A 72,089-nucleotide genomic window follows, 5' to 3' on the forward strand; every position below is an offset into this window, starting at 1 on the left:
TTGGCCGATAGCTACTACTATGAAAATCCTGGGTATAACTATTGACTAGTATCTGTCCTTTGAACCTCAGGTGTCTAAGGTGCTTTCTTGTGTCGTCAATACATTGTGGAGATTGAAACGATTGCAACATTTCTTTTTTAACTCTGTCTTCAATTCTTTGGTTTAAACATTAGTTCTTTCCATATTTTATTATTATCTTTATTTATTTATTTATTTATTTGCGACATTTATATCCCACGTTATCCTAAACAATTTGAGTTCAATGTGGCTTACAATAAACAGTATAGGATACATAACAAAGAATAATACATAAGAAAGTAATATGTTGTAAGAATCCAATTTTACAATGCAATATCATAAATATACTGGGATAGCTATGGATGTTTAACATTTAGAAAATCTATTATGAATAAGAAGTTGTACATGAAGCAAAGAGAAAGTTAATGGTAAATAGAGTAATAACCAATAGAGTAATGTTGTTTACTCAGGTTTGAAGTGCTATTTAGTCAAGAAATTACAGTCAACACAGAATACTGCTGCCTGTCTTGTATATGGAACTCCCCGCTATTCTAGGGCAACTCCTCTCCTTGTTAACTTGCATTGGCCTCCAATAAATTCTTGGATCACCTTTAAGCTTTGCATACTCGTTTACCAAATCTGTATTGCCTATTGCCTAGTTACATGCAGAACCTCATAGACATGCCTTCAAGAAATGCTTTTCCTATGTCTAGGGAATATATCAGTGGCATAGTCAGACCTCGACATGGAGGGGGGTCCAGAGCCCAAAGTGGAGGGGCACATTTTGGCCTGCAGCCGCCACCTCCTCCTCACATACCTTGGCTGGCGGGATCCCCATGCCCCGCCAGCTACACCAGGGGCCCCACAGCCAATTTTGGGGGGGGGACCCAGGCCCCCGTAGCACCCTGTAGTTATGCCACTGGAATAACTCATGCTTCACTATCCAAGTTGTAAGAATCTTCACTATACATCTGTTCATACTATAGGTTTTACCTACCAGGCTTCTAAGATGTGGAACTCTTTGCCAAATGCATTGAGATATGTTACTGATTATCTATTATTTTGTAGGTTACTGAAGGCATTTCTATTTGATCAATCCCTCATCTGCACTAGTGCTTGTTAGTTCCTGAGCATGTTAGGTATCATGTTTTGATTATTGTACAGAGGCAAATTTTTTTTTTTTTTTTTTGGGGGGGGGGTTGTCCATTTATTGTGTATGCTCACATTGCTTCCATTGTACTGTACTAATTGTTGCCTGTTAGCCACATTGAACCCAAACTTGTTTGGGATAATGTGGGATATAAATGTCTGAAATAAATAAATAAGGACCCTGTTCACTAAGCAGCGTTATAGGCGTGTTAACGTTTTTAATGCATGTTAATCATGTACGTGCCTAAGATATCTCTATAGGTGCTTACATGGTTAATGCGCAAGCTAAGTGTAGGGGCACTAAAAACACTAACGCACCTTAGTAAACAGGGCCTAAAAGTCTAAGCCGGTTACAAAATAACATATACAATGAAGCAAATATTTAAAAACAAATCTGGCATAGCAAACTTCAAGTGCCTGCAAATACTTCGTAAGCATAAATTAGGTGCTATTGGTATTAACAACCACTAATTGGCTCTGTTGATATTAAATGGCACTAATTCACAGTAACATGCATAACTTCCCTTAGTTGGTATTCTATAAATTAAGCATGCAAAATCCATAGAGCACAATTGCAAGGGAGGTGTGGACTTGGAAGGGGCATGGATGGGTCAGGGATGTGCCTAGCACTTACTTGCACACATTAAAAAATACTATCAATTACATGCCTAAGTGACAGCAGTTAAGCACGAGCAGTGACACCAGCCCACTGAGCTGGTGTAAATGCTCGTGTCTAAAGTTAGGCATGTAATGCTACTATTCTATACTATCAATCGCACACACAATTGTAGATATAGAATTAATGATTAGCATGCATCATCCCCTCAACTAACTTTAGGCAACTTATAGAGAATTTAAGAACTTATGTTGCCATACTGGGACAGACCGAAGGTGCCCAGTATCCTGTTTACAACAGTGGCTAATTCAAATCACAAGTAATTGGCAAGATCCCAAAAGCGTAAAACAGATTTTTATGCTGCTTATCCTAGGAATAAGCAGTGGATTTTCCCAAGTTCATCTTAATAATGCTTTATGGACTTTTAGGATATTATCCAAACCGTTTTTAAACCCTGGTAAGCTAACTGCTTTTCTCACATTCTCTGGCAATGAATTCCAGAGTTTAATTACACGTTGAGGGTCAGATTCTATAAATGTCATCTAAAATCTAGATGTGTCAAAAAAAAAGCACGTAGTGCTATTCTATATAATGCACCTAAAGTTAAGCGCATTGTATAGAATAGTGAATAAGGCTGTGGAATGCACCTACATTCAGGTGCGGCCATTTATGCCACTGAAAACCTAGTGTAAATACCCACACCTAAATTTAAGCGCATTCCCCTGAATCCTATAACAATGTGTATAAATTTGAGCCCACACTCCTTCCATGGCTGTGCCCCCTTTTCAGCTATGTGTGTTAGAATTTATGCATGCCTCTTTTTGAATAAGCCTAAAAAGAAGCATGGGTAAATTGTAATTATTGCCAATTAGTGATATTAATTGGTTATCAGCCAATTATCATGACTAATTGGCTTGTTACTCAATTGAGAAGTGCACATAAATTGATTGCGCACACAATTTAATGCATGTTACTCGCCATGCCTTATATAGAATCATGGGATGAGTGAAGAAATATTTTCTTTGGTTTGTTTTAAATTTACTACTTAGTAGCTTCATTGTGTGCCCCCTAGTCCTAGTATTTTTGGAAAGAGTAAACAAGCAATTCACATTTCTCCCAGTATGTCCCAGACAGATCCAACCCCTGTGTTATGGTCCCTCATGATTGCATCCTAAGAGACAGTGTACATTCTAGAGGGAGTAAGTCAGGCTGGAGTTGTTTGGTGTTTGCAGAAGTATGTGTGAGCAAATGCAGGGAACGGGACTGAGAGACAGAGAAGCCAGAGCAAGGAAGACTGAAGGGAGGAGAAGGCCAGATGACTGGTGACTGTAACCTCCTGGAAGGAACATGGAACACCAGCTTTGAATGTTTCCCCGTCATTTAGAAACTGAGTTAGTTGAAACAGTGAGTAAAAGGAGAGCCTCCTAACACATACATACATACACACTTTAGGAAAAAGTAAAGCTCTACTGTATGTATGTCTGAAAAAGCTGGGAATTAGTTTAGTAGCATCCAAAAAAGGGAATCATTCAGTAGAAAATAATTCAGGAGAGCCTTCCCTTGGATATGCTGGAGATAAGCCACATGCTTTAAAACACCAGAGCTTTACTCTGAGTAGCATGCCTGAAGTTTGAGTAAAGATGTATTAATGAGTAGGCACTGGACTGAGATTTATGCTACCACAGTTCAAATTTTAATCCTAGTTTAGAAAGGTTTGAAGGAGGAGAACCCTGAAATAGAAAACTTACATGGACGATGCTCAGCGTAGATAATTAAAAGCTGTGGACACTGAAGTTGTCTCTGGGAGCAACCTATAAAATCACACCAAATGCAACCACAGGTGTTCAGTTATGTCATTTTTAAGTGCATTTGTATGTGATCTACTGAGTAACAGATCAACTGCTTTTGACATGAATTAGGACCTGATTAGGACTTTCCCCTGTGGAACTGTGTAAATATGTGTAGGTCCTTAAGTCTCACCTCATATGTTTTTTGACATATACCCTGCTCCATTTTGATAGTCTTTTTCTGAATTGTGTCCAGTCTGTGTATATTATTTTGAAGAAATGGCATCTACAACTGACGCAATATTCTAAGTGAGGACTCAGCAGTGACTTCTACCAAGTATAATTGTTTCCTGTTTTTTGTTATATTGTTTCGCTAATGAGCTCATCAGACACTATCACCCCATGGTCTCTCATCAGGTTCTCATCCCTATAGTGCACCAGAGAAGTGTCATAAAGAATAACAAAATTCTAAATATTTATCTGTAAAAGATGGATATCAGAGATTAAGCAAAAGTGATCTCTGTGAATTCTGGAATAGCACTACCCATGGTGTGAGCCAAAGAAAGAAACCTCTTTGTTGCTTGAATGTGTCCTCCTTGATGCAGGACATCTGCTGGGAGCCATATGTAAGCATGATTGTATAAACGTTCCTGTATTAGTTTTCATATCCTGAAGTTTTTCTGCACTGCTTTAAGACTTACCATGGTGGTCCAGTAGGATTTAAGCCTTGTCTGAAGCAATCATTATTAAGTACAAGATCCACGATTTGAGGATGCCAACCTTAGCCATGACTCATGCAGTGATTAAACGTGGAGGAATGCTTCTCTCCATTTGTGAAACAGAGAGATCTTTATTTTGATTCCATCACTGTCACCTCATCAAGCACCAAGAGAAGTCAGCGTATACATCAGATCACTTTTGTACTAGCTTTTGTTTATCCTTACAAAAATTAACATGTTAATTCACTGTAATAAAATTCATGGTTTACAAAAAGATTTCAAAAGCCACAGTCCATTACTCTACTTAATGCTAGTTTCAGACGGATCAGCTCTGTTTATTGAGCTGCTAGGCTGAGCACTTACAACACACGCTCTCACATCCTAAATAGATTTTACTCTCAGTATTGATTAGAAAAATGCCACTCAATCTCTCCCCCCCGCCCCCCACACCTGCAAAGAAAAAAATAGATACACATTATTGAAATGGAGTTCTCTGCCATCGTGTAGCAATGTGTACAATGTAAAAGTCTTGATATGCAACAGAACTGAGATTTTTTTTTCTCTTCAACCTTTGTATGATTTATCTTTGCTAAGAACAAGAACTGCTTATAAGCAATGCTCCATGTCATAAATATTGCCAAACTTTGCAATGTTTTATTTGCATAAGAACATATACTGGGACAAACCAATGGTCCAATTACCCAGTGTCCCATTTCCAAACAGTGGCCAAGCCAGGTCATAAGTATCTGGCAGAAACCCAATTATTAGCAACATTTCATGCTACCAATCCCGGGACAAGCAGCTGCCTCCCCAAGTCTGTCTCAATAGCAAACTATGGACTTTTCCTCCAGGAACTTGTCCAAACCTTTTTTAAAACCCAGATACGCTAACCGCTGTTACCATATCCTTTGCCAAACAGCTTAACTATTTGTTGAGTGAAAAAATATTACAGTATTAAAATATATATATTTATTTATATATATCATACTTCAAAACAAAATGTTGATCCAATATAGAGCAGATTTGTCCATTTGAACTGCATTGGTACATCAATATAGTTGTGCAAAATACGCTTTGTAATCAGTTTGGGTATGATATAGTTTAATACTAGTCAGGGCTGGATTTAGTCATGGGCACATAGGCAGCTGCCTGTGATGCCACATTTTGATAGGAAATGGAGTGTTGCTTCAACTACCATGCCTCAGTATGAGCCTGGGAGATCTGTCCAATTCAGCAATCAAGTCCCCAGAAAGCCTGGCGCCTCATCCTCTTCTCTCCCCTTATAAGGATTCCATGGTAACAGCAAGCTCACCATTTTCCTACAGCACCTTCACAGTAGCCTAAGTGATCAAGAGGGTTACATACTAACCAAAGCAAGCAGAATGTCCCATCCAGGACCACTGCAAGGCTATTACCACATAGGCAAACCTTCAGCCTTGTGTCCTGCCCCACCCCACCATGGACTTTCAGGCCTCTAGAATCTCCGCAGAGATTTTGATAATTAAAATCAACAAACCACTACTCCTATTACAATCATATAAAAATGCATAATTGGACATCATACTTTAAAATATTAAACTACTTTTGAACATGTATATATAGTGGCAGTTCCCTTGGTGTAAGCCCAGTTAATGATGGGAACCCCTACATAAACATTATTTATTTGGTTAAGACCAGGACCAGGACTGGTAACCACTGGGAGTCATAAGCAGCTTCTTCATTCATTCTGCACTATCCCTCTCCCAAAGACTCGATCAATATCAAGGCTGTTTATTGAAACTATTTCTTTAGAAAACAAATACAGTGAGACAGAGGCGGGTATGAGGCAGGAGGCCACAACAGCAAATTTATAATGCCTTTGGTGCTTTGCACACCATACTCTCAATCCCAGAGAAAGTCCAAACACCTCCCCCCCTCTCTCTCTCTCTTTAAGTCTACTATTGTGGATTTCAGAAGGCATATACACTTCCTTTCAATATTCACTTAAAGTTCTGGTTGCTGTTGCACAGAGGCTTAGGAACTCTGAGGCTTTGATGCAGTTCCTTTTGTTCAGGCTCAGCTGGGATGTGATAAAATCCTTAGATGTTAGATGGTAATGTTTCTTCAGCCCTGTAGATGTTCCTGGACCACCAGCAGATAGGAAATGTCCAGGTCATCCTGATGGAAAATATACATGTAAAACCAGTCTCTCCTTTCTGCTTAGTTCCTCAGAATAGATATAGAGGGTTCCATGTTCCCTCAGGCATCCAAACAGTACAGATGCTTAAGAAGCTTCTGTCACCTGTATACTCCTGAATTTCTCCGTGATCTCCTTATTTCTCCTAGGGTAATGTGATAAAAAAAAAATCTTTAATGATTCTGAGTCTGTATGGCTAGAACTTTAGGTTTGAAGGGCTTTCCCCTAACAGGTATGGTCAATGAACAGTGAGGCAAATGAGCCAGAGACAGTTATGAAAAATAGGATTCAGGGCTTTATACTATAGGGGGTTCCTTCTGAATAGTTCTTTCCCTCTGGATGTAACACTGGGTCACTAGATCCTCCTTCCTTCTGGAAGAGGCTAGTCTAACTGCTAAGTAGTACTCTGCCCAGCAACTAATGATGTCAGACACAAGGTAAAATTATACTACTTAAAGTACAGCCTCTGGGAATCTCTGCAGGCAAGGTGCCAGTGGCCCTACATATATACATAACTAAGGGCAAATTGCAAATCCATTTACCCTGTAGGTAAAAGTGAAGACATGGTTTTTTTGAGTTTCTGTGGCTCCCAGTACCTAATACGTTTCTTTGATTTGACACTCCCTAGAAGCAGCCACCCTAGGTAGCCATCTAATATGCTTAGTGGTTAAGCCAGCCCTTGTTCTAGCCTTCTGGGTATCCCCTCCCATCCATCTACCTATCCAAACTCAAAGCTCATTACTGCAGGCTCTCTTATTCAGATGACAATGTTTTCTATTTTGTATCTTATAGCTGTGCTGGTTCTCAAATGTACTTGATTTTTGTAGGTTATGATAGTATAGTAACCCGGTCTGTGGTTCCTCAATTAGCACTGACCTCTGTATGGGGAGACATGGGGTACTTTCTTCCTGGGAGGCAGTGATCTCCTGCTCAAGGCTGCCACCTGAGGTGCATAGGGTTCAAATCTGGGATCAGCTATGGCTGAAATGCCATTGGCTTTGGCACTACTTACTCAGCTACTTGCTTCCACTTCCAGAAAATTCACAGTACAGTTCAGGGTTTGATCTGAACCAATAAAGTTTAGTAAAAATCTTTAAGTGGTCAAATCAATAAGAAGCAATAAACATGCAGAATGTAAAAATACAGATCACCTCTCTGGTATCCTGAGAATAACCATTGTACTGGTTTTCTCCTTACATAGAAAATTCTAGTTTTCCCCACCTTCATTCCTTTGGCCTCGTCTTCCTTGGAGGCAGGTTACAGACACTGACTGAAAAAAAAACTGCTCCTGAACTTTCTAAATCCTACTGTGGGCAAATGTCTCCTCCCTTTCTCCTGGGATTAGCCACTGAATTCTCTTCACTTCCAGGCTCAACCTTTTAGCTTCCTTTCAGAGGCCTTCTTTTGCCCCTGAATTCTTAAGGTACTTAAACAGTACAGACATTGGCTTAGTTAGTCAGTTGAGAAACAGACACTGAGGTGAAGTGGTCCAAGCAACCCCTGACACTACACATGTGCTGGTGCCATAGTTTAGTCAGCCATACCCCTACTCCTTATGGTACGGAGTCTTAGCCAGCCAAAGGCAGAAAACTGATTTTGGGTTTGATATCTACACCATTTAATTTTCTCTCCAAGATGAGATCTTCTCCTAACATAATCTCACTGGCAAGGAGAAACCACCTTGAATACTGTGTGCAATTCTGGTCACTGCATCTCAAAAAAGATATAGTAGAATTAGAAAAGGTACAGAGAAGGGCAACGAAAATGAAAAAGGGAATGGGACGACTTCCCCATGAGGAAAGGCTGAAATGGCTTGGGCTCTTCAGCTTGGAGAAAAGATCGCTGAGGGGAGATATGATAGAGGTATATAAAATACTGAGTGGACTGGAACGGATAGATGTGAATCGTTTGTTTACTCTGTCTAAAAAATACTAGGACTAGGGGGCATGCAATGAAGCTACAAAGTAGTAAATTTAAAACGAATTGGAGAAAATATTTCTTCACTCAACGTGTAATTAAGAATTTGGTAAAAGCAGTTAGCTTAACGGGGTTTTAAAAAGATTTGGATAGCTTCCTAAAAGAGGAGTGTCCTAGTGGTTAGAGTGGTGGACTTTGATCCTGGGGAAGTGGATTCAATTCCCACTGCAGGCACAGGCAGCTCCTTGTGACTCTGGGCAAGTCACTTAACCCTCCATTGCCCCAGGTACAAATAAGTACCTGTATATAATATGTAAGCCACATTGAGCCTGCTATGAGTGGGAAAGCGCGGGGTACAAATGTAATTTTAAAAAAAAAAAGTCCATAAGCCATTATTAAAATGGACTTGGGGAAAATCCACTGCATATTTCTGGGATAAGCAGCATAAAATGTATTGTACTGTTTTGAGATCTTGCCAGGTACTTGTGACCTGGATTGGCCACTGTTGGGAGCAGGATACTGGACTTGATGGACCTTTGGTCTGTCCCAGTATGGCAACACTTATGTACTTAGAAAGACTGCAGACATAAAAAGATCACATAGAATAATTACTAGAGCCCACTAGAGGTCTGTACCCTCCAAACTGGTGGATCTTTAAGGGTTTCTACAATAATTTTTATTGGACCAATTTAGGAATATCATAGTACAGAAGCATCTAGAGAAGGGACTCATATTGTGCCCCATATGCTATCAAATCTTTTAACTAAATTTTAGTTCACTAAAAGGCATCACAAATTGCTAAATATTCAGAGGACATGTGTGAGAATTGCACAGATTGCGAGTAGGTGGCCTCCATGGTTTTACTTATGCCCAAACATGGTTTTATATGAAACACATTTGTATTGTATTTGCCTACAACTAGGCAGGGGATAAAAAGATTGGCATAAAGGTAAACAACTGGCAAATTATTCAGAAATCTTGAGTTCAACCAATGGTTTCTTCTTCCACAACTGCAGAAATAGGAAACTGCTCAGCAGATGTTACAAATTTCTTTTTCATCTTTCACTAATTTAACTCCTAAGCTATGAAAAATAAAAAGAGCCCAGAATTATTTCTTTGGATAAAATGTCTTTGTCGTAAGGTTTATTGAATGCTCTAATTACATTCGGTTTGATTTTGAATGATAGTTAAGATTCTAAAATGAGAAGTGGTCTTATCCAAGCAGAATCATTTTAGAAAATTTGGTAGGTAAAAAACTTCTACGTGTTACTGAAACAAAATGGAAAGTCCCTTCTTTAAAAAAATACAATGAGGGCAATTCTGTAAGTGGGTGCCTCCCTTGAGGCTGCCCGATGCAGCATAATAAGAATCTATTCAATTACTTATCAGAAAAATCATTTTGTTTTTTTATGATTCTTTACAGCTAGAAGAGTTTTTGCATGATAAGGTGATAGTGGAACAGAATAAAAGTGTTAAAAGTTTTTTCTTATGGTTGAGTAAGTAACATAGGGTTTAAGATGATTTTTTTTGCCTGTACTAAGTATTTATATGATAATTATATTTACTTTTTTTCCCCTCTGCTGCTCCCTTGATGTGCACTTGATACTAGATTATGTGTTCCTTTTTTATATTACTGTAGTTTGTTTTACCTTGATAGTATTTTCTTTGTATTATTGTAATACAATTATATTTAAATGCAAAAAAAAAAGAATGTATTCTATAACGACACCTGGGTGACACTGGTAATAACCCACAATCGGCATGCTTTGCATTTATGAGGCTGCAGTTATACCAGCTACAGACCTGGCATAACTGCAGTCACGTAAATACCACAAGACTGCATAGAACTTACAATATTCTGTAAGTTGCCCATGTTAAGTGGCAGTCCTGCCCATGCTTCTCTCATGCTCCACCCATGTGAACGCCCACCTAGTATTTACATGAAGTGTTCCCTCTAATCTGTGCAGGAGTCCTCCAACCTCATTCCTGCCAGTGGGTGGTGTTGCTTCAATATTGTGTTTTCAATCACTAGGGACAGGCAAGTCCTCTGAAGTCCTGTAGAACTTGTGTGTCCCTAGCTATTGAAACTGTGATAATGAAACAGCACCCGCCACTGGCAGGAATGTGGGTGGATGACTCCTGCACAGCTTTGAGAGAATATTGTTTGCATGCCTATCCTGCTTATAATCGAAATAGAAAAACGCCTATATTGTGACCCAAATCGGGAGATAGACGTTTATCTCACCAAAACGAATAAAGTGGTATAATCAAAAGCCAAATTTGGACGTTTTCAATTGCACTCCGTCGCGGATGCGGACAAAGTTGATGGGGCGTGTCGAAGGCGTGGTGAAGGCAGAACTGGGGCGTGGTTATCGGGCGATCAGAGATGGGTGCGTTTCGCCGATAATGGAAAAAAAATATGCGTTTTTAGCGAGAATTTAGGGCACTTTTCCTGGACCCTGTTTTTCCACGAATATGGCCCCAAAAAGTGCCCTAAATGACCAGATGGCCACTGGAGGGAATCGGGGATGACCTCCCCTGACTCCCCCAGTGGTCACAAACCCCCTCCCACCACAAAATATGCCGTTTCACAACTTTTTATTTTCACCCTCAAATGTCATACCCACCTCCCTGGCAGCAGTATGCAGGTCACTGGAGCAGTTATTAGGGGGTGCAGTGGACTTCAGGCAGGTGGACCCAGGCCCATCCCCCCCACCTGTTACACTTGTGCTGGTAAATGGGAGCCCTCCAAACCGCCCCCCCAAACCCACTGTACCTACATGTAGGTGCCCCCCTTCACCCCTTAGGGCTATAGTAATGGTGTAGACTTGTGGGCAGTGAGTTTTGAGGGGGATTTGGGGGGCTCAACACCCAAGGGAAGGGTGCTATGCACCTGGGAGCTGTTTTACCTTTTTTTTTTTTTGTAAAAGTGCCCCCTAGGGTGCCCGGTTGGTGTCCTGGCATGTGAGGGGGACCAGTGCACTACGAATCCTGGCCCCTCCCACGAATAAATGCCTTGGAGTTATTCGTTTTTGAGCTGGGCGCTTTCGGTTTCCATTATCGCTGAAAACAAAAACGCCCAGCTCAAAAAAAGATAAACGTCCATGTTTTTTGAAAATACGGTTCGGTCCGCACCTTCACGGACCCGTTCTCGGAGATAAACGCCCATGGAGATAGACGTTTCCGTTCGATTATGCCCCTTCACGTCACTTATCATGTGCCCTTACTGAATAACATTTCATTGTTTTGTTGCTACTTATGTGCATTAACCCCTGGATTCTATATAACGCACCTGAAGTTCTGCGCTGAAATCCAGGTGTATTCTATAATAATGCTCGTAATGTAATTGACTTAACAAGCTAATCAGCGTTGATAACAGGTCTTAACTAGCAATAATGAGCACTAATTGGCAATAAATAGAATTTACACGCACAACTCACTAAGCGTATTCTATAACATGCTGCACCTAAATTTTAATGTGCGCAGCCAAAAAGGGGCATGTTATGGGTGGGGAAATGGGCATTCTGTGGGTGTTCCAAAATTTATATGCACTGGCCCTGTGCGCTTAAATCTATGCGCTGGCATTTATACCATATTTCCCTTGGTGTAAATGGATGCACATAGTTTTAAGAGCTTTGATACCGACTAAGCATATTCTACTTACCGCGCCTAAATGTAGGTGCTGCTGACAGAATATGCCTAGGCGGAAATTTATTCTGCGTGATATATTTAGGCACCATATATAGAATCTAACCTTAAGTATATACTTACTCATGAAAGTGACACTGTTCTGTACATTTGTGCACTCAAATGGCACATTAATGTGGGCGCTCAGTAATAGAATTGCCCTTAATCCCCCAGATTCTATATAGTGTGGCTTAAGTTGTGCACGCAAATCCAGTCATATTCTGGATTTGCATGCACAACTTAATTAGTTAATAACCAATCAGTGCCAATTTTTGCCAATGAACAAGCAATTATTGACACTAATTGGCATTAATTAGAATTTATGCACAGAACTTTATAAGCATATTCTGTAAAGTGATGCACATAAATTCTAATGCACATAGCTGGAAAGGGGACATGGTCATGGGTGTGGAATGGGGTTTTTTGGGCAATTCTAAGATCTATGTGCATTGTTATAGAATATACCCGGTCTACGCCTAATTTAGTCACGGGCATTTATGCCAAGTTTTACTTGGCGTAAATGCTCATGACTGAATTTAGTTGTGTGGATGGCCACTTGGAGTATTCTGTAAACTGTACAAAATTTAGGCATATTCAATAAAGTACACCTAAATCTAGAATACACCTAGGCGTATTTTTTTTCCATGCAGATTTTTTAGGCATGAAATATAGAATCTAGCCCAATATGTCTTACAACCTTTCTATCAATCACTATCTGCAAAATGGTTGAAGAAAAATCAGTATAAAATCCTTAGCATATCAGTGGCTATGGAAGACTTGATAAATTTGGCAAGGAAATAGCTGTTAAAACGTTGCTCAAATGCTGTGCTCATGAATTGTATGAGGAGCCTTCCAAAACCCACCAAGAACTTACTGTACCCAACTGTACACCACTACAATAGCTCTTATGTCTGCAGGTGTCAACTATATGTGGATACAATAGGTTTTTGGTGGGTTTTGGAGGGCTGACATTTTCCACCACAAGAGTAATAGGTAGAGTGAATTATAGGCCTGGGTCCTCTTCTCCACAGTGCACTGCACCGACCACTTAGTCGTTATTAAAACAGGTCTAGTTGAAAGCATCTTAGTTTTAGTCTTGGACATTTTTGTTTTCTTCCATTATGGCAGAAAAACATCAAAATGCACTGCAGACAAACAGCATAGAAAAACATTTAGAAAATGGGTTTTGAAAATAGCGATTTGAATGTTTTTGGCATGCAAACCGTCCAAATGGTGCTTTGTGCTGCTTTTTAAATGTTTTTCTCTTTCAAAAATGAGTCCCATAATAACATATGGAATTTGGTAAGTCTAAATGCTTTTTAAATGAGCCCTTTTATGAACCAAATGTATGCTAAGGAATGCACATCCTTATCAACCGACACTCTGTTACAGTGGGAATAAAGGCAGGGATAGAAAAGATTTCCTCTCCCCTCCCCCTCAAAAAAATCTGAATATCCCTTCCAGAATTAATTGGGAGCACAGTTTACCTAAATATTCCTACTTTCTATCTTTCACAGAGAACAAGGAATATCCCTAAAGCCATCAATAAATAAAAGACCATCAGAGGCTGAATTAATCTCTGAAGCACAAAAATAGAGAAAGGAACTTTAGTGAGGGAACAATTGGCCTTAATGTGGTTTTGACTGAAAATATCAGTGCTTTTTTGGCTGAAACCAAACCTTTTTGTGCTATGACCTGAGGCTCTCTTCCTCTATCCTCTCCCCTCCACCCCCCCCCCCCCCAAACTAAAGGCGATCCCACTTCCTCCCTCCCCTATCAATCAAAAAAAGCCCCGCTTCTGGACCCATCCATAGACACATACCCCCTCCCAGGACCTACCTTACTGCCCTGGTGGTATAGTGACTAGTCACGGCAGAAGCGATCGTCAGTCACTCCTGCTCCTGCTGTCTTGGTAGTCAAAATGGCTGCTCTGACTTCCAGCAGCAGTCTCACGAGATTGCCACTGGAGGTTGCAGAATCAATTTGAAATTGAAACTGGCACAGGCAGAAACGATCCGCAGATAAGAAATGAAGCCACTCACCAAACAGGAAAGCAGTTCCAAGAACTGCAGCATGCAAACACTGACTCAAAGTAACACAGCAATTACAAAATTGCACCTTTCAAACAGCCCTCCCTTCTCTTCTCTTCTCCTTTCTCAATCATAGACACACAAAGAACCAACACAGATATAAATATACATACACACACACACACACACACATACACACACACATACTAACATACATGCATATAGAAACACACTTACAAGCATGCATAAAAACCCATGCAAACATGCAAGCTTTCACAGACATGCATACAAATATATGTAGACTGACACACAAATGCATGTGCACACATGCGAACATAAAGACATACCAACCCACAAAGGCAAACACAAACAAACCAGATACTCTGCATGTTTTCCCCACTTGTTCAGATATATATTCTATTTTCTTTGTTATTTCTACAAGAAACTTTCTATGAAAATTACTACCTAATTTATACTTCTATATGTACTGGTTGCTGAATGAACTATCAATTAATATTTGTTCCCATGGGCAGGGCTAGATTAAGGCATTGGCAAACTAGGAACCAGGGGCGTAGCTACGGGTGGGCCTGGCTGGGCCCAGGTCCACCCAATTTCAGCCCAGGCCCGCCCAGCGCCAGCCTCAGCACCCATCGCCGGCCACTGCTGCTTTTCCTGTTGAGCAGCAGGGCCGGCGCTACAAAAAGAAGAAGCGCTAACGGCGCTAAGGACGAAAAATGTTAAAAAAAAAAAAAGTGCGGCACCGGCAGGCACTGTCTAGGCAGCCTTGAGGCATTGGCTGCAGTGACGTAGGAGACGGGAGGAGCCTACGAGCCAGCAGCCAATGCCTCAAGGCTGCCTAGACAGTGCCTGCCGGTGCCGCGCTTTTTTTTTTTTTTTACATTTTTCGTCCTTAGCGCCGTTAGCGCTTCTTCTTTTTGTAGCGCTGGCCCTGCTGCTCAACAGGAAAAGCAGCAGTGGCCGGCGATGGGAGCTGGGGCTGGCTGGCGCTGGCATGCAGGGCGGGCCTCGTCGAAGAAAAGAGGGAAAACATGGAAGGATGGGGAGAAAAGAGGGAAAACAGATGGAAGGATGGCAGAGAATGAGGGAAAACATGGAAGGATGGCAGAGAAAGAGGAAAAACATGGAAGGATGGGGAGAAAGAGGGAAAATAGATGGAAGGATGGGGAGAAAAGATAGAAAACAGATGGAAGGATGGCAGAGAAAGAGGGAAAACAGATGGAAGGATGGGGAGAAAGAGGGAAAACAGATGGAAGGATGGCAGAGAATGAGGGAAAACATGGAAGGATGGCAGAGAATGAGGGAAAACATGGAAAGATGGGGAGAAAGAGGGAAAACAGATGGAAGGATGGCAGAGAATGAGGGAAAACATGGAAAGATGGGGAGAAAGAGTAAAAACAGATGGAAGGATGGGGAGAAAGAGGGAAAACAGATGGAAGGATGGCAGAGAATGAGGGAAAACATGGAAGGATGGGGAGAAAGAGGGAAAACATGGAAGGATGGGGAGAAAAGAGGGAAAACAGATGGAAGGATGGCAGAGAATGAGGGAAAACATGGAAGGATGGCAGAGAAAGAGGGAAAACATGGAAGGATAGGGAGAAAGAGGGAAAATAGATGGAAGGATGGGGAGAAAAGATAGAAAACGGAAGGATGGCAGAGAAAGAAGGAAAACAGATGGAAGGATGGGGAGAAAGAGGGAAAACAGATGGAAGGATGACAGAGAATGAGGGAAAACATGGAAGGATGGCAGAGAATGAGGGAAAACATGGAAAGATGGGGAGAAAGAGGGAAAACAGATGGAAGGATGGGGAGAAAGAGGGAAAACAGATGGAATGATGGCAGAGAATGAGGGAAAACATGGAAGGATGGCAGAGAATGAGGGAAAACATGGAAGGATGGGGAGAAAGAGGGAAAACATGGAAGGATGGGGAGAAAAGAGGGAAAACAGATGGAAGGATGGCAGAGAAAGAGGTAAAACATGGAAGGATGGGGAGAAAGATGGAAAATAGATGGAAGGATGGGGAGAAAAGATAGAAAACAGATGGAAGGATGGCCGAGAAAGAGGGAAAACAGATGGATGGGGAGAGAGACTGGATGGAAGGATGGGGAGAGAAAGGGGAGAGACTGGAAGGATGCAGAGAGAAAGGGGAGAGACTGGAAGGATGGGGAGAAAGAGTGAAAACAGATGGAAGGATGGCAGAGAATGAGGGAAAACATGGAAGGATGGCAGAGAATGAGGGAAAATATGGAAGGATGACAGAGAATGAGGGAAAACATGGAAGGATGGGGAGAAAGAGGGAAAACATGGAAGAATGGGGAGAAAAGAGGGAAAACAGATGGAAGGATGGCAGAGAATGAGGGAAAACATGGAAGGATGGCAGAGAAAGAGGGAAAACATGGAAGGATGGGGAGAAAGATGGAAAATAGATGGAAGGATGGGGAGAAAAGATAGAAAACAGATGGAAGGATGGCAGAGAAAGAGGGAAAACAGATGGAAGGATGGGGAGAGAAAGAGGGAAAACGGATGGATGGGGAGAGAGACTGGATGGAAGGATGGGGAGAGAAAGGGGAGAGACTGGAAGGATGCAGAGAGAAAGGGGAGAGACTGGAAGGATGTGGAGAGAGAAGGGACACTGAACAGAAAGGGGTAGAGTGATACAGAGACACTGGTTAGAAAGAGGGAGAGAGAGACATTAGATGGAAGGATCAGGAGAGAGGGTAGATGGATGGAAGGATGGGGAGAGAAAGAGGGAAGACGCTGGATGGAAGGGTAGGGAGAAAGAGGTGACACTGGACGGAAGGATGCAGAAAGAAAGAGGGGAGACTACTGGAAGGATGGGGCGAGAGAGGGGAGACTGGAAGGATGGGGAGAGAAAGAAGCTGCTGGATGGAAAAGGAGAGTAGTGAAAGACTGGAGAATAAGAGGAAGGGGCATGGGGAGAACAAGGGAGAGAAAAAGATGAAAAGCCATAAGTAGATGAAGGAAATTAACGAATGGATAGTAAGAATGAATTAAATCAGGACAGAGAGAGAGAGGCAGAAAAATATTGAAGAAAGCAAAGAAAAAGGAGAGAAAAATGAGAAATGGCCAGGAAACCGTGGCAGAAGAGTTAAGTGAAAACGAAGGAAAGCAGAATCTAGAGACTGGGAGCGACACAATGAGAAAAAGTAAATGGCCATAAAAGAAAGGTAAAGAAAATAATTTTATTTTTAATTTAGGATAAAGTAATATGGTACCTGTGTTAATGAAGTTTCAGAGACCAATACTTCCTTCCTTAGGTCAGGCGAGGATACCGTAACAGCATTATACTGACCTGAGGCAGGAGGTTTTGGCCTCTGAAAGCTCACTGAAAAGGGTGTTAGGCTATTAAATAAATTGTCTGAAATCTGATGCACTGAAAAGCAGCACTTTACCCTGTGTGACAAATGCATCTGATTAGCGTGACTAAATTTTGCTGGGGGAGGGGGGTAGAGAGAAACTTTTGTGCCCACCCACTTTGGGTTCAGGCCCATCCAAAATTGGCAGTCTGGCTACACCACTGCTAGGAACATGTGTGGAGGGACATTTTCGATATGACATCTAAGGCAGGCTTTGGATGTTTCCTGGCAAATTTTGCACTGCATGAAAAAATTACGCTTTGGGGTCATCCACGTGGAGCACTGAGTATCACGCAAGAATACTTTCATTAGCATATTCACATCACTGATATGTGCTTGTGCACTTAAAATCCATCTTTTTTTAACATTAAAGTTCCTTTAATTTATTATATCTTATTTTTGGTTACTATGTATTTATACTTTTGTCATTTGATTACTGTTTCATATCTTCAATAAAGGATTTGCTGGCATCATCCTGATTTGTCCATGTAGTCTTTCACTTTCTTTGTGACTTGGAAAGTCTGTGAGGAACATGCTAAATTCTTGGAATAAGATTTGATTTCTAACTGGTCAGAGGGAGGGAGGAAGGTCGCTAGACTCAGGGCAGGATGGTCAGGTTGATGTGAGAGAGGGGGAACCGCTACCCATTCCTCTCAACCAATCCTTCTGTACTGCTCCAGACCTGGTGCAAAGATTCCCAACATGCAAGCAAAACTTTTTTTCTTGCATGACCATGAAATAGATAATGACTAGATCAAAATGCATTTAAGGGCATTTTAATGCAGTCTGCGCTAAGAGTTTCTGCATGAGTTAACAACCACGCTGAAACCCTTCTTGCATTGCTATCCCACAGTAAAACTCTATTATGCTTGCATTAACCTTGCTTTGTTTTCTGTATGGGTCCTCTGGTGAGGTGTCAATTCTGTAGCTGAGTTGAGAGATTCCCATTTCATCAAGAGACACTAGATTTTCTGTGGCTCCTCTTAGGCTAAAGTGCAAATAGTTCAGCACCATCTGCAGCTACCGTCCACTGCTGGCCTGTTAATCTCAAAGACTACAAATGCTTAGTAAGTAGTAACAGGTTTATAGTCCCCTTGGGAATATTTTAATGTGCTGCAATCATGTACTAAACCTCAAGAAAACAGAGGAAGATTGCCTGTTTCACAATGGTATCAGCAATTCAACCATCAATAACTCAGATTTGCCTCAAACCAAGCTCTCAGGAGAGGTGATTATGGTTGACTTTATGAACATGTACCATTTCATTCTGAAAAAGCAGGGTAACAAATTGTCCATGACTGATGAAGTTTCTGGGTGGCCTTCACAAGAATCTAAATGACTGTTTCCCCAAAATAATTGAAAATAATCTATATGAATCAAGGTAATTCCAGATGATTATGAAGAATGGCTATTTTGCAATGCTAATATCTCTTGACAGCCCGCGTGCTGCTTTTATTTTCCTAAATTCGGTACAAAGCTGCAAAGAATTTGTAGGGGAGTGTCGCTGTTTTTCTCAACTATAAATGAGGCTACATTCTAGCAATCCAAATGGCAAAGAACAATTTTCTTTGTAAACTGGTTAAAGTTTATTTTGATCTAATATCATTGGTGCTTTTTCCTGGTGTGACAGGATATTTTTCACATTTAAAATTTGGTGAGATTGGGAATCTTATTTTGAGTTGTGCTCACCAGCCCTATGAAGCTGCAGTATTATGGGGAAAATAGCACAGAGACATCCATTCAGGAGATACACTCTACATCTAGACAAAAAGCATTACTCACATCAGCTATTTATTTATTTATTTGTTTGTTTGTTTTTGTTTGTTTGTTTGTTACATTTGTACCCCACATTTCCCCACCTATTTGCAGGCTCAATGTGGTTTACATAGTACCGTAAAGGCGTTCGCCAGTCGGTTGATAACAAGTACAGGTTATATTGTGGTCAAAATGAGGTAGGTGTGTATCAGCTACCATGAGGATGGAAGGGATGAAGATTGTATATTGTCCAGTATGATCATTGGTTATGTTGTGGTGCTGGGTGTGGGGATTTACGTTGGATCAGTGGGGTAAGCCTTTATACATAGTAAGGCGACTACACAGTGTCATCGCTAACCTAAAACTAAGGATGTGGCCTTTTTTAACCAATTTTGAAGTGTTGTATTTGAGTTCACATATTAATTTTAATTTTAAAACATTATTAATGCAATCAAAACAATAGACCATTCACCAATTCATTTAAAACCCATTAGGGGTCAATATTGAAAGTATTTAAGGTATGGTGTCTTTCTTTCTCTCTTTCTCTTTTGTTTTCTCTTTCCTATATTATAGTGGAGTTCGTTTCTTTTTATTTCTTTTCTGGTTTTTAAAATATTGTACACTGCTTAGAAAGTCCCACTTATATTAGTAAACTTGAAACGTGAATATCCTAGTGTGGATATTCAGTGGTACATAAGCAGATAGTTGTAGGGAGTAGCTTAGTAGTTAGTGCACTAGGCTTTGATCCTGGGTTCAATCCTTGCTGCAGGACCTTGGGCAAGTCACTTATGGGTTCTATTACTAAGGTGCACCTAAAATTGGCCTGCACTGGTGCAGGCATATATTTTGGATGTGGGCTGGTCCTTTTCCTCAGCGCGCCTGGAAAAAAGGCATTTTTTTGTGTGTGTGCCAGAAAATGGACATGCAGCAAAATTAAAACTAGCGCATGTCCATTTTTGGCCTGAGACCCTACCGCCACCATTTGACTTAGCAGTAAGGTCTCCTGTGCTAACTGGGCGGTAAGCATTCAATGTGCGTAAACTGCCGATTACCATCGGGTAAGCGCCACATGGTAGAAAATAGAAAATATTTTCTACCATGTGTTTTGGGCACACACCAAACCTGGAATTAAAGCCCAGGGCACATGGTAGTCGGGTGCTAGTGCCAATTTGACTTGCATTGGACGAACTTAGGCACCTAAGCACCTTAATAAAAGGGCCCCTTAATCCTTCATTGCCTCAGATACAAAAATGTATATTATGAGCTCTCTAGGGACAAAGAAAGTACCTGCATATAATGTACGATTGTCTCAGCCTTGAATTTGATGATTAAATGGATCATAAATGCCTAAATTAAACTGAATATCTGCTCGCATGGCCCATGTATGGTCTGGGATGGTGTATGTTATTTTTATTGTAAAATAAACTTTTATTTGAAGATATTGGACTTCTGGTAGTTCTTGGAACTATCTCTTCCACTCTTTTCTTCGGTTTCGATTATTGTGGAAACACTTTCCTGCTTTGTTTTGGTCTATCTCCTCTGAATGCCATAGCACTATCCAGTTAGTGCCAGGCCAGAATCAGGTTGTCAGAAATTACAGGATGACCTTGTGAGACTGGGGGACCAAATGGCAGATGAAATTCAATGTGGATAAGTGCAAAGTGACGCACATTGGGAAGAATAGTCCACATTATGCTAAGTTCCATATTAAGGGGCAATTTTATCACTGGGTGTCACATCCCTCGCTCCCTTGGGCGGCTCCTCTGCGGGAAGCAAGGGCCGGGAGGAAGGACCCGCAGCCAGGGAGGGCTTACCTGATGGTTTCCCAGATGGGCGCGGGTTCCGGATGCAGTCGGGGCCGAGCAGGTGCCCATTGCGGCGATGGCCACCCTTCTTGAGGCCGCGGCTGAGAGCCGGGGCTCGCCACGGCGATGGCCGCCCTGTCCGGGGCCGAGCCTGTAGGCCAGCGATCGCGGCTTCTGGGCTCTCGGTCGCCAGCTATGGGGTCCGTACTTGCACCAGCGGGGAGGATGACGTTGAGACGCGATGGCCGGCATCTTCTCTACATTCGGGCGCGGGAACCCGAAGCTCCGCCTCAGAGGAACTGGATTGGGATGCTGGTGCTATAGCCCCGCCTGGGAGACCGAACGGAACCAACCAGAGGGATTTCTTCAGTAGCCGGGTTCCGATTGGCCGGCCATGTCGGCTGGGGCTGGGCAGTTGAATGCTGACAGTATTTAAGGAGCGGGGCTGAAACAGGACATTGCTTCAGGTTCTGTTTCCCTAGGCCAGTCTTTGTGTGTTCTGTTTCAGTACGTTCCCTTGCTCTCCTGGTTTTGACCTTTGTACTGTTTCTGGACAACTCTGTTAGCCGCCTGCCCTGACCTGTTGCCCAATGTTGGACTTCTCTATTGCTTCCTGTCCTGCCCGCTCCCGGGTCCGGTTCTGGGTCAGTTCGTCAACCCCCGCGGTTCCAGAAGTCCCGTTGGCCGCCTGCAGCTGGGGGCTCAACCCCCGGTGAACAGCGGTCGCCGCGGGTGAAGACTTGGGGTTGCACAGCTGTCCTCTGAGGTCCTTCGGGGCCTTGCGGGACCTAAGGGCTCACCTTCTTCTCAGACATGACAGGAACCTGAAGCCATGAGCTCGCCAACGCAACCCGATCTACGAGACCTGGCTAAAATTCTCCAGCAGGAGCAGTCAAACGCCCTGTCGGGAGCCCTGCAGAATGTCTGCTCTCACCTAACCACGGTCCAGGTGCAGAACCAGGCCGCTGCGGTGCACCAGGCCGCTGCAGCAGCTCCCCATCAGGGAGGGTCCTTCCCGGGACCTCGGTTCCCTGAGCCTACTCGGTTTGATGGTGTCCCTGGAAGCTGCCGGGGGTTCCTCAACCAGTGCAACTTGTACTTCAAGATGCAACCAGAGGCTTTTGCCTCAGACCAAGTAAAGGTGGCCTATGTTATTTCTTTGCTAACTGGACGAGCACTAGCCTGGGCGTCCCCGCTATGTGAACAACAAGATCCGCTCTTGGACAACTACGCGGAGTTCCAGCGCCGGTTCCGCATGGTGTTTGATCTTCCAGGAAGGCCGTCTTCCGCCGCCTCCGAGTTGCTGCAGATTCAGCAGGGCGAAGGGACCGTGGCAGACTATGCTATCCGGTTTCGGACTCTGGCGACAAAATTGCGCTGGAATCAGGAGTCCCTATCCGCTATCTTCCTGGAGGGACTTCAGGATCGGATCAAGGACGAGCTGGCCGGTCGGGAGGTTCCGGGGCAGCTGGACGCCTTGATCTCGCTCTGTGTTCGGGTGGATACCCGATTCTAGGAAAGGGCTAGAGCCCGTGTGGACCGGCGGAGGTTGTCCGGAGGCGGGTCCCGGCCTAGTCGGGTACTCTCCCCCCGACGGGGCTCCAGAGGGCCGAGGGAGGCCTCTGAGGAGCCTATGGTCATTGGCCATCAATGGTTAACCCCGTCTGAGAGGACCCAACGCCTTCGGGGCGGCCTTTGCCTGTATTGTGGCGAGGCCGGTCACTTCATCAGCACTTGTCCCGCACGGCCGGGAAACGCCACTCCCAAGGCGCCATGAGGGGAGGGGTCTTGGGGCACTCAAATCCCCTACCAGATAATTTGGTTACTCTCCCGGTGACCCTGCGGTGGCAGGAGACGGTGGTTCACACCCGAGCCTTGTTGGATTCCGGGGTAGGAGGAAATTTTATTAGTCAGGAACTCCTGCGGCAGATGGGATGGCCTATACTGCCCTATCGGCCCGCCTTAAGTGACGTCCATCCAGGGAACGGCGTTACCCCAGCCTATCATTGAGGTGACCCCATTTTTGGGGCTCCAGGTGGGAGAAGACCACCGTGAGGAGGCTCAATTTTTGATTCTGCCCCGTACCATTCACCCCGTGGTGCTGGGCCTGCCCTGGTTACGGCGTCATACCCCTGTAATAGATTGGACTCTGGGGAAGATTCAAGCCTGGGGTGGCGCCTGCGCCGAGACCTGTTTAAGGGGTCAGGAGTCCAGCTGCCCTGCGGTGGTGGCCACTCCTAGAACTGTGCCAGTCTGTCAAGCTGCTCTGCCAGAAGAGTACCGGGACTTCGCTGATGTGTTCAATCCCGTGGAAGCGGACGTGCTACCCCCACATCGGTCTTTTGATTGCGCTATTAATTTGATGACCGGCAAGATGCCACCGCGGGGCCGACTCTATACGCTATCCCGAGAAGAATCTAAGGTTATGCAAGCCTACATCCGGGAGAATCTTCAGAAAGGGTTCATTCGCCCCTCCACGTCCCCTGCCGGGGCAGGGTTCTTTTTCGTGACCAAGAAGGATGGCTCCTTGAGGCCCTGTATCGACTACCGGGGTCTAAATGCCATCACCATAAAGGACCGATATCCTCTGCCCCTTATCCCGGAGTTGTTTGATCGGCTGCAGGGGGCCCAGATCTTTACCAAGTTGGACCTTCGTGGGGCCTACAACTTGGTCCGTATCCGGCAGGGGGACGAATGGAAAACCGCGTTTAATACGCATGAGGGGCACTTTGAATACCAAGTGATGCCCTTCGGTCTGTGCAATGCTCCAGCGGTGTTCCAGAGGTTCATGAACCGCCCTTGAAGACCTGCTTTATTCTACTGTAATTGTATACCTGGATGACATCCTGATTTTCTCTAAAAATCCCCAGGAGCATGTGGGCCACGTTCGGACCGTCCTCCGGCGCTTGCGGCAGTATCGCTTATTTGCCAAACTCAGCAAATGCTCTTTCCACCAGCAGACTCTGCCTTTCTTAGGACATATTCTCTTACCCGGGGGTCTGCGGATGGATCCAGACAAACTCCGCGCTATTCGGGAGTGGCCCCAACCCCAAGGCCTGAAGGCGCTGCAACGGTTCCTGGGGTTTGCTAATTACTACCGTCAATTTATTCCCCATTATTCTCAATTGATGGCTCCGTTGACAGCGCTCACTAAGAAGCATGCGGATGTTAAGAACTGGCCGGCCGAGGCGCACACGGCGTTCTATCAGTTGAAGAAAGCGTTTGAGTCCGCTCCCATCCTTCAGGCCCCGGATCCGGACAAATCCTTTGTGGTAGAGGTAGACGCCTCTGCTCTGGGTGCCAGGGCGGTCCTCTCTCAAGTTAACGCCAAGGGCCGGCGCCAACCCTGTTTCTTCTTCTCCCAAAAGTTTTCCCCAGCAGAGCGCAACTATACCGTAGGAGATAGAGAACTGCTAGCCTTGAAGTTAGCCCTGCAAGAGTGGAGACATCTGCTGGAAGGGGCAGAGCATAGATTTACAGTGATTACGGATCACAAGAATCTTTTGTATCTGCAGGAGGCACAAAGGTTGAATCCGCGGCAGGCCCGCTGGTCGTTGTTCTTTGCCAGGTTCCGGTTTCAACTACTGTTCTGGTCGGCTGCGCAGAATACCCCTGCGGACTCCCTCTCCAGAGCCTTCGAAGTTCCAGAGGACCTCGAGGAACCTCATCCTATGCTGGCTCCGGCTTGCCTCTGTGCGGCCCCAGGTGGGCTTAAATCAACGCAGGAATTCATGCCTCCGCAGAACCGGGAAAAAGTAATGCACTGGGGACACTCGTCTGTATGGGCCAGACACTTCGGGTTTCAGAAAACCTTCCGTCTTATCTCTCGACAGTACCGATGGCCTCATATGAACCAAGATGTCCTTCACTTTGTCACGACCTGTCCCACCTGTGCCCGGACCAAGTCTGTTGTGGGGCGCCCCTGGGGGAATCCGCAGCCCTTGCCCATTCCTGCAGCTCCCTGGGAAGAATTGTCTATGGATTTCATTGCGGATCTTCCCCGCTCCCAGGGGCACACAGTGATTTGGGTGGTGGTAGACTGGTTCTCCCGCATGGCGCACTTCGTTCCCCTGCCAGGGCTTCTGTCGGCAGCACTGTTAGCCCAGCATTTCATCCAGCACATCTTCCGGCTCCATGGGCTACCAGTCAGGATCATCAGCGAACGGGGAGCCCAGTTCACTTCGCGATTCTGGAGAGCTCTGTGTTCCGCCCTGGGGGTCGTTACCCATTTCTCCTCTGCCTACCATCCCCAGACCAATGGGATGGTCGAGCGGATTAACCAGACGCTAAAGGGATTCTTGCGGGCTTTTGTCAACCGGCGGCAAGACAACTGGGCATCTCTTCTCCCTTGGGCTGAGTTCGCCTATAACCTCAGTGAACACTCTCCTTCCGGGCAATCTCCATTCTTATTTGTATACGGGCAACATCCGCGGCTTCCTCCGCCCATTCCCTCTGACTCCTCTATGCCCCTGGTTACTCAAACCCTTGCTGACCTGCGGGAAGTCTGGAACATGGCCCGAGAACAACTGCAGAAAGCAGCCACCAGGTATAAGTCGTTTGCAGACCGGCACCGGCGCCCCGCCCCGGTTCTTCAGCCGGGGCAAAAGGTATGGCTGAGTACTAAATACCTGAGGCTCCGGGTGCCCTCTCGGAGGCTGGGGCCGCGGTTCATCGGGCCATTCGTGATCCAGGCTCGGATCGGAGCGGTGACATACCGCCTGCGGTTACTTAGAACTCTACGAATCCATAATGCCTTCCATGTTTCGCTGCTGAAGGTCTTTCGGGGGTCTAAGTGGCATCCATAGAGTAAAGAGTCAGTTGTTCCGGAGACTGACTCCAATCATGAGTATGAAGTTGAAGAAATCTTAGACTCCAAGAGGCGCCGGGGAAAGCTGCTCTATCTGTTATCCTGGAAACATTTCGGTCCCGAAGATAACTCCTGGGAGCCGGCCACCAATGTCCATGCCCCAGAGTTGGTACGGGCCTTCCATGATCGCTATCCTCAAAAACCCGGACCCAGAAGGAAGGGGGCATCTGGGGAGGATACTGTCACATCCCTCGCTCCCTCGGGCGGCTCCTCTGCGGGAAGCAAGGGCCGGGAGGAAGGACCCGCAGCCAGGGAGGGCTTACCTGATGGTTTCCCAGATGGGCGCCGGTTCCGGGTTCAGTCGGGGCCAAGCAGGTGCCCATTGCGGCGATGGCTGCCCTTCTTGAGGCCGCGGCTGAGAGCCGGGGCTCGCCACGGTGATGGCCGCCCTGTCCGGGGCCAAGCCCGTAGGCCGGCGATCACGGCTTCCGGGCTCTCGGTCGCCGGCTATGGGGTCCGTACTTGCACCAGCGGGGAGGATGGCGCTGAGATGCGATGGCCGGCGTCTTCTCTACATTCAGGCGCGGGAACCCGAAGCTCCGCCTCAGAGGAACCGGATTGGGAAGCTGGTGCTGTAGCCCCGCCTGGGAGGCCGAACGGAACCAACCAGAGGGATTTCTTCAGTAGCCGGGTTCCGATTGGCCGGCCATGTCAGCTGGGGCTGGGCAGTTGAATGCTGACAGTATTTAAGAAGCGGGGCTGAAACAGGATGTTGCTTCAGGTTCTGTTTCCCTAGGCCAGTCTTTGTGTGTTCTGTTTCAGTACGTTCCCTTGCTCTCCTGGTTTTGACCTTTGTACTGTTTCTGGACAACTCTGTTAGCCGCCTGCCCTGACCTGTTGCCGGTTTCCTGGACGACTCTGATAGCCGCCTGTTCTGACCTGTGGCCCATTGTTGGACTTCTCCATTGCCTCCTGTCCTGCCCGCTCCCTGGTCTGGTTCTGGGTCAGTTCGTCAACCCCGCGGTTCCGGAAGTCCCGTTGGCCCCTGCAGCTGGGGGCTCAACCCCCGGTGAACGGCGGTCACCGCAGGTGAAGACTTGGGGTTGCACGGCTGTCCTCTGAGGTCCTTCGGGGCCTTGCGGGCCTTGCGGGACCTTTATAGAATTCTAGTCTAACCATGTATTAACGCAGCTAATATTTAGGCACTCACACTTAGCTGGTCACTGTTTGTTTTCTTTGCCAGAGCTTGGTCTGCACTACTTGGTACTGTCTTGGAGTTTGGCTGCCTGCTTCTCTACTAATCCTATTTGTCCAATTAGACACTTCTTGATCCTGTTCCAGTTCATGCTGGACCTCTGCCTTACTCCTGCCTGCTCATCGTCAGTGGGTGTCTTGTGTTTGTGTCTTCATTGGGATTCTTTTGTTTTCTGGTTCTCTCCTTGGGTTCTGGCTTCAGGCAGCAAAGAACCAGAGAGCTCATACAAAAGGGAAGGTGGTTGCTGTAAGTGGAAGGCCATGTCCAAACTTCCTCTGACCCTAGAAGGCCAAACCCTGTGTGGAATCTGTCCATGGATCTTGCTCACCCAGTAGTCCTGGATTTCCTTTACAATCAGAAAATAAGCTTTAAATGACGTATGTAATTTATTACAAATTTTTATAGAGCATTACTTACTCGTCACTAGGAACATACAAATCTAGTAAAGATACATCAGAAATATAGATAAAAATAAAATAAAGGAAGCCTAGGACTCAGAGAGTGAGACACTCCATTGCTGGAGTATGTGATCCAAATTAACAGAATAGCTGGGTTTAAAAAAAGGTTCAGACCAGATTCTGAAAAACAGATCCATAAACACTTTCAATAGTCACAGGGATTTGGGAATGAGCAACAGGAAGATGATTATCTGGGTACCTCCAATGGATTCAGATCAGCCACTGTGAGCTATAAAATGCTGGATTATATGGATCGCTGGTCTGACCCAACATAACATATAATCCCCTGGATTCTATATAGGTTGCCCAAATCTGGGCATGCTGGTAAGATGTGCATGCAAACTAATTAGTTAATGAGACATTAACAATCAATAATGTTAACTGGCATTAATTTGGACTTATAGTCACATCTGTCTATGAGCTATTCTATAATACTATGCACCCAAAGTGTCTCACATGCAACCCAAAAAGGGGTGTGGCCATGGGAGTATCAAGGGCAGGTCTGGAGCATTCCAAAACCTTAGGCACAGTAGTATACAATACTGGAGTTGCGTGCCCACCTTGCATGCCAAGATTTACACCAGGTTTCAGCAGACATAAGTCCTTCCACCCAAAGTTTGGTATGGGAGTCCGCGCTAAGCGCTATTCTATAAAATGCGCTCAGCCTGGAGCATCCTTTATATTGAATCTAAGGTGATCATTTCATGTCTCTTCAGCCCCTGCAAAATGCTTCAATTGCATCATTCCAGTTTGTTGCGTCCTCACAGAGCTATGTTACTCATCCCTAGACTCTGCTCTAGCTGGTTCTCCTAGGGTAAGAGAAAGAGGATGGGATTTGATATACCGTACCACCTTTCTGTGGTTACAATAAAAGCAGTCTACACATTAAATACAGGTACTGATTTTGTACTGGGGGAAAATCAGGGTTAAGTGACTTGTCCAGAGTCATAAGAAGCTGCAGTGGGAATCAAACACAGTTCCCCTGGTTTTCAGTTAACTGCGCTAACCGCTAGGCTACTTCTGTACCACTTCTACTGCTGTAGCTCCTATAGCAAAATAACTAACAGCTTGTTGCTCCTGCACTGCTTCTTTTGATGTTCTTCCTAGCTCACCATGTTCATTCCTACTTAACAAAGCTATGCCTCCAGGCAAGCTGTTTCATAATAGAGGAGCCATACTCCCCATCCTAGGAAGAATTCATAGCAGAGCCTAAATGCAGTATTTGGATATCAGGGGTGAGCAAGATTTCTTCTTCAATGTGTGACAAGCTTTACTTCTTCACTCCACTGGTAACAACACACTCACCATTATGGTTGACATCCGAGACAACAGAATAATTCATTATAGGAGTTTGACCAGAAGGTATGGTCACTGGGGATAAAAAAAACTACGACTACGCTCGCTATACATTGCACTGCTATTGTCTTTGAAGAGAAGGAATTGTGTATTCCTCTGTACATTGTCTTTTGGTGTATTAACTATCCAAGCACCTGATAAACCTTTGGAAGACTCCTGAAGAAGGCGCTATGGCACCAAAACACGGCTGTGTTGAGTCAACTTGTTGTAATAAACATTATTTTTTACTTATAATCATACATCTTCTCCATTGTTTGGAAAGAGCCTGTCTTCCCCACCCCCCTACCCCCTTTGTTTTCCCACTGGGGGATAAATACAGATCTTGCTTTTCCTCTTACATTATAAAAAAAAATTTAAATAAAAATGCAAAAATATTAATAGCATCGAAGAGTAGCCCAATGCATCTAGTCAGCTTGGATCCCTTGAGTATTAACCTCTATATTATTATATTACTGTGTCTCTCAGAATAATAGTTATACACCTCATGATCAAATCTCAGTTTTTAGAAATCTCCTCTACAGATTTCACTCTTCAGCTGTACATGCAGCATTCATACTTTACAAGTCTTAATGGTTTACAAGGTTTGAGGTTCAATTTTATTTGATAACCCCCAAATTCTATAAAAGTTGATAAAAATTGCATGTGCAATTTTTGGTGTGCGACCATTTTGTGTGTGCAATTTAATTGAATAACAAGCCAATTAGCACTGATAATTGGCTTCTTAGCAAGCAATTATTGGTGCCAGTTGGATTTAATTAAAGATTAGCACATAAATTTAGGTGCAGGATTTGTGTGTACATTTTACATGCGAGTCCTTAAAGGGGAGGGTCATGGGTTGATCGGGGATGTTCCCACAATTTATGCACTTTGTTATAGAATAACAGGGATCTGTGCCTAATTTAGGCATGGGGATTTATACCAAGGTTTTGTTGGTATAAATGGTTGCACCTAAATGAAGTTGTGGTTCCCAGCACTAAGCGCTTTTCTATAAATGGCACCTAACTGTAAGCAAAAAATCAAAAAATGAAGAAAAAATCTATCTCAATAGGTAAACCACTAATATAATCCAAAAGTGGAAAATATAATTCCCTTCTTCTCAGCAAATGCTCAGATTGTAAATGTGAGGCGCAAGAATGAATATGAAAATTTTCCAATCTTAAAAATGGAGGGAAAATACCTCAGCTGACTGTGATTGTCAACAGATGATATAAACACTGGCCTGTTCAAAGACACCAGTAACTTCATAAACACAGCTCACAGTCTCATTTATTGGTCAAAAAACCTCCTTCAAAATCTCAAATATTCAACATCATTACTCACTTCACAGTACAACCCTGTCCTTATAGCATTCAATTTTTAATATTTTTTGGTATATTTATAATATTTTTTCAAAATTATCTCGTCAATGCTTGCACTTTATTATATTGTTTCAACAGATTATCTCAAGTCAATGCTTGCACGTCAATGTTCCAACACTTCAATATCAACAAATTCAGCAAAAAAGCACTTAGCTTTTGAAGTGAAGACAGTGAGGACAATCCCTATGAGAACCCATTTCACTTCCCAGGCATCTGCAGGGGAATTAAACAACCTGCCGATGCTGCTAAATCAATGTAGTCATGCCATCTCTTTCAACCCACTTCATTCAAAAAGAGAGGGAGGGGGAGAGGGAGAGAGACCTGAAGACTGGATATGATAGGTTAAGACCAAAACCTTTTAGGGGATTCCATAAGCTATAAGAATCCAGTATTCAAGTTGAAACAGAGAGGAGGTTGAATTTCTTTCAACCATGGAATATTTTAATGGTCATGTTTTAGATGAGTTTTAACCTGTGTAACTGAGAGCGGGGGAGTTCTAGGAGAAGAGAATTACAATAGTCCAGTTTAAAATAACAAATGCAAAGAGAAGAATGCATACAGAGGAGAGATCAAGTACTGAATATATTGATCTAATCTGCCCGAGAGTGAAAAAGTTGGAGGATACAATATGTGAAATATGGGAACAAAATCTAAGTTGCTTATCCAGGGTAACTCCCTAAACTCACAGAATCCTTAAAGGGAAAAGCACAGGCAATTTATTAGAAGAAGCCTGGTGACATCTTTGTGGGATTCTGATAGGAATTGAGAGACCAGGACCCCTGATTTACTTAAAGCATTGGTCTGGAGCTTTCAGCTCCTCATACATATGGTTCTTTGAAGACATGACTATAGCTCTGTCATAGGGCAGAGAAAAAAAGTTGGTGATGGGGCAATTGAACGAGTAACTGCTGTGGATGAGGAGTTTACTGAGAGAAAAAAAATTACTGCTGGGGATGAGGAGGATAAAGAAATTGTTGATGATGGAGGAATTAAGAGAGAGAGGATGACTGATTGCTGAAGATAGGGCTGAGGGTGTGGTGGAAGGACAATGTGATGTACATGAGTAACCCGATGTATGAAAGGATTGTGGCTCTTAACATATTTTGGACAAATCAAAAAAAAAACAAAAACATAAAATGACTCTTGTTTTATAAGGCCCCTGGAATGAAATGTAAAATTGAACAAGAAAGATCATAAATGATATGTCAATTGTGTTATCTAAATAGCTAGAATCACTTGTTTTAAGGCTTCCACTTGTCTGGCAGTGAGCAAAAGTACCTAGTAAGTGCAGCTGAAATTTCACAATCACACAAAATGAAAGTGCCATCCACACTTGGCCTGAGCATGAGAAAATATACTGAAGATCACATTTCCGTAACAAAGTCTTCTTTACAAGGAAAGGGCAATATTTCAAGATTGTCAAAATGGAACTGTAAAAAAAAAAGTATGCACACTGTAATGCAGACCCTCCTTGGTCTGTAAGTACTTCAAAGATCACTTGCTAAATGGTCTCTGGCACAAACTTTATGGTTGAGGAAGGAGCCCCTAAGAGAAAGACAAATTCAAAAGGAATTGCCATGATGTAAGTCTACAAAGACAATGCTGATTCCTTATTTTCAAGATAATGATGATACCATTTAATGATCTTGGAGAGATGGGGGAGGAGGAGAGGGGAGAGGGTAATATTTTTGATTCATGTATCCCTTGCATCCCTGCATTTTGCTTTGCCTGCCTGTACAAGATCATTTTTCATGGCAGCTACTCTCTTGATGACAACCGTGATGATGAACCAGTTGACCAGGAATTTTAAATTAGCCAGCTCCTGTCCTGATTATTTTTTTTTTTACAAATATACATAGCTAAGGGTTATGACAGGCTCCTGAGATGAGCAGGAAGGAATGTGTATACAGGGCAAAGCTATTTCTGCCAAAATCAATCTGCACACTGGGGACCATTCATGGAAAGATTTAAACAGGTTTCTAGCACCTCATTGTCTAAATGGAACTCTGTGGTAGTACCTCAGCCCTGTAGTGTTTTTGAAATTTGCTAGAGAGAGCCAATGAATAAGAAAAGAAAGCAAAGAAGAATGAGGTCAGTTTCTAAACAGTCTGCATAGTTGTAAACTATACAGGTGGTTTTAATGTATATTTTATCCAACTTTTCTGGAGGAAACCACACTCATACTTTCATTTTGAAACTTTGACTACCTACTCTGCTTCTGATAGTCTTGGGTCCCCCTGCCAATGTTGGTGGCTGCTTTTCTTCTCTTCCAGGGCCATGGGGTGTCCCTGCCAGTGCTGGTGCTGATTTAGCTCTCTCTTGGTACTTTGTGTTGGTGGCACTTTACCCCTGCCTCATGGCCTTGGAGTTTTCATGCTAAAGTTTTACCCCTCTCCCAGTGCTTGAAGTCATCAAGTCAATGCTGTGCCCCTTTACTCCTCTCCCATTATCTTGATATCTTAATTCCACTATTAATGCTGCTTTGCCCTTCTTCCCATGTCTTGGGGTCTTTATTCTACTGCTTGCTCCATTTTGTTTCTCTCATGCTGGCTTGAAGTTTCATCAACTGTTAGTCCTCTGTGCCCCCTTTTGGTGTCCCTCTTCATGCTATGCTTGGTGTCTTCAAATTCTGTTACCTCTGTGGAAGATACCTGCCAGCTAATTTAAAGTAAGTCAGATTAAAAATGGATGGAAACCCCCACTGTTAGACTGCAAAATTAAATTGCCTGCTCCTTTATCTTTAATGATCCCTAATAATCCAAATAATTTGTAATCCAAAAACAAAGTGAATAGGTGATCTTGTGCTGTGTACATCTCTTTCGAATAGATTTAAGAGCTTACATTCAGTTATGGATCTACACAACGTGATTCAGCAAAATATGCTTATTTCTGCAAGTGATAATGATCCATATGATGGAGGCAAAAGACTTGTCACACATTTCAGGAAGGATATGTCCCCTAATTTCCAAGTGAAGCTAGTTCCTATTACCACATCCTCCGGCAACAAGTTCCAGAGCTTAACTATTCTGTGAGGGAAAAAACTATTTCATCCTATTTGTTTTTAAAGTATTTCCATGTAATTTCATTGCAAGTCCCCTGGTCTTTGTACTTTTTGAAAGAGTGAAAAATCAATTCACTTCTACCCATTGTACACCACTCAGGATTTTATAGACTTCAATCATATCCCCTCTCAGCCATCTCTTTTCTAAGCAGAAGAACCCTAACCTTTTTAGCCTTTCCTCATATAGGAGAAGTTCCATCCCCTTTATCATTTTGGTCGCTCTTCTTGTTAGCTTTTGATAGCTTAATCTAGCTGCTCTACTGTTCCAGATAAAACGCCCAATGATAGATTTGAATTTACTACTACTACTACTATTTAACATTTCTAAAGCGCTACTAGGGTTACGCAGCGCTGTACAATTTAACATAAAGGACAGTCCCTGCTCAAAGAGCTTACAATCTAAAGACAGTCAGTCCGATAGGGGTAGTCAAATTGGGGCAGTCTGGATTTCCTGAGAGGTGAGAGTTAGGTGCCGAAGGCAGCATTGAAGAGGTTGGCTTTGAGCAAAGACATGAAGATGGGCAGGGAGGGGGCTTGGCGTATCTATCATTGGAGTGGAGGAGTGGCCTAGTGGTTAGGGTGGTGGACTTTGGTCCTGAGGAACTGAGTTTGATTCCCACTTCAGGCACAGGCAGCTCTTTGTGACTCTGGGCAAGTCACTTAACCCTCCATTGCCCCAGGTACAAATAAGTACCTGTATACAATATGTAAGCCGCATTGAGCCTGCCATGAGTGGGAAAGGGTGGGGTACAAATGTAACAAAAAATAAATAAAAATAAAATCTCTGTTACACACAGAGGCATGGTTTGGAGAGGATATAAGAGCTTTGAAAACAGCACCATTTTAACAAGTGCACTGTGCTTCAACAGTGCTAATGGTAAATTCTGCCACTTGAGGCAAATATGCGATGATGTCAGTTATATTTCACTTGTATAAAATATGTCTATTGAAGCTTGATATTACTCCCAAATAATTTAGCTAGCCCTTCGCCATACCTTCCCCTGAATTGTTATGCCAATCCCCACCATCACCTGAGTCCAGTACCTATGTCTCCAATTTATCATTGTTAATTTTGAGGCCAATGAAACTTCCAAATTTATCTATGAATTTCATGACGCACTGCATGTTTTTCATGAGTATGTGATACATAGAGAAGCATATTGTCAGCAAATAAACTAATGTAATATTTCTGAGTACCCAATCTCAGCCCTTGGATAGTGCAATACTGTCATATTTTAGCAGCTAAAGGGTCAAGTGCCAAGAGGAAAAGGAGGGAAGACACAGGACACCTGTCTAGTGCATTTCAGCAGTTCAGATTCGTCAGTGATGCCACCATTGAGAAGCAATTGTGCCACTGGCCTTCAGAACAGATCTTGAATCCAAGTCACAAATGCACCAGATATGCCATATTTATCCAACACCCAAAACAGGTACTGCTATAATATCTGTATAAGTACCAAAAATCCATGCATAAGTTATATATTCACTGGCCACCAGTGAACCTACAACTTGTTTTGAATATCTGCCTGATGATTCCTAACTAGAACTTAGAGGAAAGATCCATAAAGGACTAACAGTTAAAAACTAGAAAAAACAACCAAGTCTTCAATCCACCTTTAGCTGTAGGCCAAACATTATGTACATTCTAAAGGAAACTTAGAAAGCAAAGCTCCAGAAGACTGACCTGGGATGATCACAAATATCTAGAGGGATAAAACAGAATTAAAACATTAAATAGATATTTAGGCCAACAGCTGAGACAAGCTTTAAACATGAGAAGTGAAACTTTTAAGCTGTATCCTATTGCTAATGGGAAGCCAATGGGAAGCATAGAGTAATTGGGTTACAAGAATAAATTGCCAGGCTGAGCAAAGAAGTTTAATTAAGATGTCATTTTCGCTGATGTGAGTGGTTGACCAAAGAGTGAGCCCTCGGGCCACAGAGCTCTAACCCTGGAAGAACTCTGAAAAGACAGACAGAGTCACAATCCAGGTGACAGGGACACTAGAACTCTGGAGAACTGCGGATGCTTGGCACAGCTGGAACTCAGGAGCTTGGTTAGCAGGAACCAGAAACTTGGCATGACTGGAACTCAAGAGCTTGGCTAGCAGGAACCAGGAGCTTGACATGGCTGGAACTCAGGAGCTTGGTTAGCAAAAAACAGAAGCTTGGCATGGCTGGAGCTCAGGAGCCTGGCTACAGGAACCAGGAACAAGGCTTCAGGCACAAGGTTTGCCAGAACCAGGAACAAGGCTGCTTTAGCCAGGAAAAAGGCTACAGGAACCAGAAAAAAGGCTTCAGGAGCAAGGCTGCAGGCTGCGAGCTGAGTTGTTGCAGAAGCCCTTAGAAATACTCCCCCCCCCCCCCCCCCCCCCGGGCCAGAAGTGGAAGCGGCATTCTGGCAGAACTTCCCCTGGCGGCTCACAATGCCGCATCTTTGGCGCACACTCGCACCGTAGAGCCCCTTCCCCAACAACCCGACATGATCCCAAAATTATTAGGGGAGAGGATGCCGTGGGACTGTGAGATACTCAGAAACAGATGGGGTTCGCAGTTTCCACAAAAAAATTCAACAACACCAAAGGAAGTGGAAAATACAACTTCAAGAGATCAATCCGAGACACCAGGGTGAGATGCTCCAGAAAACAAACTTTATTTGGACCCAAAATAAAGTTTGGGTCCAAATAAAGTTTGTTTTCTGGAGCATCTCACCCTGGTGTCTCGGATTGATCTCTTGAAGTTGTGTTTTCCACTTCCTTTGGTCCTGTGAGATCCTCCCCAGCTGGTAAGCTGGGTGCCCGGATTCTGGTGAGCACAGATGGAGCAAGCCCTAACAAACTCTCTTATATCTTTTCTCAAGGTGGGCCATCAGTAGGAACAGGTTATCAACTCGAGAGTTGCTTGAATACCCAGATGACCTGCAATTTTAGAATCGTACCCCCATTTCAGAATGGTCTCCCGAAAACATCTGGGAATGATGGTCTTGCCTGGAGGGACTGGTACGGTGGCTGCATTCAGAATCCAGGCAGATTGAATGATATGTTGTAGAGCCGACACCTCCTCATCAGATTCCAAAGAGCAAGGCAGTGCGTCGGCATTGCAGTTTTTATTGGCTGGTTGTAACTGCAGCTGCAAATCGAAATGAGAGAACAGGGCCCATCAAGCTTGTCTTGGGTTAAGGCGATGAGCCTCCTGAAGATACAACAGATTCTTGTGGTCAGTGAGGACTGTAAATGTATGTTTAGCTCCTTCTAGCAGATGGCGCCATTCCTCTAATGCCACTTTGATGGCCAACAGTTCTTGTCCCCTATAGCATAGTTCTGCTTGGCTGGAGAAAACTTCTGAGAAAAGAAGGCACAGGGTAATAGTTTGCCCCTGGGGTTGGCCTGAGATAGGACGGCTCCAATTCTAATGGTAGAAGCATCAACCTCTACAACAAATCTTTTTTCTGTATCATGGTGCCAAAGGACTGGTGCAGTCATAAAAGCCTGCTTCAGACAATTGAAGGACACGTTAGCGTCAGGGGTCCAGAAACATAGATTGGTGTCCTTCCAAGTGAGAGCCGTCAATGATGCTGCTTTAGAAGAATAATGCAGAATTAACTATTGATAGTAAATGGCAAATCCCAGAAATCATTGAAGGGCTTGATGACCCTGAGGTTGTGGCCAATTGTGGATAGTGGGCAGCTTAGTCAGATCCATTCAAAAGCGAATGTATACTCATGTACAAAGCAGGATCAGATCGTCAAGAGTAGCAGGTAGGCCTTTCCCCACCAACTGGTCCATAATCTGTGGGGAAACACCTTGCCAGAATATAGGGACTAGGCTCTCATTGTTCCAATCTAACTCGACTGCGAGAGTCTGGAATTGAATTGCATATTTGCCCAGGGTCGAAGACCTTGCCGCACATTCAGAAGCTCTGCAGCTGCTGAGATGACCTTCCTCAGTTCTTCAAAAATTCTGTAGAAATGCCCTAGGAACTCAGATAGATTGTTCAATATCGGATCATTCCTCTCCCAAATAGGAAAGGCCCAGGCAAGTACAGAACCGGTCAGCAGAGATCACACAAGCCACCTTGGTCCTATCAGAGTCTCTGGCCTGTAGTTTGAACACAATCTGACATTAGTTCAAGAATCCCCAGCAGGTTTTAGGATTACCATAGAATCAGGCAGGTGAAGTAATGCGGATTACCATGCCACTGGGGTTGACCGGTGGGGTCGGAGCACTGAGGGGAAGACCTGCGGCTACGTGAGGGATTCCTGGGTCCCCTTCTCTGCACTCCACTGCACTGACCACCAGATGACTCCTGGGACCTGCTTGCTGCTCTAATAGGACTGGCTATAACACCTGAAGCTGTCATGAGGCTGGTATGTACTATTTTTCCCATCTTTGGGGATGGGGTGGGGGTAAGAGGGGGTCAGTGACCACTGGGAAGTAAAGGTGGGTCATGCCTTAATTCCTCCATTGGTCATCTGGTCGTTTAGGGTATCTTTTTGTGACTTAGTCGTGATTGAAACAAGTTCAGACCAAAACATCTAACTTTTAGCTCTGGACTTTTTTTGCTTCGTTCCATTACAGCAGAAAAACATCCAAGTACTGGGAACATCCAAATTCTGCCCCCACATGCCCCTGACACACCCCCCTTGTGATTTGGATGCACTGCAGACAAACTGCAAAGAAAAAAGTCTTAAAAATGGGTTTCGAAAATAGCGATCTGGACATTTTGGCAAAATAAAATCCATCTTCCACTTTGTGCCCTCTTTGGACATTTTTCCATTTTGAAATTGAGCCCCATAGTGAGAGGTCATGAGTGGGGAGCTTTAATCGCAAAACATGTGTCTTGTAAATCAAATTTATACAATTGACCCGACACGGGCCGTATTTCGGCGTGAAATGCCTGCGTCCCGGGTCATTTGAATAATATTGTTGGGGACGCGGAAACCAGCTGAAGAGCTGAATGCACATCAAACGTAACTAATGTCCATGTACAATGTGTACTAGATGTTCCTGCTTGTTCAACACTGGAGCACAGCATGCTTCTTTCTCTGAGTGTAATCATTTCTACATCCCCAACAATATTAATCAAACGACCCTTGACAAAGGTGCTTTGCGCCGAAATACAGCCTGTGTCGGGTCAATGGTATTTGCGATTAAAGGATTTGTCCCGCTTGTGAAGGCTCCTAGTACTTTTTCTTGCATTATGTACTATACTACACCATGATAATATAGACGATGGTACTGGAGACTCAGCAATGGGGGTTAGTTTAGTTTTAAGTTCTTTAGTTGACATTTAGGAGGGAAGTTATCAACATGAGCTACCATTAAGATGGGTTATTTTACCACAAGTTATACTATTTTAACACAGGGTCTCATTTTATGCAATGAAACCCCATGCTAAAATAACACAATTTGTGGTAAAATCACCCATCTTAAAGATAACTTCTTCCCTTAGTGGCATGCAATTTGTTTTGAACAGAAGTTGATTTTTTTTTTTAATTTTTAATTTTATTTTTACCTCCCCATTTATTTTAGCTGCTGTTAGGATATGATGGATACTATTGTTTTTAAGCGTTTGAATCAGCATTGGCACTTTCTCTTGTCTTTGAGGATTACTTGTCACTCCCTTTTTTCTTTGTTTTAGATCAAAATGGCTTGATTTATGCTTTGGATTATATTTATTTAAAAAATGAATAAATATTTAATTTAAAAAATACCACTGAGTTCAACTACTTAAAATTAGGCCTGATCACATAAATATTTACTAAATGGTTGGTTTGCACAGGCTAACAGTATGCATATGCGCAATTAGTCACAAGCCCATTCTATACTCATGAGCTCTGCAGCAGATAATAAATTCTAGACAGTAGTAAATAACCCCCCTTTGGGATAAATTCTATAAATGGCACCTAAAAAATATGCACTGAAAAAACCCACTTAAACGGTATTTATAAGCCACGCCTAAAGTTTGGTGCAGTTTATAGAATACATGCTTAAGCAGAAAGTTGCACGTAAATTTAAGCACGGCCACTTGCACCAACGAAATTGTGGTGCAACTACCCATGCCTAAATTTACGTGCGGAGCACCATTATTCTATAATTACACATGTAATCGAAGTCACTCCCCTGTTCCACCCCAAAACGTCCATGACCCTCCCATTTTCACGCCCCCCCTTTTTTGGAATGCATGTAAAGTTTAGGTATGGATCCTGTGCCTAACGTTATGTGCATTGGTCCCAATTAAATGTAATTAGAGCCAATAATTGCTTGTTAAAAGCCAATTATTGGCACTAATTGGCTTGTTATTCAATTAAATTGCACACGTAAATCAGGAACACGCCTAAATTTGTGCACGCAATTTTTGGGAACCTTTATGTCAACATGTGGGTATATTAGAAGGATCCTTTTTCTCCGTGCTCCATGTCGTCACTGTCTGATATTTTTTAGAGGCAGGAGTTCAGGACTTCACCAGGAGCATGGCATCCCCTGTCCAGTCATTCTTCACGTAGATTCTTTGCATCTTAATTCCCTGCACCTCCTGCACACACACATACACACACACTTCATCACATAGTGACATGCAACTGTAGCCTGACACAACCCCTCTAGATCACATTCACAAACATCACATGGGTAGGAGTACCTCCATCAAGGTTCAAAATGCAGGAGTTTCCACTCACTGGGACCCACTCTGTGGTGCAAGGGCTATACTTTCACAAAATAACCAATCCAGCAAGACATTATTTCAAGTCCTTTTTTTTTTTTTTTTTTTAGTAGAAGACAATTTCTTTCATTATAATCTGAGTTTATAATCATTTTAATTTATATTGTTATAAATTCAGACTGTGTCAGAATTTAAGAAAGTGTGGGACAAGCACATGGGATCCATTAGGAAAAGGAGGAGTCAGTGGGTACTGAGGAAGGGCAGATTGGATGAGCCATTTGGCCCTTATCTGCCATCATGTTTTTATGTTTCTAAAACTGTATTTTAAACCATATATTTGAAATAGAAATTAAGCAGGTCAATATTCCAAAGCAATAATATATTTTCTGGCTGCCAGTAGATGATTTGGCCAATAGGATTATTCCATTATAATGTGTATATGTAGTTGGTGGCAATTCAAAATAATATCTGATTAGGCAGGCCTAAAGTTCTACGAATATAAAGTGGAAAATTTGCTCCAAAATGGTAAATTTTAAAATTGTGAAGAAGTTCCACATTGAAAGTTTTTTAATAAGATTTGCTCATGTAATATTTTCTGCAGCTTATTTCTTCCATCCAGCATTTCCAGGAAATCGCCTTTTTGAGAAGAAATCTTGTGGGCATTTGCACTTATTCTGCCCTTGTTTTGTGAGAAAATTAAATCGGGCCCTACATCTTTAGGTAATATTCTAACCCATAGAAACATATTTAAAACAGCTATTTCTAGATGCCCTGCTACTTCTGATAGGTAATGTTACCCTTCTCTCACAGGAACTTTCTCTCTGGCTAGTTCTAGTGCCCTAGGCATGTGACAGGAAGTTGTAACCTGAAAATTCCTCAATCAATCACTATGTCAGTATGTTTTGGGAGACCAGATGGGGCCGTTTCCTTTTACTGAAACATTAGCAGCTCAGTCAATTTTAAGTAATAATAAGCACAACTAATTACAACTCTCTCTGTTCACTCTAAATAATCAAAGGATTTTAGTTTTGTTTGGTTTATAAAAGATTTATTAATTCATTATTTCCTCCTCTTATGAAATGGTTATAATTGTGGACTTAAGATCCAACATAGAGATTTCAAAGAACAACATCACGTTACGGGGAAAAGGAAAGCTCTGCTTTCATAATTCGGAAACACCCATGCCAGAATCAACCATATGACACTGTGGATAACATTTTACTCAGTAGGAGGTCCTGCTCTGGATCAACTAAAAAGCCCTCACCAGATATCTCAGGGTCATTATAGCTTCCTGTTATGAAGCATGTGAGAACCTGTTAAAATTAAGCTTCTGAATATACCCACATGGATTCCTTAACATGTACTCTGGCACTAACAGTCTGGGCCTTGACCCAAGAGTTGGAGTGAGATCCAGGGATGTAGTGGAAACAAGAGTTCAGCCTTTATTATTCAATTACAAACATTATGTTTGGTTAGGTATTACAAGTAATATTAAACTTTTAAAATACCAGGTCTATCTCTAAACCATCCTAATTAATATTACAGAGCATATCGCTACTTGTCTTAACCAATTTCCATTGGCTACTACCCTGAATCCCAAGTCCACTGTAGGGTTACTAGGCCATCTTCATGAGTTGCTGTTAAACTCAGCTTCCCCAGTCAATTGACTCCAATCTTGATGAACTGGGTACATGCACCGTGCAAACTCGAAAAGCTAATTACAGCAACATCAAGCATAGGTGCCTGTAATTGCAATTTGCCCTTCAATTTAACTTTAATAGATGAGGCAAATCCCACCAAGCTGTACCATAACTCCCTCCCCACCATCCCCATCTTTCCTTTCCCTTAACCTACTCTATACATTATGATACTGACAGCACATTCTAGGGCAAGGGTGGGCATCCTCGGTCCCTGAGAGTCGCAACCTACTCAAGTTTTTAGAATTCCCCCCAATGAATATGCCTGAGATCAATTTGCATACAATGGGGACAGTGCGTGAAATGCATATCATGCATATTCAGTGGGGAAATGCTGAAAACCCGAGTGGGTTGCAGCCCTTAAGGGCAGAGGTTGCCCACCCCTGCCCTAGAATGTGCTATCAGTATCATGTGTATAAGCTAGGTGCTTAAGAAAAAGGGAAGATGGGGAGGAAGTTATGTTACACCATGTTGGGATTTGCCTAACCTCCTGAGCTTTAATTGAAGGGCAAGTTGCACCTACAGGCACCTATGCCTGATGTTGCTGTAATTAGCTGCTCGAGTTTGCACGTCCATGTACACAGTTCAGCAAGACTGGGTTGCGGCCCTCGAGGACTGAGGTTGCTCACTCCTGTTGTAGGGCAGGTGTTCTCAACCCAGTCCTTGGGACAGACTAAGCTAATCTGGTTTTCAAGATATTCAAAAGGAATCTGCATGAGAGAAATGTATATGCACTGCCTCCACTGTATGTAAATTTATCTCATGCATATTCATTGTGGGTATCCTGAAAACCTGACTGTCTGAGTGTGTCCTGAAGACTGGATTGAGAATCCCTGCTCTAGGGTGAAAGGGTGTTCTTCCTGAAGGCACAGGTGCAGTAAGACTGAGCAGTGTCATTCAGCCTTTTATGTTTCAAATAATTTTTATTAAACACTTGTAAAGCATGTTACAACAGTTTAGACTTCAGCACTTAATTGTATACAACATTCCCTTCCCTAATCCCCTTTCCGCCCCCTCCCTCCTCTATGCCAAAGAAGAATTTATGGGTTAACATTCCTCCTCTAGACATTGGTAGGTCACAGTTATATATTCAGCAAGTGTCCTCTTGCAGCAGGTGTTAAAGTCTGCCAAAATGGAGTCCATCTGTACTGAAAAAGCAAACCTTTGGCTGTTGTTAAATATCTACTTCCAATCTTTCCAATCTTGTCATAGACAGCATTTGGGCCCGCCATTGGTATAGCGAGGGGTCTTTAGCAGAAAGCCACTCTGATAAAATGGGGGTTTTTTTGCAATAATTGTAGATCTTATTATAAACTCTCTAGATCCACTTGGCACTGGGGTACCCAAACTGGGATGTCCAAATAACAACCTGGGGTCATAGTGCCAACCCACATTCCACACAGTAGACACCTGTCTAAAAAGATGCTTCCAAAAATGACTGATTCTAGGCCAGGGTAAGATCAAAACATGTGTCCCAAGGTACCCTCTTCTTTGCCACATTTTGGACACTCTCCAGCCGGCGAGAGTCCCATATGAAAGGCTTTTCGAGGAGGGATATACAATCTTAAGGCAAATTTATACTTTACCTCCCAGTGGGAGGAAATCCAAGATGATCCCCTCAGTGCGATGACATTCCAATAGGTATACTTATTCCCAAGTCTACATTCCAGAGGTCAGTGAGATTAGCAAAACTGAGCTCAGGGGCAGTGTCCCGAATGTGTCTATGATAAAAGGATAACGGTATCTTTTGCTGTGCCGTGAGTAAGCCGTGGAAAGCTCCTCATGCACATCCTCCGTGAGACTTTCCCAAGGCAGGCTGTCAATATAATGCTGCAACTGATAATAATGAAAAATGTCCTTCATAGACAACGAGGAGACTTGTTGCAAAGAAGAGAAGGGCTTGATCCGCCCCTCTTCTGTGAGGACCTGAAACAAATAAACTATCCATTTACGTTGCCAATGCTTGAATGCTGGATACAAATCCCCCTGAGAAAAAGCTGGATTACCACATATAGGCAGGAAGGGGGTGTTGGAATGTATTGTATTTTTACATGCATTGCCTGTCACCTATTATTTCTCTGTGATTACTCTGTGACCTCTGATGTGAATTACTTAGAGAGGTCACACAGCTATGCAACTTCCTGTGGGGGTCAGATGCAGCACATGCAGCACATGGAGCACATGGAGCTCATGATCTCTCCTAACCTGAGAGGATCTATGGTGGTGTGAGCATCCATTACCATCTAAGCACATGGAAGGAGCTGATAATACAAATGTATAGTAATATGTATATATAAGCCTGTCTGATTATAATCTAACTACAAACTGTGAGTAAACAGATGTTTTGTTACTTCAACTTTAAAGTGACTCAGCAGTGAATCATTCAGGGGTGAATGAGAGAGAGATGAAGAAAGAAATTAACATTTCTAAAGCTGAAGCTGTGTGTACTAAAATCTGCTAATTATTTACTACAAATAATCCAACAAAAGGGTTATGGGCCCAGGGCTCAGGAATTGAAAAAGAAGAGAAATATTACCAGGCAGAAAAAAAGGCCACATTTTTCTCTTAAGTTTTAAAGGAAAGATTCAGTCTGTCTCTCTCTCCCCCCACACAGCAGACAGAAGGCTAAGAAAATGGCTGAGGGAAGAAATTCACTATTGTTCTATTCTCTCAAGGTGCCTAGATTAACTGAGTTTAATTATCAGCAGTGGGAACTAAGATTCATTTGTCTCCTTCGAGCAAAAAGATTAAATATATGCTTAGACCAAGACAGAACAGCTGAAAATATGGCTGAATGGGACAATGCAAACTATTATGTGAAATGCATGCTTTTGGAAGCTCTCTCAGAGAAACAAGCCATATTAGTGGAGGGAAAAGATACACCAAAGGACATTTTATATAAACTGAGAACTATGTATGCAACTACATATGCAAAGCAGCAACCAATTTGGTTAGCAGAGTTGAATGAAACCAAATTAAGGGATAAAAGTGAATGTAATGATCACATTATGCATCTTATGTCTTCATTTCAAAAGTTAGAACTTTCTGGAATTCCCATGTGTGATGCATTGAAAAGAGCATTTCTTTTTACCTCACTATCAAAGAAGTTTGATGTTTTTAGGTCTGTAAATGAGGCCATTGAAGGGCAATCTTTTGAACAGGCAACATCAAAACTAAGGCAGGAATGCATAATAAATGATTCTGAGGAGATGTGTTCTCAAAGCAAGTCAGAGAGAAATGAAACAAATTTCTTGGCAAAGAACAGAGGAAGGCGGAGCTATGGGAAAACTCCACCCAAGGGCAAGCTGATTTGCTACTCATGTGGAAAGGAGGGACATGTATCTAAATGGTGTAAGGAAACACAAAACACTCCCTCTAGCTCACCTAAGCCAATGGAACTAAAGAATTTTCAAACCAGGAAATGTATGAAGGACAAAGATAAACACAAGGGCTTTCTAATGGCAGAAAAATCTTTGACTATGGTAAATAATAATTCAAATGAAAGTACTTGGATTTTGGATTCGGGGAGCACATGCCATTTAACCAATTGTAAAGATTTCTTTCAGGAAATGTGTCCAGAAGAAGGTATTCTTAAAACTGCAAACGCAGGGACTGCTAAGATCCAAGCAAAAGGTATTGGATTCTTAAAATGCAAAGTGTCTAATGAAGTTAAAGAAATTCCTGTAAGTGATGTCTTGTATATTCCCCAAGCAGTTTGCAATATGCTTAGTGTATCTACATTAGATAAGAAGGGATTTGTGATTCATTTTGAAAACAGTAAGTGCACAATCTCTAAAAATGATGAAGTGTATGCTGAAGCTTTTATGCATAATGATGTTTATAAACTGAGCATTTCAGGTGAAGCCTCACATATGGCGCAAGTAAGGAAGAATGATGGAAAATGTAGTCTGGAAATCTGGCACCGCCGCCTGGGACATCGTGATTCTAAGGTGATCCAGGATCTTTACAGTAAGCAACTGGCCACCGGCATTCAGATAAGTGCAGATGCTGGTAAAATGGAGAAATGCATAGACTGTGTTACTCAAAAAGGTGTGAGACCCTCATTTCCTGCATACACAGGAAATAGGAGTAATAAAGTGCTGGACTTAATACACAGTGACTTATGTGGACCGTTTAATATCCCATCATTGGGAAATAACAGATTTGTGCTAATATTCTTGGATGATTTCTCTAGATATTGTGTGGCCTATTTGCTGAAAGAGAAAAGTCAAGTCACAGACATGCTGAAGAAATACGTAGCCATGGTGAGCAATAAATTTGAAAGAAAACCAAAGGTTCTTCAGACTGACAATGGTGGTGAGTTCACTTCACAAAGCATGCGCACATTTCTAGAACAAGAAGGCATTCAGCATATCACAACAGTAGCTTACACACCAGAGCAAAATTCTGTTGCAGAGAGAAAATTTAGGTCACTTGTGGAAATGACCAGATGTATGCTGTCAGATAGCAATCTCCCTAAAAGACTATGGGGAGAAGCCATTCTCACAGCAGTGTACCTACAAAACAGAATGCCAACTAAAGGCGCTGAGCGCACACCACATGAGACATGGCATGGTAGGAAGCCAAACCTGTCACACATAAGAACATTTGGAAGTACAGCATATGCTCATATACCAAAGCAAAGAAGGCATAAGCTGGATTCCACAACAGAAAGGGGCATTTTAGTTGGCTATGCTCCAGGACACAAAGGATATAGAATTTTGAATCTGAAAACTGGCATTGTTGGCATAAGACATGTTACATATTTTGATGAAAACAAGAGGGTTGATAAAGGCTGGATTATCCCAGATGAGCCTTATCATCCAGAATATGAAACTAGAACCATAATAGACATGCCAGTGTATATAAATGCCATACCAAGGCAGATGTCTGAAAGCAACTCATCTGTATCTAACGAGGAACAGGCAGAGGAAGCAGACACAGAAAGGATCATTGAAGAAGACAGTACAGTTGGAGAAGGGGAATCAATTGGAGAAGAACTCTCAGATTTAGAGGATGCGGAAAGGTCAGACCAACCTGTTGTCAGACGCTCATCCAGGGAAAACAAAGGTGTTCCACCCCTAAGACTGTCTTACCTAACAAAGTCAGCAGAAGCTCAAGAGCCCTTAACATGGGATGAGATTGAGAAAATGCCAGCAGAAGAAGCTGCTGAATGGCATAAAGCTGCACAAGAAGAAATTGATGCATTGGATAAAAATAATACTTGGATTCTTACAAAATTACCTCCTGGCAAGAAAGCTATAGGATGCAAATGGGTATTCAAGTTAAAAAGGAATGCACAAGGAAAAGTGGAAAGGTATAAAGCCAGATTAGTGGCAAAGGGATATCTTCAAAAATATGGAGAAGATTTTGATGAAGTGTTTGCACCTGTAGTGAAACACACGACAATTAGAACACTTCTGAGCATTGCAGTCTCAAAAGGCATGCAAGTCAACCACATTGATGTGAAAACAGCATTTCTTCACGGAGATATAACTGAAGACTTGTACATGGAACAACCAACAGGTTTCATAAATACAAAACAAAGACAGCTAGTGTGTAAATTAAACAAAGGTCTTTATGGATTAAAGCAAAGTGCAAAATGTTGGAATGAAAAATTGCATGAAATATTGACAAATTTAGGATTTAAGCAAGGTGAAGCAGATAAATGCTTGTACACTAGGTGCACAAATGGACAATATGCATACATTTTAGCTTTTGTTGATGATCTGCTCATTGCAAGCAAAAGTGAGCAAGAGTACAAGGACATTGTAAAGTGTTTAAACCTGAATGTTGAGATAAAAGAACTGGGTAATGTGTCATACTATCTTGGTATAGAAATTGAGAAACAAAATGATGGTTCTTATCTTCTAAGCCAGAAGCAGAAAATAAATGAGCTTATTGAAAGTTTAGGTATGCAAGATGCCCAAGTTGTAAGCACTCCCATGATCACTGATTTTCTGAAGGATGAAACAGTAAGAGAACCTTTACCAGATAACATCCAATATAGATCAGCCATAGGTAAGCTTTTATATCTAACTACCACATACAGGGCTGATATAGCAAATGCAGTAGGAATTTTGAGCAGAAGGGTCAGCTCACCTACCAAATCAGATTGGACTGCAGTTAAAAGGATGGTAAGGTATTTAAAGGGTACCATTGATTGTAAATTAAAGATTTCAGCCAATAGTAATCCAAAACTAATATGTTACTGTGATTCAGATTGGGCAGGGGATCATTCTGATTATAAATCCACAAGTGGATATGTGTTTATGTATGGAAATGTACACATTTCATGGGCCAGTCATAAACAAAGTATTGTGAGTTTGTCTTCTACAGAAGCTGAATATGTGGCTGTATCGGAAGCGTGCAGAGAACTGATGTGGATTGAAAAACTTATGCTGGATTTTGGAATAGCTGAAAAGAGACCAATCCAGATAATGGAAGATAATCAGAGCTGCATCCGACTGTCACAGAATGACAAGGTTCAGTCACGCACCAAGCACATCGCAACGAAATACCACAACGTGCGAGAGTTGGCGAAAGAAGGGGTCATCAGTCTACACTATTGTCACACCAGTGAGATGACAGCTGACATCATGACCAAACCGTTACCCAGAGAACATTTTGTGAATCTGCGTATAAAGCTTGGACTTTGTATGAATAAATAATTGCATGACAGTTATGCATGAGAAGGGGTTTGTTGGAATGTATTGTATTTTTACATGCATTGCCTGTCACCTATTATTTCTCTGTGATTACTCTGTGACCTCTGATGTGAATTACTTAGAGAGGTCACACAGCTATGCAACTTCCTGTGGGGGTCAGATGCAGCACATGCAGCACATGGAGCACATGGAGCTCATGATCTCTCCTAACCTGAGAGGATCTATGGTGGTGTGAGCATCCATTACCATCTAAGCACATGGAAGGAGCTGATAATACAAATGTATAGTAATATGTATATATAAGCCTGTCTGATTATAATCTAACTACAAACTGTGAGTAAACAGATGTTTTGTTACTTCAACTTTAAAGTGACTCAGCAGTGAATCATTCAGGGGTGAATGAGAGAGAGATGAAGAAAGAAATTAACATTTCTAAAGCTGAAGCTGTGTGTACTAAAATCTGCTAATTATTTACTACAAATAATCCAACAGGGGGTAACCTTCAAAGAAAAACGATGATGTCGACAGATCTATTGCCAGAACACCTTTGCCGTTGGTAAGATTGATGAAGAGCGGAGCACTGGTGGCAAAGGCCCTCCTGCAGAGTGAATTAAACAGCTAAAGTGAGTCTTTCCAGTCAATGTTAATTCCATTAAAGTGGCTGAGAAATCTTGAGTAGAACGAAACCAGTCTACAGTATGTCTCACTCCACCTGCAATGGTGATTTGTCGCAAACTTAGTGATCCCAAACCTCCATACTCCACTGGGATTTGCAGAATAGAAAGAGGAACTCTCGGTCTCCTTCCTCTCCACAGTACAAGTATCTGCTAGCAACTTTGCAACATTAACATCATATAATTGTGATAAATAATAAGGGATGAACACTCCTAAATATTTAAGGGAACTCCCTGCCCAAGTCAGTGGGAAATCACCCGCCCCCCCCCCCCCCCCCCCCAAGCAGGACACCCACCCTCAATTACCAAGAGAGCCTGGAACTTCTGAATATTTAGGGTGAAGCCCGAAAAGGACCCAAAACTTTGAATGGTTTGTAAAGGTTTGGGCAGGAAATCTTCAGGATTCCTCATAATCACCAATAAGTCATCTGCAAAGGCCAAAGTCTTAACTACTTCACCATCCATCTCCACTCCCAAGACCCCCCCCCCCCCCCCAGCCCTTTTTTTCGACCCGCAATAAAGGCTCCAATGTTAGAATAAGGAGCAGAGGAGATAGTGGGCATCCCTGGCGTGTGCCCTGACCTATCATTCAGCCATTTAAATCCCAAGAAGTCCTAAAGAAGCTGTGGACTTCCTTCCCCTGGCCTTACATCTTCTGTATGGAGCGATCCTCAATTCAGCAGAGGGTGAAAAGAATAGTTAGCATTAATTAGGCTGTGGTGGTTTTATTGTGCTGTATTTATGGTCCATGTTTTAGAAGCTCTGTTCATGTTTTGGATTAGTGCTTTTTTTCAGCGCCAATCTTTTTGGTGCCATATAGAAAATGCACCCCTATAAGGCTCAAAATTCACCTAACCTTTTTTCATAACTCCATGCTAGGGGAAGAAAAAAAAGCAATATGACCAAAATACATTAGGGCAATTCTATAAAGGCACCAAATATGCACACTAATTTATACAACAGGAATGCTTACATACATGAATGATGTCACAAACTGGCACTTATTTGCATGTGTATTCCTCTTATTGACGTATAATGTGCATTTACTCTGCAGCTCCTTGATATCTCGCCTCTCTTACCTCTCCCTACACTCCTCCCCAGGAACTCCATTCATCAGGTAAACCTCTAGACCCTTCTTCACCACTGCCAATTCCAGACTCATTTCTTTTATCTTGCTGCACCGTATGCCTAGAATAGACTTCCTGAGTTTATTTATTTGTTGCATTTGTATCCCACATTTTCCCACCCATTTGCAAGCTCAATGTGGCTTACATTGTTCCGTCACGACGATCGCCATTTCCGCAGTGAGAGATACAAGTGGTATTACATTAGAGATTATGATTAAGCAGTCAAATATAAAGAGTTCATATTTGGAATAAGAGATCAAGTGGTATTGCATTGAAGTTCATTTGTGGTAGAGTGGACCTTGGTAGTTGAGTATAGAGAAATGGGTTTTATCCAGTTCAGGCTTGAGTTTCATTGTCTGGTATTTAGGATGGATCATTGTGGTATGCCTTGTTGAAGAGGCTGGTCTTCAGTAATCTCCGGAAGTTATTTAGGTCACGCATTTTTTTCACGGCGAGTGGTAGTGTTGGAGTTGAAACCAGTGGCGTAGCTACGTGGGGCCATGGGGGCCTGGGCCCCCATAGATTTGGCCCTGGACCCCCCTGCCAACGACCCTCTCGAATCCCCTCTCCCGCCGCCAACCCTCCATCGCCTACCTTTGCTGGCGGGGGACCCCAACCCCCGCCAGCTGAGGTCCTCTTCTGCCTTCGTTCTGTTTCTGGTCTGACATCCTGCACGTTGTACGTGCAGGACGTCAGACTCACAGAAACAGAAAGAAGGAAGAAGAGGACCTCGGCTGGCGGGGTTGGGGTCCCCCGCCAGCAGCGGGGGAGGGTTGGCGGCAGGAGGGGAGTCGAGAGGGTTGGCGGCAGGGGGGTCAAAGTTGGTGGTTGCGGGGGGTCAACAACGGCGGGGGGGGTCAGCGGTGCCGGGGGGGGGGGCTAAAATGTGCCCCCTCACCTCGGGCTCTGCACCCCCCCTCCTGCCGAAGTCTGGCTACGCCCCTGGTTGGAACGTCAAGCTGTATTCAAATCTTGGCTAAAAGTTCTCCTGTCTGAGGCTGCTTTTAACTCCTACTCACCTGTTCAGTACCCATGTCTGTTTTAATCATTCCCACACAGCTAATTCCCTAATCCTTTACTTGGAATGTTTGTCTGTCTCGATTAGCTTGTAAGCTCTGTTGAGAAGGGACTGTCTTATACATGTTTAGGTGTAAATTCTCTAAATGGCACCGAAAAATCTGCGCTGAAAAAATATTGTTTAGTGCTATTCTATAAACAGCGCTCAAAGTTAGGCACCGTTTATAGAATAGTACTTAATGCCAGGATCTGCAACTACTTTTAGGCACGACCATTTATACCAACTGAACCCTGATATAAATCCTTGCGCCTAAACTAGGCACAGAACTCCTTATTCTATAACAAGACACGTAAATTGCAGGAATGTCACTGATCCACCCATGATGCTCCCATAATCATACCCCCTTTTTTGATCTGCATGGATCTGGGCACATAAAGTTAGGCACATAGATTTAATGGATTGTTTAATTGATTGTCAGTATGAATTGGCTCGTTATTCAATTAAATTGCATGCACAAATTGGGTGCATGCACAAATTTCTGTGCACAATTTCCAGCTCTGTTTATAAAATCCAGGGGTCACTGTACAGCACTGCATACTTCTAGCAGCACTATAGAAATGATAAGTAGTATGTGCTCTATAACAACATTGTTACACAGGTCACATGGATCTAGGTTTCTATATATCAGTCCTAAAAAATCTGTGCCAAAGAAAAAATATGCCTAGGCGTATTCTGTAAAGTACACCAAAATTTTGCCATACTTCATAGAATACATCTAAATTTCCATGCGGTTTATAGAATACACTGAGCGCCTGTCTGCACAACTAAATGTAATCATGGGCAATTACACCAAGTAAAACTTGGTGTAAATGCTGACGCCTAAATTAGGCATGGACTGGGTGTATTCTATAACAATGCGCATAAATTGTAGAAATGCCCATGACACACCCATTCCATGCCCCTGGCTACACCCCCTTTTCAGCAATGCAACTTAGAATTTATGCATATCACATTATAGAATACTCTTATTCTAATTAATGCCAATTAGTGACAATAATTGCTTGCTGATTGGCTTGTTAACTAATTACATTGTGCATGCAAATCCAGAATAAAACTGGATTTGCACGCAAAACTTAAGTCACACCAGATAGAATCTAGGGTATGGGACATAACAGCAAATGGGCTGTACTAGTGGGTGGATAGCGGGCATCTCCTGGGCATTTATAGAATAGTATCAGGTGCGCACATTGTAAGGCACATTTACGGCTCCAGCTTATGTTTGCCATAGACTCTGCATAAGCTGTCGTGCTTAGTTTAGCACACCAAAGCAGCTTTGCACTGTTATTCTAGAAAGGGTTAGGTGCACATAAACACCATTATAGAACTGACACTAACCCCCGGATTCTATATAGCACTCCTAGAGTTATATGCAGTTCTGCACATAAACATAGGCGTATTCTATAACTACGCACGCAGATTGTTTTCACAAGCTGTTAAGCACGAACAGCTCTTAACAAGCAATAACGAGGACTAATTGGCAAAAATTCGAATTTACACATGTACATTGCTAAGCGCACTCTGAGGGGCATAATCGAACGCAAATGCCTATCTCCATGGGCGTTTATCTCCAAGAACGGGTCCGTGAAGGGGTGGGCCGAACCGTATTTTCGAAAAAATGGACGTTTTTGAGCTGGGCGTTTGTTTTTTTTAGCGATAATGGAAACTAAAAACGCCCAGCTCAAAAACGTCCTAATCCGAGCCATTTGGTCATGGGAGGGGCCAGGATTGGTAGTACACTGGCCCCCCTGATATGCCAGGACATCAACTGGGCACCCTAGGTCAGTGCGGTGGACTTCAGAAAAAGCTCCCACATGCATAGCTCCCTTACCACGGGTGCTGAGCTCCCAACCCCCCTCCCCCAAAACCCACTACCCACAAATGTACAACACTACCATAGCTCTTAGGGGTGAAGGGGGCACCTACATGTGGGTACAGTGGGTTTTGGAGGCCTCCCATTTACCAGCACAAGTGTTACAGGTAGGGGGGTTGGACCTGGGCCCACCTGGCTGAAGTGCACTGCGGTACCCACTAAAAGTGCTCCAGGGACCTGCATAAACGCAGGCCTCTAGGACTTGTTGCTGCTGTATAACATTGGCACACCAGTTGACACCTGAAGACTAATCTCTCCGAAAACGTCCTTTATTGGAATAAGCACGTTTACTCACAGTTAACTGCAGAGGTTGTGCCCCACTGGCAACGAGTCTCCCTGGTACTGAGATTAGCAGTAGGTCAGAGCTGGCATAATGCTGTACAATGCCCTCTTTCAGCCACATTCAAGGTAAGAACTAAGTTGTCTAACGTGGCTAACACAGGAAAGGGAACTAAAACTCGCTTACAAAAATGGGCACTACCGCATGGACTACAACAGGAAACACAACAGGGCACACTCTGACCCAGTAGGCAGGGGGAAAAGCACCATGGGAGAAGAGCCTACCAACTACCAACATCGTGAGACTGTAACACAAGCTAATGAAATCACGGAGCCCAATACCCTACACCCCAGTGGCGTAGCCAGACAGCCAGTTTTGGGTGGGCCTGAGCCCAAAGTGGGTGGGCACAAAATTTTCTCTGCTCCACCCTACCTCCACCTCAAAATATAAATACTTTAGCTAATGAGGATCCTCAAGCTCAGTCAGCTGAAGACTTTCTCTGAAGGTGGCCAGAACTCTCTTTTACCAAGCTTGGCAGGCAGCAGCAATGACCCTAAGCCACTGATGCCAGCACCCCACACATGCTTAGCTGTCGATGGCTCAAGGATGCTGTTGCCAGAGCTTGGTAGAAGGGAGTTCTGGCCGCCTTTGGAGGAGGTCCTTAGCTGGGGATGCCTGGGAATCCTCACCAGCTATACAGCAAGGGTTAGGACTGTTGTAAGACCTACTTGGCCCAGGTCAGAAAATAAAGGAGGGCTCCCCTCCCCGATTCCCTCTCCTCTTTGCCTCCCTTCCAATTTTCCACCTGCCATTACTATCACACCAACAGAACCTCACCAAACACAGAACAAGGGATCACAAATTAGAAATAAAAATATTTAGACAAAAATTGAAAAGGAACCCCAAGAAGTTAAACATAGCATTACTGCAACACTGGAGACACAAAACATGCATTTCCTTTTCTACAGAACACAATACAAAGACATTTCCTATGCACATTTCCAAAAGCTAACATATTCCATTTAAAACATTTGAAATAAAATGCTTTATTTCTACCTTTGTTGTCTGGACATTTTATTTTTCCATCTTGCTGGTTCCAATTTCTCTTTTCTGCTTTCCTCTCTGCCGTCTGCTAATTCTTCTTCAAGCGGCTGTAGTCCATTTGTCTTTTCTCCTCTCTCCTGTCTGTTCCCTCAATATTCCTGCCTCTGACATGTTGGTCATTCCTTTGTAGCTCTTTTCTGCCTCTCTCTCACCCTTCTTTGTCTCCTTTTTACTTTTCAACTACCTATCAAATTTCCATCTTCTTCTTTCACCCACTAGCTCTCCCATTCCCCATCTTACTCCTCCCCATCCCTACTGTAACAGGGGGTTAGGGGTTAAAGAAAATATAAATAAATAAATACTTACCTGGGAGGTTTTTGGAGGGTCTCCGATGCTGCAGGAGCAGGCAGCAAGGTTTTTGGAGGCTTCTGGGGTCATCTGTGGCTGGGGTCCATTTCGGGGCCGATTTTGAGGCCATTTTTCTGGTTGGGAGCGCTACGGGGGAAAAGTGGCGCTCCCGAGGGATTTTGGGGCCTGTGTAATGCAGGTTCAGGTTTGGGGACGAGGCTCAGCACGTTTCGGGGTCCGGGGATGGTTTGGAACGTCCCCGGACCTGCAAAATTGAGTCGGAGCGCTGGATGAGCGCTCCGGTACGGAGGAGGGGAGCAGGAAAGCGAAGCGGCGTTTTTTTTAACTCCCGGGGGCCGATGGAGCGCATCCCCGGGAGTGAAGATCTTTTTCGGGCCCGTGAAGCGCCGAGAAGAGGGCTGCAGGGGAAGAGGACGTCGGGGGAATGACGCGCGAGTGTGCATGAGGCGGCGCGTCTCATGCACGAACCGGCAACGCGAGTCTTTCCGAGTAGGCCGAAGCCGGGGGCTAAATTTTGGGCCCGGCCACGGAGGTTTTTTTGTTTTTCCTCCGTTTTTGAGGAGAGATCACCGGGACCTGGAATTTTGGTGGTCATCATGTGTGGGGGACTTAAGGATACAGGTAAGGGGGTATTTAGCCCCAAATTTTATTTTTTTTTATTATTTAAAATGTGGTAATAGGGGTAGAGGGGCGTAGATTCTGAACGGTTTAACGGATTTAAATTCTGTTTGCAGATTTGTGTTCAGGGGGGTTAGTTTAGGTAAATTAGGGGGGGGGGTATAATTTCAAAATTGAGGTTTAAGGGGTTAATTTAATAGGGGGACATTTTGGGGTGCTTCGGGGGGTTTAAATGGTCCGATTTTAATAATTTCGACGTATTATGTCCGGGAAGGGGTCTTCTAATTTTTGGATAGGTTTTTGGGGAGTTTTGGGTTTTCGGAGGAGTGTTATGGGGTAATGTTTGATTGTGGGGTAAGGAAAGGGTTAATTTGAATTCTAAAAATATAGGGATTATGGGGAAATTTATATTAGGCGGCATGGAAATTTTGAAGTTAATTGGGAAGAGTTTAGGGGTAGAAATTGGGGAAAATATATGTTTTTAATGATTTTTAATGGGAAAACAGTTGATTAAAATGGAGAATGGAATTTTGGTTAGGGGTTCCATGATGGACAGGTGGAGGAATTCCAAATCAAGTAGAGCACCTGATTGGTTGCTTGGACGGCGGAATGTCCAGGGAAGCTCCGTTGTCTAGGCAACGGCCGAGTGGGCAGTTGGGGAGAGAGCTTCTGAACACAGAGGGAGAAGGGTGTGTGTGAAATAGCTGTGCGAAGTGAAGGCCTACAAAGTATGAAAATTGTGTAAATGACAAAGTTTAGTGAAAAAGTGAGTTTTATGGTGAAATGAAAGTGATTGAGAGGAAAACAATAAATATTTTATGTATGAAAATTTAATGAAAGTTGAGATAGGGGTTAAGTATTGCGTGACTGTAGAGTGTATATGGGAAATTGAGAAGAGCAGTAAAGAAGAGTGGAGCTCTCTGTGAGAATAGAAAAAAAGTCAATTAGCATAGGAAATTTAGTCTAGGGTATTTGATTAATTTATTTTTATTATCTAGAATGTCCAGTGTATAACTTAAACCCTTCTATTAGGCATCCAGAGAAAAAGTTAAGGAGTAAGGGTTTTCTCTTCAGTTATTTTGTTAAGAACAGGTGTAGGTGAAAGAAGAAAATCCTACAAGAAAATACTTAACCATAAGAATACTGATCATATTAAGGGCCCCAACGTTTCAAGAAAAGTCAAAGAGACAGCCAAGAACAAAGAAGACAACAGAGTGTGGTAAAGAAATAAAGGAAAAGAGATAAAAAGAAAATAAACTTAAACATACTTACCGCTATGTTGTATAGAGTGGAGTCCAGGACCTGAAAAACAAAAGTGAAGAAAAGTATCAATTCTTTGAGAAAAGAGAAAGTGAAATAGAATTGCAAATAGATAAGAGACAAAGGAAAAGCAAACGTTTGAATACTTATCTGATGTTTATAAAATGATGTTTTGTTAACGAATTGAAGAGACGATAATCTAGAAAATAGAAATTAAAGTAGTTAGTTTAGGAATATATATATATATTTGTTTATCTGACAAATAAATTGTTAAATTTTAAAGTTTATTGAGGACTGGTTATTTGGTTTAGTAATTGTTGTACCTTATATTTTCCCATGTTCTATCCTTATTTCCCTAAATCACCTCCTTTCCTATAACCTTTCCTATATTTTGGTGTGGACACCGTCCTTTGGGAGTCAGACAGCCCGGATACAGGCCACTGACTACAGTTCGAGAGAAATCTTATTTGGAAAGTGGGCGTGGTCTGCTCCTGAGGGGCGGAGTCCATGACAAATTGGCGTAGTCGGCAGGATTACTAGCTTTGGGCGGGTTAACAATTGTTAAATTTAACAAAATTTGGTTTGTAAGAGTAAGAATTTACTAAATAATATAATCTCTTGTGAACAGTCTGATTTTGGTGGTGTCAGTACTGTGGTTGTGGTCTGGGTTTTTGTGTTGTTTGCGGCCTTGCCTCTGTAGCAACACTCTCCCCTGAAGCAGCATGGAGAACGAAAGCGGTGACGTGAGAAGTCGGGTTCCACAGATTGTCACACATACGGTGATAATACCTCAGGACAGAACAGTTCCAGATTTCTCGGGTTTTAGAAGAAGCCCTGAAGATCTCGGGGTAGAAGAATGGATAGACCGAATAAAGTCGAGGTTAAGGATTCTAAGAGTGCCAGAAGAGGACCAGGTGGAAGTGGTGCGGGACCATCTCAAGGGCATAGCGCTGGACACCGTGAAATATACGTTACCACGAGATTGTGCAGTAGAGGAGATCTACAAGCTTCTCAGACAAGTGTATGGAGACAGAGCGGCAATTGGGCTGAGAATACAGGAGTTCTACAATCTTCGTCAAGGAGATAGGGAAAGCATACGGGTATTTGCATACAAACTTCAAGAGAAGTTAGAGGCAATTATGAAGAGAGACAGAGGGAGGATCGGCAATGCAGAAGAAACTCCGAAAGAGCAATTCGTGTTGGGGTTAAAAGATGAAATGCTACGCCGTGAAGTGTCAAAAAGAAGTGAAGATGATGCTCATATGTCCTTTGCAGATCTTATGCAGAGCGCCATACGCTGGGCCGGAGAGGAGAAAGGATTAATCACGTGTGAGTCTGCACCTAGGAGAATTCTCCAAAGACCTAGGGAGAACGAAGAAGAAGTGGGGAGAGGAGAAAATAGAGAAACCACTATGATGATGAATATGATGCAACAGATGACGAACATGTTTTCGCGACTATGTGAGCGACAGGAAGAACAGGGGGACAGGAGAAGGAGAGATACTACTAGATACTCGTATAACCAAGGAGAGTATCCCGGCTCAAGTCAGAGGGTGAGACCTACTAGAACGAATTTTGATAATGTCATCTGTTATCGCTGTCAAGAACCAGGACACATCGCTCGCTACTGTCGCAGTGAGAGAATTGACAGAACCAAACAGGAAGAGAGACCTAGGAATGCTGAAATTCCTGGGACCAGTGGAACGTCCATGAGAGGAAATAATCAGGCAGAGTCAAACACTAATAAAGGTGAAAACCTTAAACCTAATGTAAGGTTGCAAAAACAACTAAATGTGGAGCAAAGTCAAGAAGAAAAACTTTTTGGAGAGCGGGCTATCGGGTCTAGTCCACTTCTGAAGATAAAAATTGAAGGTGTGGAAACGCTGTGTACAGTTGACACAGGTTCCAACGTGTCCACCGTGTTAGCAAGTTTTTTCTACAAAAACTTCCCGGACACAAGTTGCCTCAAAGATGCAAGCCAACTTACATTAGTGGCTGTCAACGGAACAGAGTTACCTGTACTAGGATACATCGACGCTGACGTACAGTGTTTAGGGCAGCTGATACCAAAGAGATGTGTGTTTATAGTAAAAGATAATTTCTTGGAAGGACATGTTGAAGAAAACTCAGTACAAGGAATTTTAGGGATGAACGTACTTCAACATTTGGAGGGGCTGTTTAAGGACCTATCCTGTTTTGTGATGGAACCTGTGAAAATATCGAGAATTCTTTCAAAGATTTCCCAGAACAGAACAACACAGGTTAAAGAAATTGTGGGTTTAGTAAAACTCCAAGGGCGTGTGGGACAAATTTTACCGGCAATGTCGGAGAGAATATTACTGGGAAAATGCCAGCAAATCAGAGGAGTCTCAGGACCGTTGTTGGTCTCAGCTTCGGGAAAGAATAATTTACCAGAGAGAGTATTCGTGGCTAATACATTGGTAACTCAAAATAAAGGAAATGTATTAGTTCGTATGGTAAACATCGGTGTCCAAGATGTAATTATACCAAGTAAATCACAAATAGCTGAGGTACAGGTACCTGAAATGATTTCATCTGAAATGAATCTGGAAATTCAGGAAGAGATGGGACATAATTGGGAAGATCAGATTCCGAATGTGAAGGTGGACTGGAGTAATTTGAACATGGAACAAGCTGATAAATTAAAGAAACTGCTATGGAAACATAGAACAGTGTTTTCGACGAACGATAGTGATATCGGGTTTACAAATTTGGTGACACACCCTATCAACACAGGAACATCTAATCCAATACGTCAACCATTTAGGCGGGTATCGCCTCACATTTTTGATTTGTTCAAGAGTCATGTGCAAGATCTGGTGCAACAAGGGATATTGAGAAGAAGCCAAAGTCCATGGGCATCTCCAGCTGTGGTAATTAAAAAGAAGGATGGAAGCATCAGGTTCTGTTGCGACTACAGAAAACTTAATGCCATCACTATAAGGGATGCCTATCCTCTACCGAGGATAGACGAATCGTTGGATGCACTGGGATCATCACAGTGGTTCACATCCCTAGACATGACATCGGGATACTTCCAGATGGGAATGAGGCCTCAAGACATTGAAAAGACAGCGGTGACTACCCCGTTTGGACTATATGAGTGGACCAGGATGCCTTTCGGGTTGTGCAATGCCCCAGCGTCATTTCAGCAATTAATGGAGACAATCTTGAGCGATTATGTGTTTAATGTCCTCTTGCTGTACCTGGATGATATTTTAATCTACTCGCCGACTTTTGACCAACATCTGGAGCGGTTGGAAAAAGTTCTGATAAGAATGAAAGGGCATGGGCTTAAAATCAAGCCGTCTAAGTGTAGATTTGCTTGTAGGGAAGTTAAATACTTAGGATACATTGTTTCGCAACAAGGGGTATCCACAGACCCTGAAAAAGTACAAGCGTTACAGGAATGGAAGATCCCGTCAAATAAAACAGAAGTTCGGAGTTTCCTTGGATTTGCGAGCTTTTACCGAAGATTTATAAAGAACTTTTCACAGATAGCAGCTCCTCTACATTTGATTACCGGGAAAAATGTGGCCGAGGGAAATAAATTCGTTTGGACAGAGGCTTGCCAAAGTGCGTTTGAAGAGCTGAAAGAGAGAATGTCATCGGCTCCAGTGCTGTCATATCCAGTATTCACAGAAAAATTCATACTGACCACTGATGCCAGTTACAAAGGCTTTGGGGCAGTACTTAGTCAAATCCAAGAGGGTGAAGAGAGGGTGATCGCGTATGCCAGCAGAGGGCTGAGGAGATCAGAAAGGAATTCGAATAACTATTCGGCCTTTAAGCTTGAATTATTGGCGTTGAAGTGGGCCTGCACGGAGAAATTTCGAGAATACCTCATCTATAAGAAATTTGTAGTACGAACGGACCATAATCCGCTGAAATATCTTGATACAGCGAACCTTCAAGCAGTGGAACAGCGATGGTTAGCTCAGTTGGCGGAACTAGAGTTTAGTGTGGAGTACAAGACCGGCAGAAGCAATACTGTGGCAGATGCATTATCCAGACTGTCAAATAATGAAGAGCCTGAGTTGAGCGATCCAGATGAGGAGAAAGATTTCCTGAAATTTCTGTGTAAAGGAGTGAGAGTGAATGCTAAAAAGAGAAAATCTGTCCAGAAGAAAAAGTACACCTGTGGTACATTACAGTGTGCTGAACATCAGTCCGAGATAGTGAAAAAGCAAAAGTCGGATGATACTATTCGAGAGGTGATGAGGTGGCTGAAAGAAAATCGGCTACCAAGTTTAGAAGAACTTGATACTCTGGATAAGAAACTTCTGTGGAAACACAGAGAACGTCTGCAGATAAGGGAAGGAGTATTATACAGGGTCTATGAGGACTGTAGGTTTGGCAGCGAAGAATTACAGGTGGTGGTACCAAAGGAATTGAGAGAGGAAATATTAAAACAATTCCATGATGATAGAGGTCATTTTGCCACTGAAACGACATTTAAGAATCTCCGAAAGGAACATTTTTGGACCAAAATGAAGAGAGATGTGGAAGAATGGATTAACAGTTGCAAAAGATGCTGTTTTTCAAAGAAATTATTCCCGGCTGAGAAAACGGAATTGAGTTGTTTTAATGTTGTAAAACCGCACGAAGTCTTGGCAGTGGATTACACGGTATTAGACAGGGACAGCAGAGGATATGAAAACGTTTTCGTGATGACGGATATGTTTTCAAGGTTTACTATCGCTGTCGCCGCGAGAAACCAAACAGCAAAGACAACCGCGAGGATCCTGGTCACTCATTGGTTTTCAATGTATGGAGTACCTGATAAGTTGCACTCGGATCAAGGAACTGTGTTTGAGTCCAAAGTCATAAAAGAACTCTGTCTCTTATATGGAGTAAAGAAGACCCGTACCACACCTTACCATCCGCAGGGAAATGGGAGGTGTGAAAGGTACAATCGGACATTTCACCAGATATTACGTGCTTTTCCACCTGGAAAGAAAAGGTACTGGTCCAAATACTTGCCTGAGATTAACCAGATCTACAATAGTTCCATACATAATGCTACTGGATTTACTCCAGCGTTTCTTTTCTTGGGAAAAGAAAATTTGATGCCACATCAGGATTTAGTGAGACAAGAAAAAGAATGTTGGAAAACAGGACAAGTTAATTCCTTGGAAGATTGGATAGTGCAACACCAGTCAAAATTAGAGCTGGCGAGAGATCTGGCCCGAAGAGCTTCTGAGGAACAAAATGAAAAACTAAGAAGCCAATATAATAAGAAGTCGAGGGCTGAAGTTCTTCGGGAGGGGGATTGGGTGTTGCTGCAGAGGCGAGGTTTTCGTGGTCGGCACAAGATTCAGGACACATGGGAGGAGGAGCCATACCAAATAGTACAAATTTGGGGTGATACTTCCAATGTATTAAGAATAAAAAATTCAATGGAAGAAAAAGTGATTTATAGGAATTTAGTAAAGAAATATTATATGTGCAGGGAAGGAATTGAAGAGACTCAAATTGAGAGTTGTCAAATGGTGAAGTCAGACTGTTCAAGGAGAGGAAAAAATGTAATAGATGAAGGATATTTGGTTTACACAGAATTTAGGATTAATCCTGTGAGTGAATCTACAATAGAAGAAAATGTTGATAACATCCGAATGTCAAAACGTAGTACCAAAGGAAAATGTTCAACATATTTACAAGAAAATTTTGTATTGAAATGAAAAGTAGGACTTAAGAAAAAATAAATTACCGTTGAAGTTGGTTTGGTTATTTTAAAGAACAGTTTAAGAATTTGAAAGTAATTGTCATAAATTTTGGAAAATTTATGAAATGTTTTGGAAATGTAGTGTTAAAGTTTAACGGTATACCTTGCAAGATGAAAATATTTGTAATGTTGTTTAAAGAGTTATATAAGAGGAAAAATATGAGTAAGATATAGAATAGGATTGAATAGAGTTGAATATATAAGGATGTCTGAGGGTGGTTAAGAAGAAAATGGGGATTTGGGTTGAGGGTGATTATAGGAGGAGATGTTATAAGATTCATGAAAGTTTGTGTGGTGGAGTGTGATTGTAAAGAATAATATAGTAATATTGGGGACAATATTGATTTTCAGTCCGGGCGAAAACCCTTACTCCTTAACTTTTTCTCTGGATGCCTAATAGAAGGGTTTAAGTTATACACTGGACATTCTAGATAATAAAAATAAATTAATCAAATACCCTAGACTAAATTTCCTATGCTAATTGACTTTTTTTCTATTCTCACAGAGAGCTCCACTCTTCTTTACTGCTCTTCTCAATTTCCCATATACACTCTACAGTCACGCAATACTTAACCCCTATCTCAACTTTCATTAAATTTTCATACATAAAATATTTATTGTTTTCCTCTCAATCACTTTCATTTCACCATAAAACTCACTTTTTCACTAAACTTTGTCATTTACACAATTTTCATACTTTGTAGGCCTTCACTTCGCACAGCTATTTCACACACACCCTTCTCCCTCTGTGTTCAGAAGCTCTCTCCCCAACTGCCCACTCGGCCGTTGCCTAGACAACGGAGCTTCCCTGGACATTCCGCCGTCCAAGCAACCAATCAGGTGCTCTACTTGATTTGGAATTCCTCCACCTGTCCATCATGGAACCCCTAACCAAAATTCCATTCTCCATTTTAATCAACTGTTTTCCCATTAAAAATCATTAAAAACATATATTTTCCCCAATTTCTACCCCTAAACTCTTCCCAATTAACTTCAAAATTTCCATGCCGCCTAATATAAATTTCCCCATAATCCCTATATTTTTAGAATTCAAATTAACCCTTTCCTTACCCCACAATCAAACATTACCCCATAACACTCCTCCGAAAACCCAAAACTCCCCAAAAACCTATCCAAAAATTAGAAGACCCCTTCCCGGACATAATACGTCGAAATTATTAAAATCGGACCATTTAAACCCCCCGAAGCACCCCAAAATGTCCCCCTATTAAATTAACCCCTTAAACCTCAATTTTGAAATTATACCCCCCCCCCTAATTTACCTAAACTAACCCCCCTGAACACAAATCTGCAAACAGAATTTAAATCCGTTAAACCGTTCAGAATCTACGCCCCTCTACCCCTATTACCACATTTTAAATAATAAAAAAAAATAAAATTTGGGGCTAAATACCCCCTTACCTGTATCCTTAAGTCCCCCACACATGATGACCACCAAAATTCCAGGTCCCGGTGATCTCTCCTCAAAAACGGAGGAAAAACAAAAAAACCTCCGTGGCCGGGCCCAAAATTTAGCCCCCGGCTTCGGCCTACTCGGAAAGACTCGCGTTGCCGGTTCGTGCATGAGACGCGCCGCCTCATGCACACTCGCGCGTCATTCCCCCGACGTCCTCTTCCCCTGCAGCCCTCTTCTCGGCGCTTCACGGGCCCGAAAAAGATCTTCACTCCCGGGGATGCGCTCCATCGGCCCCCGGGAGTTAAAAAAAACGCCGCTTCGCTTTCCTGCTCCCCTCCTCCGTACCGGAGCGCTCATCCAGCGCTCCGACTCAATTTTGCAGGTCCGGGGACGTTCCCAACCATCCCCGGACCCCGAAACGTGCTGAGCCTCGTCCCCAAACCTGAACCTGCATTACACAGGCCCCAAAATCCCTCGGGAGCGCCACTTTTCCCCCGTAGCGCTCCCAACCAGAAAAATGGCCTCAAAATCGGCCCCGAAATGGACCCCAGCCACAGATGACCCCAGAAGCCTCCAAAAACCTTGCTGCCTGCTCCTGCAGCATCGGAGACCCTCCAAAAACCTCCCAGGTAAGTATTTATTTATTTATATTTTCTTTAACCCCTAACCCCCTGTTACACTACTTTCTCTTTTATCTTTAATCTACTCCCCATTACCATATTTCTACCCTCTCTAATCACTATCTCTCATTCATTTCCTTGCCACCCCCTCCTCCCCCTCTTGCCCTCTCCCACAGGGTTCCACCATTCCCATCATCTTCTCCCTCCACCCTTCTAACCAGCATCTGATCCCCTCCCCACCCCACCATGGTAGCCTTATATTTTCCTGCCCCTTCTCTCTTCATTCCTGTTAAATAGTAATAGTAGTAGTCCTCTCTCCCATGGCCCAGCATTTCCCCCCTCACCACCTACTGTGTACCTCTCATCCACCCCCATGTCTATCTCCCCCTCTCATTCCCACTGTCCAACGTCTCTCTCCCCTTCCCATACAGCATATCTATCTTCCTCCCCTCTACCAGCATGTCTAACATTTCTCCCTTCCCCCCACCCCTATGCCCACCATTTTGCCCTCCTCTCCACCCCTATGTTTAACATATCTCCCCCTCTCGCCACCTATCCCCTCTCTATGCAGCATGTCTCCCTCTCCTCCACCTCATATGCAGCCAAGACTTCTCCCTTCCTGACCCCTCCACCCCTTTAGTGGATCTCTCCCTTCTTCCCCATGCAGCTTCTCCCCCACCCACCATGCCTCATCATTCCATCTTCCCTCCTCCCTGTGCAGCATCTTTCCTTCCATCTTCTTCCCTCCCTCCTCCCCCCCCCCCCCCCGTGCAGCTGCTGTCCCCGTCTTCCCTCCCCCATTCCAACATCTTTTCCCCATCATCCCTTGCCCCGTGGCGTGCCACAACTTTCACCCCATCTTCCCTCACCCTCGCAGGCCCGCCCAGCAGCGATTCCGATCGCAGGCAGCTCCTTCGGCTCGTACACGCTGCCTGCCGGCTGCCGCTCAAATCTCCTTGCAGCTACTAGCAGCGCTAACCCGGAAGCTTCTCCTCTGAGCTTCCGGGTTAGCGCTGCTAGTAGCTGCAAGGAGATTTGAGCGGCAGCCGGCAGGCAGCGTGTACGAGCCGAAGGAGCTGCCTGCGATCGAAATCGCTGCTGGGCGGGCCTGCGAGGGTGAGGGAAGATGGGGGTGAAAGTTGCGGCACGCCACAGGGGAATGGATGATGATGGGGACCGGAGCCTCCGGAATCGCTGTGCTGCTGGGCGGGCCTGACCCCAAATTGGGTGGGCCCAGGCCCACCCGGGCCCACCTGTGGCTACGCCCCTGCTACACCCACCAAAATGCAATGCTGATGTGACCCTGTACTGCACCCGAGAGCCACATCTGACCCAGGGAAAGGCTGTGAGAGGATCAAACACATTCTGCTGTCATGGAGGTGGGTACGGCATTTGAGGCTGGCATATAGACTGGGGAAAAAGTTTTTAAAGTTGGGTTTTTTTTGGTGGGAGGGGGTTAGTGACCACTGGGGGAGTCCGGGGACGTCATCTGGGCAGTTGGGGCACAATTTTGGGACTTGTTCGTGGAAAAAAAAGGGTCCAAAAAAAGTGACCTAAAATCGCAGTAAAAACGCCTTTTTTTCGATTATCAGCTACAGACGCCCATCTCTCCTCAGCTGATAACCACACCCCAGTCCCACCTCCGACACGCCTCCGACACGCCCTGTCAACTTTATTCGTTTCCGCGACAGAGTGCAGTTAGAAACGCCCAAAATCGGCTTTCGATTATACCGATTTGGGCGCCTTTGTGAGAAAAATGCCCATCTCCCGATTTGGGTCGAAATATAGGCGTTTTTCTCTTTCAATTATAAGCTGGTCTGTAATGTACTGCGCGTAAATTCTAATGCATGCAGGCAAAATGGGCTTGGCTAGGGAGCATGGAAATGGGTGTTTCAAGGGCATTCCAAAATCTACACGTGTTGTTAGAAAATATGGGCCAGTGTGCGTAAATCTATGTGTAGGGATTTACGCCAGCTTTTCACTGGTGTAAATGGACGCACATAGATTTAGTCACATGAAATGTGCCTAAGCATATTCTAAATACCGTATGTAGATTTATGCGTGGTATTTAGAATATGCTTAGGCGTGATTGCCTAACACGCATTAATTTTAGGCACCATATATAGAATCAAGCCCTGAATGTGCCTCTTTGTCACATCTACATTTAGACCTCACTTTATAGAATTGCCTCCATCGGCTTTTGAGTTTTTGTTTATTATATACTGCCAATACCATGCTAGTTACTAAAGGGTGCTTTTACTAAGCTGCGCTAAGCGCTAGCATGTGCCTACTGCAGCAAAAAAAGGACTTACCATGGGGCACACTCAGGCATCCCATGGTAATTTATGCATGTGAACGTGCTGAGGGTGGGTTTGGTGGTGGAGAGTCGGCATGTTCTACACTAAGGACCCGGTTCTATATATGGTGCCTAAAATTAACACGCATTAGGCAATTACGCCTACGTGTTTTCTAAATACCATGTGTAAATCTATGCTTAGGCGTAGTTCATATGTGCAAATCTATGTGCATCCATTTACGCTAACAAAAAGCTGGCATAAATCCCTGTGCATAGTTTTACGCACAGTGGCCCATATATTATAACAACGTGCACAGATTTTGGAACTCCCAAGAAACACCCATTTCCATGCCTCTAAACATGCCCCTTTTTGGCTGCACGCATTAGAATTTAGGTGCAGTACATTACAGAATACTCTTAGTCATGCATGTGCGTAAGTTCTAATTTTTTCCAACTGGACTTGAGCATCATATCGAAAATGCCCCTCTATATGACCTATATAAAGCTCTACTGCAACACGTCTAGATTATTTTCCCACTGGTCCAAGAAAACTTAAAAACAGTGCAGTTTTATGCAGGACCAATATGGTCCCTTCAGTTCTGGACTACTATACTTGCAGAACTGCATTCTTCTCTTGCCAAAACCAACCTCCCTGGCAATCGCTGCTGAAATGATTGATCAGATTACCCTTGCCCACATTCACGTTCCCAGCTCAGAAGTTTATTAACTGAGGTGATACTCTCTGCCCCTTTCTCTTTGGTATTCCAGGGAAACAACTCCCAGCCATTCTTATGTGGAATAGCAACAACCCCCTATTAGTATTCTTCCCATAAATAACTTGGATATCCTGATAACGTCAATACTTCATCTTAGCTGAAATTATTTTTGCTCAGGGAACTCTGCCTCACTAACACAACATTTCCTTTCTAAGCATGAAAACTGTTTTAAAAAATAATAGAAAGAGGTCTATTCTATAACTAGTTGCCACCATTTGAGCACCTGGATGCAGCATAGGGAGCATGTATTCAATAACGACATTACAGATTTCATTACAGAATAGTAGAATAAGTTGGCAGAAATGAACATATTATGATAAGATGCTAGTTTGGGCAGAAAGTAAGGCTGCTCTTACCTCCTACCCAAACAAGCACCTTGCCAACACCTAGTCTACAAGAGTTGAATTCAATGTGATATGCCTATCAATAAAATATTTGTATTTATGGGAGAAAAAGACCTTAGAGAACTTGTAGAAAATATGAAATCACATATACTTCCTGAAACAGGTCATTTTCATTCAATGGTCTATAAAAAAAAAAAAAACTCCCAAATTATTTTACAAAATGTTTGCAAACATGTGTTCTTATCTTCTTCCTTAATGTTACTCAAAATCAGTGCCAAATCTCCACCAACAGTAAACAGCAAAGCACCTGTCTTTTCACATTGAATTCAACTCTTGTATTAGGTGCTGGATTATTTGTATTGAACTACTTCATTGCACCTATGTGTTACTGCTTATTCTTATTAGCAAGACAAGGTGACCTCAGGGCTTAGATGCTGTCAGTGCCATGCTCTGATGAGAGGCAATGCTGAGGTGACTGAGCCTCAACTGGGTGACCGGCATTGCGCTTCTTTGCCACCAAGGAAGAGAAGGACATATCCTTCCTGTTCTTTGGGTGGAAATTGTATGATGACCAATTCCAATGACCTCTTCTGAGGTTTGACCTGCATCTGAAGCAGCTCTGGGACTTTCTGAGATGATGCTTCTGATGGCAATGTCAATGGACCAGTCTTATTTTTATTTTTTTTTTGTTACATTTGTACACCGCGCTTTCCCACTCATACTCAATGCGGCTTACATATTGTATACAGGTACTTATTTGTACCTGGGGCAATGGAGGGTTAAGTGACTTGCCCAGAGTCACAAGGAGCTGCCTGTGCTTGAAGTGGGAATCGAACTCAGTTCCTCAGTTCCCCAGGACCAAAGTCCACCACCCTAACCACTAGGCCACTCCTCCAATACCAAGAAGCTTTTTCTTCTGCTTTTCTCTCCTACAGACACTCTTTGCATTCTGGGAACACAGAATACAATGAAAGGGGTTGTGATCAAGTCCCAGGCATTGCAGACACCACTTGTGAATATCCATTATGGACCTGTTACTCTAGGAATACCTTTCTTTATAAATTTTGTGCAATAGAAAAATGAACATACACAGCCATGCCTTACTGTGCCATCCAAGATGTAGTCATAGCACCAGGAAAAAAAGAAATAATACTGGTAAAAACAAGTTGATGGAACAAAGATAATTGATAAACAGTAATCCAGCTACCCCAAACACTGCAGTATCTGTCCCCCCAAACAAATAAAATAAAACAAAATAAGAAATCCCTAGAAATCCAAATTCCCCCCACCCCACCCCTCCCAGTCGGCATGGAAGATAACTACTTTATCAGTATCCCATTTAACTTTGTCTTTTATACCAATCCACAAAAACTTTCCAATTTCATATGCTGCTATCTTATCCATGGAAGAGATTTTCCATAGTTTTGCAACCACTTCTTCCCATTCCCCAATCTTTGCTTGCTTTCACCCCCTTACCAGGAAAGTGAGAGCAGCCACCAGCAGAATATGGGTGTCCCCTGCCCTGTGTTATGCCAATTACTCTTCAAAAGTAATTAGTTACGGTAATTAAATAACCCATCTAGGAAAGTAGTTAGTTATAGATGGCAGTTACCAGTTCAGAGTAACTAATTACTTTTCCTTTACTTTTGAACAGGGCATGAGTGTATTGGTTTTATTCAACTAAATAAACATAGTTTAATAAAAACGGCTTTTGTAATAAACATATGTGATGGATGCATCACTACACAAGGGTACATCGTAATAGAAAATCACAAGTGCAGTGTCAAAATTTGCCCATAGCACTAAAAGGTCTTCTATCAGCAACATGTGAGAGCAGACTCTAAACAGTTTGTGTGAGAGCGTGAAATACTAGAGAAATAAACATATGTTATGGAGGGAATAAGTACTTCACAATTAACAAAATTTGGGTTTGCTCTTAGCAAGCACAGCATTTCAAAATGCATATCACCAAGACCAGTTGTCTTGGTCACCTGTGTCTTGGCACTGACAGCATTGAAGCCCTGAAGTCACCTGTGTCTTGCTAATAAGAATAAGCAGTAACACATAGGTGCATCTAGGTGTCAAAGTTTGACCTACTACCTGAGCCGTAGCGAGGGGAGCTGACACCCGGGGTGGGTCACCGCTGCGCACCCCCCCCCCCCGGGGTGCAGCACGGCGCACCCTCCTCCCGCTGGAGCGCACCCCCCCCCCCGGAGCGCATACCTCCCCCCCAGAGCGCATACCTGTGGCAAGGGACGAGCGGGAGGGCCGATCCGCCCCGACTGCACGTTGCTGGGGTGTGTCGGCTCCGCGCTGGTTCACTGCTCTCTCTGTCCCGGAACAGGAAGTAACCCGCCCCCCCCCTTCCTACGCCACTGCCTACTACTACTACTACAATTAAGGGTAAGGGAATAAAGAGGTGAGGATAAAAGGATAGGGCAAGTGAGCAGTGGTTAGGAGTCAAAAGCAGTGGTAAAGAGGTGGGCTTTAAGTTTGGACTTGAAAACGGCCAAAGAGGGGGCTAGACGTACAGGCTCGGGAAGTTTATTCCAGGCGTGAGGTGCAGCAAGATAAAAGGAACGGAGTCTGGAATTAGCAGTAGAGGAGAAGAGACCTCCAGCACTAAAAACATCCTTCATTTCCTGTTGAAATTAACAAATAGTGCACCACCAAATCCAAACTCACAAAATTAAAGCAAGCCACTCTATAACTGATACATCATATTTGATGCTATTACTATTATGCTATTATTTTCTCTCTTCTAATTCTTTATACTCTTTCTTCTGCTTCTCTCTCTTGCTTTCCTTCTCTCACAATCCCTCTGGCATTGTTTTCTCTGCTTTGCCCCCCTCCCCCCAGGTCCAGGCATTACAAGTATATAATATACTTGTCAGTGGCATAGCCACAGGGGAGCCTTGGGCCCAAACACAAATTGGGGAGGCCCAGGCCCCTAAGGCTCCCCTGTGGCTATGTCACTGACAGGTATATTATATACTTGTAATGCCCGGACCTGGGGAGAGGGGGGCAGAATCTTCTGGTTTGGTTGGCAGTGGTCCCCAAGCCCTGCCAGCAGAAGCTTCCGTGCAGTCAGTGGCATAGGAAGCAGGGGGCAGTCCGCCCTGAGTGCATGCCGCTGGGGGGGGGGGGGGGTGTCGGCTCCGCTGGTTCCCTGCTCCCTCGGTGTTCCGGGGCAGAGAGAGCAAGGAACCAGCAGAACTGACGCAGCTCCTGCGACATGCACTCGGGAGCGGATCGGCCCTCTTGCCCACCCCTCGCTTCCTAATTCAAGTAAGAATGCGCTCCGGGGGGAAAGGGTGCACTCCGGAGGGGGGAGGGTGCGCGCCGAGGGGGGGCGCCGTGCTGCACCTGGGGGGTGCGCAGCGGCGACCCGCCCCGGTGTCAGCTGCCCTCACTACGGCACTGCATGCAGTGATATTTGCCACCGCTCTGCCTGCCCTGCTTCCCCCTCCCTAGCCCACATGCTTGGTTTTAAAATGAAATTGAGCACACATGAGCTTCATGCAGTCTCAATTTCACTAAAACCAAGCATGCACACCAGGGTGGAAAAGTAAGGCAGATAGCATGGCGCCAGGTATCACCACAGGAAGGCTTCTGCGGGCGGGGCTTGGGGACCCCGGCCAGCCTAGGTATGTGGGGTTGCAGGCAGGGGTGGAGAGTGGCAGGGAGGTGCGGCAAAATATGCCACTCCCCACTTTGGCCTCAGGTCCTCACAAAATTGAGGTCTCACTACGCCTCTGATACCTGTTGCTACACTGTTCCTATCTCTGTTTGACAGATCTGATTGCTCCCGTGCTCTCCCTTGAGCCTGCCCTCATTGCAGCCATTTTGTGCCCATTTTGGCACAGAAAGGTAACATCACACACTTCTACAAATTGTTGTATAGCTTTAGCGTCTGCACCAGCTACTTTTTGTTTGTGCCTATGCTGTATAAACCTGTTGCCATACTGTGTTCGTATCTGATCTCTGCCTTGTTCTCTTTTGTGCCTGCCCCATTTGCAGTCAGACTCTCACACTCAAGCCAAACCTTTTCTCTTACCAAGAATCCTTTCTTCTTCACCTGAATACATCTCCTGTCTCCAGCTAGCATGCACCACGGGGTCTTTCCTGTGCCAGATCCTGCTGATGCAACTTCTTGTTTTCAGTGGGTGGAATCTGGCAGAGGAAAAGCCTGCGG

Source organism: Microcaecilia unicolor, chromosome 1, assembly GCF_901765095.1.
Source record: "Microcaecilia unicolor chromosome 1, aMicUni1.1, whole genome shotgun sequence".
Taxonomy (NCBI): domain Eukaryota; kingdom Metazoa; phylum Chordata; class Amphibia; order Gymnophiona; family Siphonopidae; genus Microcaecilia; species Microcaecilia unicolor.